The sequence below is a fragment of the Anser cygnoides genome, chromosome Z, assembly GCF_040182565.1.
Source record: "Anser cygnoides isolate HZ-2024a breed goose chromosome Z, Taihu_goose_T2T_genome, whole genome shotgun sequence".
Taxonomy (NCBI): Eukaryota; Metazoa; Chordata; class Aves; order Anseriformes; family Anatidae; genus Anser; species Anser cygnoides.
Window position 1 is genome coordinate 34,767,266 of NC_089912.1, and position 72,089 is coordinate 34,839,354.

The 72,089-nt window shown below is 41.2% G+C and overlaps 1 protein-coding gene across 2 annotated transcripts; it reads right to left on the bottom strand.

Moving 5' to 3' along the window:
* Window positions 1–210: 210 nt before the first annotated feature.
* MARCHF3 (membrane associated ring-CH-type finger 3) lies at window positions 211–19,721 on the bottom strand. 2 transcript variants are annotated; one of them, XM_066988146.1, is made up of 4 exons: window positions 19,552–19,721; window positions 18,648–18,852; window positions 5,415–5,624; window positions 211–667 (listed from the first exon to the last, which is right to left on the bottom strand). In XM_066988146.1, exons 1-4 carry the CDS (start codon window positions 19,704–19,706, stop codon window positions 509–511), a joined length of 729 nt encoding a protein of 242 aa, XP_066844247.1. In that variant the 5' UTR covers window positions 19,707–19,721; the 3' UTR covers window positions 211–508. The 2 variants fall into 2 exon arrangements, with proteins under 2 accessions (XP_066844247.1, XP_047907165.2); XM_048051208.2 differs by having other exon boundaries at window positions 18,648–18,855.
* Between the last annotated feature and the right edge of the window lie 52,368 nt (window positions 19,722–72,089).

Consider the following 72,089-nt stretch of genomic DNA (forward strand, 5'->3'; position numbering starts at 1 on the left):
GAAGTCATCACACACAAAAAAAGTATTTTAACAATCCAAAGTGCTAGTATAAAATCCTTCAAATAAAATCAGTTGGGGAAAAAAAATCCAATTGCAATATTGTTGATGTGATTCAGAAAAATAAAGTACAGCACTGGTTACTACCCATCTACCTGAGGACATAGAACTATAGGAACAGAAACAATAAAAACAAAGCACTCTCTACACCTGTTTTGCATTGTTAATTATCATAGTTTAATATTTTTAAACAATAGAAAAGTTTGCATCACTTGTTGATGCAAGTATTAACACGAGCTTCCATATAGTATCTGCTAAATAAACATGTTTGGCAGCTTAGCAAATATCATATGATTGCAGCATCCATGATTTGAATTCAGACAGTGATTTCTTCCTCTGCGAAGAGTTTGTAAATCAGAACAGCACACTAGTGGGTTCTGGACAATGTCTGAGCCCAATGAGTTTGAGGAAAATATTTTTAGTGCACAGACCCAGTGCAGAAATCCCCAGATCAGACGATTGTCTCCTTTGAGTTCCTTTTGACTGATGGCAGGCCCAGCAGGGACTGCTGGTTGGAGGGAACATTGGCAGACTTCGGGATTAGGAGTATCACCCGCTGATTGGTCCGACGCCATTCGTTGTATAATCTGCAATGATATCTAAATGATACCTGCAGAGAGAAAAGAGGTGCAGTGCACTTAGAATCACTTCACTCCTCTGTGGAATCAATTAGGGTTGCAGGAGGGAAACCTTCAAGTGGGACAAAATGCATATATTGGGTGGAATAAAACTGAGCAAAAAAGTGGTTGGCAAAGATCAGACCTAACATACAGATGGCAGGTTCCCCACATATCCACGGCGGAAGAGAAAAGCAGCTTGTGCCCTACCTTCTGCTATTGCCCACCGCCCATTCCCTTTTTATAAAATTAAAAATTGGACATCCTGCCAGTATTTCCCAAGAACTAGAATTACGGGTAGCCATTTACAACCAGATGAATTTGGGTTTGAGTTTTTAAACTGACAAGAAATGGAGCTGGCTGGATGGTGAAGACTTGCAGGTAGCTAAGGTGTGCATACACTGGCAGGGTCATATGTTCTACCTTGTAATGGCTTTATTGCTGTATGCATCGAGCTCAGGGTTGCTCAGACACAGCGAGGAGTAAGCCATCTTCTCACTGTCTTAGAATTAGTGTCTCAAACGAGGTTGTCTTCTGAGTTAATTTAATCAGCTAAGCCTCAATGTGGTTCTGCTAACAGTGGAAGAGAAATGACTGCTATGGATATATGCAAGATAGCTTGGCCCGGTAATTTTTTCAAAAATAGTTTACTGCTTATTTTAGTGACAATCAATTGCAGTGAGTTAAGTCTGTGTAAGATGCTGTACATTCACAGCTTTATTAAAAGCTGTTAGCAGGCTTGGTACCTTTTGGGTGAAACATGCCAAATGACAATTACAACGTTACTGAGCTGTGGGCAGGAGAGAACTAAGCAGTGAGCGCAGAAGGAACCTTGTCTTGTTAGCTATTCTGTTTTCATGCGCAGCCTGTTATTTGTCATTAATTTTTATGCACCTGTGCCACTTCTGTGGGTCGCTGCTATTCAGAGGGTAGAAGGTGCCATGCAGATGCTGTATCTGGAGGTAACATGCTTGGTTTGCACAGGCAGATGGAAGGAACTGCTGTTTGCAGCAAAGAGTTTGCTTCCAACCAGTGTCTCTGTCAAAGGGGCTGTGCTGCTTGGTTCCCTACCCCCTGTGGCAGTGCCAGTGAGGTGTGGAGTGACTGCAAAGCCTGGTGTTTTTGTGTTAGGCACCAACATGCCTATGAATGTACTCTTCAAAATCCTTTCTTAGTGCAAAGGGGTGCTTTTAGCTAAATAAATGATTTACCATTCTATAAAATCCTACTAGGGACAGAAAAAAAAATAATTTTTTTTTTTTTTATTATATCTTTATCCAGTTGTCTGCTGTTAACAAAGGAAACCCACAGAGCTTTTGTTCAATAGCAGTTGCCCAAAGACAGCTCTTCCAACAGATGAATACATTCCCCACCTTTCGATCTCTGCTCCCCCTGAAGGTAAAGCAGCCTGCATCTTCATTTCTGTGGAACATCCTATGTGTAAGGACATGAGAAATCTCTTTTAAAAAAAGAGCTGCAGTATCAGCAGAATTCATGTGATACTTTAAAAAAAAAAAAAAAAGAAAAGAAAAGAAAAAAGAAAAAAACTGCAAAGATGAATGCCATGCAAAGTGCTGTGACAGCTTCAGAGGAGCAAGTTAGAGTTTAGGATGGGTTATCCAGTAGCATCACATCAGAGTCTTTGAGAAACAGCTACATTGTTAATCCAAGCTTTAATTGTTTGTTTGTTTAAGGCATTTTTAGAGGATATCCCAGTTAAGTTTGACAGCTTGTTTACAATGGGTTCTTGCCTGAAGGCAGTTTCCAAGTGATGTCAGCTACTCAATTTCATGGAGAGCCAGCGTTTCTCATCCTAAACACTTGCACTGGATGGGAAACTCGAGATACTGAACAAAAGCCTGTTTTCACACTGGTCCTTGCCACGCTGAAGTTCTTTGTTCACCTTTTCAATAGGATAGCAAGGGGAGATGTCTGTCTTTCTAATTTGGATTCATTTAGGCTAGCCTTTGTTTTTAACCAATGGTTATGTTCTACTGGAAGCTGCACGGCCAAATCCTATTGCACCCCAATCCCTATCGATCTTATAGAAATCAAGATTACCTAGGTGTGAGAAAGCAGAATGTGGCCCTGAATTCTTAAATAGAAATCTCCGTTTTGTCTGAAGCTTTCATCTTGGGCATAGCAGGCTATATATATATGTGGTGGTAGATCAGTTACAGTGATCAAACATGTTGGAAAAGTAACAGTATTTTTATGGAGAACTTGGCTGTTTTAGGGGAAGGGATAAAATAGCTTCTTGGATGCTAAAAACAGCATCTCTCCCATTTTCACTGGGCTACTGCGGTGTGCAAATAATCTATATGCCAGCTTTTGCCTCCAGAGAAAATAAACTGATTTATTGGAATTAAAATGAAGCTGTAGTTTTCTTAATTTTCCCAGGTCCTAGAGGAGCATTATATCACATGTTGTGTGTAATTTACCCAACAGCACTCAATATATTCCCTGTACAGCCTTAACTAAGCAAGAAGTACAGGATTCACCCATCTGCTAGGCCTTGAAAAGTAGGGAATAAAAAAAAATAAAAAATAGGGAGGGTGCTGCTGAAGCGCTCGATGGGGTTAGCACTTCTGCTGGCAGGTCAACCCTTTCCTTCAGAGTGAGGGCAGTGTGGTGCTTCCCTGTACACGCAGGCTGGGGCTTTCCTGTGTGACTGGTGCATCCCAGGCTGCTGAGCACACCGCCCGTGTGTAGAGTGCTCAGTGCTGTTTGTAAAGTAGTTGTATTAAACCTCTACCTTGCCTTTATAGCCCTGCCTTCTGATGAAGCATGTGAGAATGCGCTGGCAGCTGAGCCCGTTGGCTTACTTTACAGATGTACATAAACGTCGGCTAAACTCTTTCATCCGGTGCTAATGCTGGGAGAGAAATGAGGGCACCTTCTGTACTGTGAACAGAGCCCGAGCATCCTTCCCACCACGTCTCCCTCTGCTCTACCCACTGGATTAACTCCAGGCTGAACAGGGCGTTTACTGTGTCCTGAAAGGCCTCCTGCCTTGCTCTTGCCTGATGGACAGAGTGCCTCATTAGCCCATCCGCCTCCTGCTGGGCTGAATGGCAGGTTACAACAGAACATCTTACACAACTCAGTGGGCATTAAAGATACTGTATTTCAATTAAACCAACCGAGATATGCATTTATATCAAGCTTGCTATCAACGCATTCTCCAAGTGCCAAATAACCTTAAGGTTAATAAAGGGCATGCAGATTTCTCGCTAAACTTCTGAAGGGGGGAAGTTATAAAGTGAATAGAGGTCATTTTTACCACTACCAGTGCAATAGCAATAAATGCTGATGGTGATTACAGCTGAGATGCTCCAGAAGTATTAATGAGCAAGGCTGGATATGTCCACATGTCACAAGTAATTTAACCAAGCAAATCAGCCAAACTGCCATTTCCAACTTAAAACCATTCTGATGTTTGTGATTTATATTATATATATATTAAAAAAAAAAAAAAAAAAAAAAAAACCTGGGCAGCATTTGGATTTCTAAGGCAGTCAAGTGCTAAGGCAATTTGAGCAACCTTTGCTTGACAACCCGAAGGAAATGTCTACACACAGTGTGGCAGGAAACCTAAGCGCCCCGTCGCTGCTGGAGTAGCTGCCTTCCTGTCATAGGGCAGAGCTGCTGCTTTATGGGGAAAGGAAGCAGAAGCAAAGAAAAGTGAAACTGCAGGAGGCTGAGGCAAAACTCTGAGATTTCTCTACTACTGTGTTAAAATTAGCCTGAAGTCCTCTGTGGATGAGCTGAGGTTTTACTGTTCTGAACGAAGTGAAAGAGCTGTTACCTTTCATAGCCTTCTTGGAGCTCCTCGTTAGTTATTGGGGGGGGGATTTTTATTTGTTTCTTCCTTCTCTTTTTCAAACTTATTGATACCAATTCAAACTATTCAAACTATTCAAACAATTCAAACTGATTCAAACTATTGATACCAATGCATAGTTAATTCTCTTTTGTGTGAAAGAGATAAAAAATGTACTTGGAGGAAAGGGCAAGATGACCCAGGCCTTGGAGATGTCTAAAGGATGATTAACAGAGGAACTGCTCATCAGGAAGACTGTTCTGTTGACATTCTTGGGGGAAACATCCTGATGTATGCCCTTGAATCAATGTAACATGAATAGTTCTATCACAGCATCACAGTTGAGTGAAAAACAAAGATTATGAGTATTGTGATGTGAACTATCTGTGAACTATCCTCCTTATACAGTAAAAATCATGCCCCTAGGCTGGGAGACCCCACCCCAGCAAGGGACCCTTCCTCTCTGAGGATGCGCAGAATAACTCTGTGGTGTCAGCAGTGTGCTAATGATGTAACCACTCGGGGGCTAGGGTCTCCTACAAACATGTAAGTGTAGTGATAAGGGATTGTACAAAGAGCAGCATGGAAAATTCTTAGGTGTGCCAGCTTTGTGGGAAACCACCTGGTACCTAGACTTGCACAACTCTTCCTCTCTCCATCTTGCTATCCTCTCCAGTGTCTGGGATTTGGGAATTACTGATCTGAAATGTACAGCATCTTTCTAGCTTTCCACAGAACTTAACAGCTATGTAACCACATGATTTCTTGTAGTTGTATATTTATACCAGCACTAAGCGTAAGTGACACTTCATACAATAGTCCACCCACTCTGCAGCACTCTGTGGCAGAGGTGCAATTAATTTTCTGATTTACTCTTTCCCTCACTCCTGTGAGTTGAATATGAAACCGATACTTACTAGGGTCCAAAAGAGGTAAATAGTGAAGAGTGCGACAGTGAGTGCAATGAGGCCAACAGCTTCTAGCCTACTACTAAAGTGCAGGTGGTCCACAGCTCCTCGTAGACACAGCCAGCCAGAGATGGTTGCCAGCGGCGTTATGAACAAGAAGCACACCATGTCTCCAAAGAGAGTCCGTTTCTCATGCTGGGGGCCTGGGTTCCTCAGCCACTGCAGGCAAAACGCAGACAAAACAAGTGTCAGCAAGGGGAGCACGTGGGACCTGAGATGAGCTGCTTGCTTGTGAAACGCGGGCCTGCCCCTTCGGGAAGGGCAAACAGAGACCGCACGCGGGACAGCCTTGGCTGTCCCTAGAGAGCTCCCACCTGAAGTTATCCCTCTTGCTGAGGCACACCTCCTGCCATACGTACCCACAGCATCATTTGTGCAGCTGTAGAAAAGCTGACTTGAGAAGGGGACACGTTTCACCGAAATGTGCTGGCAAAATGCTGCCCATGGCATTTGGCTGCTGAAATGTTTCAGAAACTCCCTTCTCAACGCAGAAAGAATCACACGCTCTTCTGACAACTCCAGAGCACAGACACTGTTTGTTAGTGGTTTGTATCCTACTTTAAGATTATATTTATTTATTTTAATTCTGCTCATAATATCGGCAAAGCCATTATTAACTTGCTTTCAGGTATCTGCATGCAAGCAGAGCTGGATTCACACAAGGTTACTTTTACTAAGAGGACATTAATCTTGCAGAACAGAGTGCCTGAAAGTCAACTGCTGGAGTGAAGGCTGATTGAACAGCTATCAATCCTGCATGCCCCTGTTTCTATAAACAGGATTTCAGGTCACAGAGGTGAAGGAAGTTCAGCCTACAACAGCACACCAAGCTCTTTTAATATAAAAACCTCATCACTTAAGTCAATCTTTAAACAGGATGACTACCAAGCCATGCAACTTTTTGCTGTGGAAAGGTGAAGGATTTGGGCAGATCGTCGCACTCCTGCCAGCAGTGCTCCCGTTCTCTGCTGTCAGTGCAACAGAAAAGCCACGTTGGCTGCAGCAAGGATGCTCACCTAGGCATCCCACCTGTTCTTTTCAAACTCCGCTTCATCTTCTCCTGCTTTGCCTGCTCCAGGAAAACAAACGCAGCACTTCTCTCTCCATCTTAATACGGGGTAAAACCACTGTCAGGAAATCAATTGCAACCAGGAGCAGGAAGCCACTGGCTCTAGCCCAGCACTATCAGGATAGGCCCAAATCACCAGACAAGTTTGTCTTGGCCTCACCGTCTCTCAGATGGAAATACACAGTGACTACTTCACAAAATTTGTGAGGTTTCACTGCAACACAGTAACACAGTGGCCTACATCCATTTCAAGTATGACTCAGGAATTCAGGAGAACATAAAAATAAATTAAAAAAAAAAACAGTAACTATTTTTTTTCTTGATTTGCCTTTTAAAATCCTAACAAAGTGTGAAGTGCCTTGTAACTACTTTGTATGACTATAAGCTTCTGCAAGAGGGTGCAAGGGAAGACGCTATTTAAAGAGGGAGGCTGAACGATGATCCTTCCCTTCCAAGCAGAGTCTAAACCCGAAGATGAACAAGAACACCCAAATGCCAGGAGCAAGGGCTGATGCCAACCAGCAGCAGAGTGCCCATCCGTCCGCTCACATGCTCCCACCCCAGGAGGATGGGACAGAGGGCAAAGGTCTTGCAAGCAGAGCTTGCCTCAGCAGGGCTTGCACAAAGTGAGGAGACTTAGCTTTACACTCGAACAGGTTGTCATTTTACTGTAAATTTACAGAGAATACCGTAAAGTCACGTGTGAAAGGCTCGCAGCCACTTTCCTCAGAGTCTTCATTTCATTTACTGAAAAACACTCCCAGGGGCGTATGCTTCACTGTTCCAGGTTATATTTGGATGCTTCTAGACATGACTGATTGCAACCTTCACCTTGTTCAATTTCCATGAATCCCCGTAATGAGAAACCACCAGGAAAATGAGAGGAACTGAAAGTGCCTGGCAGTGGGGATTCTGCTTTTAAAGGCGACTGCCAAAAGGGTTTTCAAAACATATTTGTTTAAAAGATGACCTGCCAGAGAACTGCTGAGCACCTGCACTTCTCCTTCACCTCAGTGGGAACTGCAGGTGTTCACTGCTTTCCCAAGGCAAGCCTTAAAAACCAGGAGCTCCACAGCTCAGCACCGTGCGTCCTGTCAGCTGGGTGGCGAAGAAGACAGGGCAACATCCCTGAGCCCTTTTAGCGCAGGTGACACCCTTGGACCACCACAGTCTGTGCCCTGAGGTATCCAGGTGGCTCAGCTAGAAAGGAAATGCTGCACCTGAGAGACACCCAAGAACAAGTACACACAAGGAATAATGCACGAGGGCGTTGTTGTCATCTCCCACTCCATGACTTTCACAAGATACAGTAGAAGGCACTGGGATTGAGACGGTATTTTATGGTGTTCCGATTACTGTGATCAAAAGCTTGAGCAGATAAAAAGCAGCCTGAGCATGCTTCACAGGCTGATGTCTTCAGGCGCTGTTTCTCTCTTGTCTGACCCACATGAACAAAGAATTAAACCTAAGCAATTCAGATATTAGATGAGGCCAGGACAGACAAAAGTAGTATTAAATAATAAATTAAAAAATAAAATGAAATTTTTACAGTCTAACCTTAAAAGCTGGTGTAATTTCACTAGCTATTTCTGAAATGGAAGTCAAAAGCAATGAATAAGTAACTTCAATGGGTATATGGATTTCAGTCACAGCATGTATTTTTCTCCTGAAGTAGCATACACATGTTTCTGAATATGCTCCTGTTTAGATTCTAGGTTTCAGTCTTCTGTTTTGGAAATGTGCACTGTCAAGTTACTTTATAGCTAAGAAGCCAAGTCAGCAAATCCTTTTGTGAAACTGAAACTCAGACAATGATTCCAGCAAAGTGCTGAGCTGATTAATTAGCATGGCAGTACAGGAGGGACTACCGCACTGGCAAAGAATAAGATGTAAGGCCGGATGCCACTGTCAGACCCGCACTGTGGTACTCTGAAATGTATTATATTAAAACGTGTCAATGTACTCAATTAATTCTGCAATAAATTGAGACCACGAGCAATAATTTCCATTTCTGAAAAGCAAGACAGCTCATAAAAAGGGTCACATTTGAAACAAAATACTGGCCTAGCTGGCAAGGCATTTTTTCGGTAAGTGCCATCTTAAAGTGAACATCGATTACTGTTCCAGATACACAGGCAGAGAACTATGGGGAGGTTTTGTTGAAATGACCCAAGATCGTTTGTCCCAACGCTGGGGAAAGGGCAATTCCTGTACGGGAGCAGCAGCAAATAGCCTGGGCAAGGCCACAGCTTCAGCCATGCAGCTCCTTGCTACGAGGAAGTAGCAAGGAAGCTCCTCCGAGATGCACTGGTGATGGTCTCCTGTGTTCAAGAAAGAATCACTTCAGCTGGTACAGAGAAGGGGCACCAAGAAAACCGAGAGCCCATTCTGCAAGAGCTGACTTTAAAAGTTTGACTCGTTTACCCCAGCAAGATCATGCTCTGTAAGTACACCTTGGGGACAGCCAGAAAACGGGAGAACAGATGGGGGACATCAGTGAAGGAGAAGTGCTACTTAAGCTAATAGACAATGCTGGCTTAAGAACAAATGACTAACAATTGGCCATAAATAAATTTAGGGTAAGAGTCGGAAAAAAATTCCCAGCCTTCAGAGGATCCAGTTCTGGAAGAGCCTCTCTAAGAGTGGTATAGGCTAAAACTCCACAGTTAATGAAAGAACTTTTGAAAAGGATGCTCGATGTACGGCATTTGGAATAGGAAACACCACTAGCACATCCAAGGCACCTTCATCTCACACTCTGACATGCGTAGTACACTTAGAAGGATCTGTTGCAGTTACATCGCAAAGCAGTGTTGAATTTAAATGATTACCTACTCCAGAAAGATAAAACAGAGCTCCTGAACTTCATCAGTCTCTGTGCTTCTTCCAATTGAATGGCAGCTGCAGCTCTGGGGAACTTTATATGGATTGTCAGCAGTCCCTGGAAGACTTTCGGTCTGTGTGCCAATTACTGGCTTCCAAAATTTCACCTGATATTTAAAACTGCACACAAAGCCAGATCTGTCCCCAAACCCCTTTCAACATGAATATACTGAGATGTTTACTTGACATTGTCAAACAAATTGAAACTTCAGGCCCCTGAGATGAGCAAATGCGCTCAGTTTCTTTTTAACTGGTTTATTTCATCATGTCTAAGCAAACATAACAAACCAGAGAAATGCTTATCTGAGATGTGAGACAAGCCGAGGCATGTGTGTGATGTGACAGAAAAGTGAAGTCTTCCATTCAAAGAAGGAAATAATCAGAACAAGCAGCAACTGAGGACCAGACACCTTCGAGAGGCTCTGGCTGGGAATTTATCAACCTAACGAAAATGAGTTGCCAGCAGGAAGCTGCTCCAAAACACCTCCAGAAGTCTGAGCTATTTCACCACTGCCAAAGGCCAAATTCTAGAAGCGCTCACTTCATAGATCTAACTTCAATTAAATGACTCACAAAAACTAAGCGAAGTACGTGCACAGTGTTTTCTGGATCAGATCCTAAGGCTACAATCAGTTTCTACTGAGAAGCCCTTTTTAGTTCAATACGTTCTGTTTGGAAAATTGATTTTACATAAATACTGCTTGAATTATACCAGCAACAAAGGAGATTCTGCAGAATATGAAGAAAATCCATCACACTGCTTTTTAGTTAAAGGTATTTAAATTGTTACCACAGACGAAGCAGGGGGAGGAGACAGGAAGGAATTGTCTTCCCTAAATGTGTTTCCCTTTGAACTAAAAATAGCTTATTACACATCAAACATGTCACTTCATTTCATTCTTTTCATGCTGATAGCCCTGCAGTGAATCTCGACAAAAGCAGCCTGTAAACAAGCAAAACTGCCAGTAATCATTGTCATTTCTGGTTTCATTCCTGCAATGACCAATAAGAGCATTTTCCTTTAGGCTTTAAGCCAAGAAAGGCTGATATTGCCTGTTTTTTTGAGAGCATTTCTTTTGGATGAAAGATGTTTTAACAGACCAAGAGGACCGCTTATTGACCAAAAAAACCACACATAATAATTACACCTGAACAGGTAGTTTTGTTCAAATATTTACTTGAAAAATTCTAAGTTTTTTTTTTTTTTGAAATGTTTTGAAACTAAGCTTACTGGAATGTAACTCAAAATAAAGTCTCTCAGAACAGAATGGTACGTATGTTCATTTCCAGTGCAATGAAACACTTTGGTTAACTCAGAACTTTTCTAGGTTAATGTTTTGCCAAGGAAAGCAAATATATGACTGCTACATTTTCATTGGAAAAAAACAAAACAAAACAAAACTTAAATTTCAGTTTTGAGTTTTCCTGCTCAGATCAGATATTCAGTTACTAGCACAGCATTATTGTCGTCAGTGAGCTGCCTTTGGAAAAGTCGTGGTGATAACTGACGGAAATGCTCCTTTAGTCCCAGAGTCTAGATTTTCTAGCTTTCTGACAGTTAGAAACTAAAGATCTGAGCTCTGTTATCTTTGCTATGCTAGTGCTATGGCCTGTTCATAACTGAGTCTGCACTTAACCCTCATTTTAAATAAAGTTCCAGGGAGTATTTTCATTGTTGATGTCCAAAAAAGCCAAAGCTACTATGTGAAATACCAAAATAATTTCACTTGCATGTTTTTTTAAGTGGAGAGAGTAGAGTGTTTATTATAAAGATGGTCTAGGATACATTTTTTTGCTGTTGCTGTTTTGAAAAAAACAATATGCCACAGTGCAAACGAGAACCAACACTAGGCTGAAAGTAAGCAAGCAGTGTGCTGCAGGTTGTTGCTATCACACTACAACAGATTCTGCCACCTAGACCTCGGGTAGCCTGCAAGCTGAAAAGCAGATGTTTGATACACAGCGCTCCACCAAGCTGTGGAGCTGGCAGTGGCTGGTAAACGTGGTGTTCAGTTTCTGGATTATACAACGTTAATATCTAAAAACATGATTAGTAACTATATGATAGTTAAAACAAACAACAGAGCTTGCTGTGTTGCAAAAAAATCTATGAAACTTCTTGCAGGTCCAATTAAATGATATTGAATCCTTTAATATTAGTCTGGCTTACTGCTGGTCAGTTTTCCAGTTACCCACTTCTAGTTTATATTTCAGGTGATACTTCTAACAGGTAAAAGTTTTCAAGATACGTCAAGAAAAAAGGTTTTGGGGAACTCTGGGAGAAGTAGTTATTTCCTTTTATCTGTACGTTTTGCAAAGCCACCATTCTATTTTTGGATGAATGCCTTCCCAATTAGCCAAAAAAATGTATGCATTCAAGAAAAATCAATCAACAAAAATCACGTTTTTGCATTTTAAATACAAAGCAAGGCAGATTTGCTATCTGCAACACAAAGTTCAATACACTACAAATACCTTGATCTACAAGGTCAAATATACGGAAACTAATGATCCAATAAAAGCTTGTTAGCCCTCCCAAAAGTCAGACACACTGAAATTTTTCATCTTAGCAATTTTTTCACTAGAAGAAGCAACCTCTTGGCTGGCTCCTGGTGGTAGGAAATGCTACCTGCAGGACAGAGATGATAACCCCGCAGCCTAGAACTGCATTAGAGAATCACAATGTCCACAGAGAAGTCACCAATACCATAATCCGAAACACAAAGAGCTCTACCTTTAAAAAATCACAGTATCTTCCCTCATTTTAACTAGTCCTGAAAGAACAGTGATTGGCCTTTTCCACGGCAGCTATTTCCTCTCTGATTGTTCATTTACTTTCTCCTAGGAACTTTCCTCAACCCTTGATCACTGGTCCTTTAAATTTAGCAAAGAGCAGTTACAGATGTGACCCACAATCTGCTTGCTGGTAAATAATTTTTGCTTTTCTTCCTCAAGGTTTGGGTTTTGTTTTCTTTTGTGTTTGGCAGGAGAGTTGCTTTTGTTTGCATTCTTGCTCCCAGAACTATGAGAAAGATTTGTGCTTGGGAAAAGTGAAGCACTGTTGCCAAACTTTTCTGTAAAGAACATAAAATAACTACTTTGCTTCTCTTTATAGGACTTTATGAAGCTTTCTGCAGCTTGTTTTGGTCCTTGGACTTTTCCCCACTAGGAATGAATACAGAAGGGTATTCTAGGTGCAAAAAGTCACTCTTGAACAGCTCAGCTTTTAAAAATTGTGTGTGTCATTGGGTTAACTGTTATTTCTTTTTGTAACATGTAAACACATTTCTGCTAGAAATCTGCAAGGCTGCTTCAAATTCTTCCCATGTGACTTGGATCTCAAGGGGTTCTTTTTGCAGCTGAGGACTAGAAGGTACAAAAGCTTCTCCACCAGTTTGCCCTTTTTGGGTCAAGACAAGAGGCAAGATGTATATACGTATGTATGCTAGTCAGTTAGAGAGTCCCTTGCAACACCCTCTGGATCTTCACGGACTCTCTTTTCCAAAGTGCTAGTGCTGTCCCAGTGCCCATTTGTTTAAGTTGGTGTAATTTTTTTTTCTTTCTTTTTTTTTTTTTTCTGGCTAGCCTCTCTTTCCAACATTTTTTTTTTTTTTTAGTTGCTCATGGGCACTTTCCCTGTCGCCAGTGCTTCTGTACTCCATTGCCATCTTTGCAATGTGCTCCAGCGATCCCGAGTGCATCCTCTATTACTTTCAGAAGCAGGTGATGCACCTATCTGCTCCTGGCATGAACATGCTGCACAGACAGCCACAGCTCCTCTGTGCTCTGAGATTTATGGAAGACATCCCTGCTGGTGACTACGCCAAGTTACCATTTTCCTTCTGGCTTTGAGAGCAACCCTTCTACAAACTACATGCAGCAAATCTGGTGTGTCTTCATCATTATTTAATGTAATCGATTGTTAACGACGTGCTTCACTGAGTAGTGGAGGGAAAAGTAAGTGAAAAGAAACCCAACAGATAAAAAGAGCATGACTCAGAGCCTTGCACGAAAAGTAAATTCAGATTTCAGCGTACAGCTCCTGGAAGTTTTAAATTATAATGCAAGTTCTTCTTAACCACTTCCCCTCTTTCTTTTTCTTTTCTAGTATGAGCTCCAAAGGCAGAAATAGATTAGGGAAAAAACTGTAGTTAATTTCTACTCTTTATTGTGATGTTTGTCCTGACTATTCATTCTTTCATGCTGTTTTGCTGAAGAGTTTTGTGTTGTTAATGAAATGCTTTTTGTTCTCTTGTTTGTTTGGAAAAAAAAAAAAAAAGGAAAAAAGAAATGAAGAACCAATAGATACCAAATGGATTGGCCTTATTGAAAGAATAATGTAAAAGTGAAAGGTTTATAAAATCACCAACTGAAACTGCTGTAATTTGATTTCAATGTGTTTGTTTTGAGACCCTTCTAGGTGTGTCACAAGGCATATCAGGTCTATCCATATCAATCCCAGTATCAGACTTCTTTCCTCCAGCATCTGGGGTTTCAGCTACTTTATCCTAGGTGCTCTGTGACAAATGTGCTAGGCTCCCACTGTCACTGAGGAGACAAGGACACTGGGGAAAAGTAGGGCTACTCAGCAGTAGCTGCTTATTGTTCAAAGATTCATCATCCCCAGGCATATGCCCAACATAAGACTTTCATGTGCGCAAGCTGACATGCCGTAGACCTCTTGTTTCCAGCAGACTGCAGAGGCAGAGGTGCTGCACATCTAGTATGTGGTAGAATAGGTGGGATCAGATCTTTCCGGTAACAAGCCGTACGTTTTGAATTGAATTTTGCAGTATCACAAGGGACTGAGGAGAATGTGCACGTACTGGAAACGTGTAAATTGACAACATATGTTGGATTACGGGCAAATAGACTGTAGTGCAGTGGATGACTACAAACAATCTAAAAGAGGAGCTCTGAAATCAAGAGAAATGCCTAGACTTGCTAAATTGATGCTTGCCAAGTGCCTGAACAGCAGCAAGTGGTCTAGCAAAAACATGACTAAATGGCAGCTCCAAAGAGGATATGGAAAGTTTGTGCTACAGCAGATTACCTCTGCTTGAGGTAATTGAGGTTATTTCAGTTTTCTCAATGCCAGAGCTTGCTGGGTGCCCTCTCCAGAAGGGAAATGAACAAAATAACCCAGTGACCTTTAGCCTGAAAAAGCGCTTTTTCTATCAAACTCCATCTCCTACTTCGTCCATTTTAACAATGTACCAAGTTCTCCAATGTACGAAGAACTTAACATTTTAACATTGTACCAAGAACTCCTTCAGGCTGACCAACCTTTGACAAACACCTGCAGAGGAGATGAAATGTGTGCATTTCCCTGGTGTGTGCTTCTTTCACTTGGTGAAGACCAATACACAGAGCGCTTCCACCCAATGCAGCAGGGGGTAAAAGACAAAAACAAGAGGATGGCAGAGAGGTATAAAAACAAATTCATTTGTTTTCCTCCTGTTTTAGTCCATTTGTCCCAGCATCAGAGAAAGACAAAGGACCATAGCTTGCACATGCTACTACCCAGAATCATGACACAATGACTTGGGGCACAAAAGATGGGTGGCAAGGAACAAATTGCTGTCCTTGGATGCTATAGGTGCAGCCAATCCACACCATAAAACTAAATCCGTTGTTCAGAAACACGTTTCTTCTGGCAAAAAGAATCTGGGTTAAAATAAGAAGAGGTCAAGGAATGCATGAAACTTCACAATGAGAAGGTTGGATGGATCAGCCTGACACTGGTTCCTGCCTGTCTGGTGCAGGCTGTGGGCTTCAGCAGATAGCACACCTATGGGGAGATGTTTCACCCCCAGACAACAGAAGCATGCCATATGTCACAGACAAAGGAATGTCACCAAGGAGAAGTACATAGTTTGAAACTTAGTTGACCAAAAAGAAGCTCATGGTGGAGAAAAGATACAAGAGATAAAAGAGGAAATGAAGGTCAAAATCAAAGCTATTTTACCTCTGCTTTTGTTTGTAACAAAAAGCCAGGAAAAAAACAACAGCAATAACAACAACAAAACAGGCTGCTGCCCACAATGTAAGCTGAGGAGAGAAAGCAAAGCTGGATCCCTGCATTTGTGCATCCTGTGCATGAAGTGTGCAGGAGGCAGGATACAGTTGTAGAGATCTCTCCCCTCTATCTGAGCTAAAGATCTCCAGTTTGAGCACATGGGCCCACACCCTTAGAGTGAACCCGGGCAATTGCTTAAAAGAAGGTAAAAAGCCATCTTGCAATAAATTTTCATGGAGTACTTGCTCTCGTTTCATAATGAACTAATGACAAATTGACAGCATGGGTGAGGGAGAAATGGAATGGGTTCACTAACCTGCTCTGACCAAGTCATTAAGCGCAGCAAGAAATCCTCTGCTGTTTCCATAATAATGTACACAGGGGAGGGAGGAATATGGCTGAACAAGCAGCCCTGCCACTTACTGCTCACTTCATTTCAAGCCCACTACTGATGCAGCATCTCTTGGGTGCTAACAGCATGAATGCCTGTCAGATATGACATTTCTGGATAAAGCCAGTAAAGTAACTCAATTTGGTTCCACTGAGATTTCCTTCACACTCATGGCTAAGCCCCATAGGAGATAGTGATCAAGCCAATTAAAGGGGTAAGGAGAAATAATAGCGTTTATTGTTGTTGTTGTTTTGTTTGTTTGTTTGTTTTTGTTTTGTTTTGTTTTCCCCATTTAAGAAAGTGAGTAGTATTTCTCTGAACAGGCAGAAGTATTTTTTTTTTCCTGATGGAAAAACTCTAAATCTCTAGCAGAAAACACAAATATGATGATAGATTGCTTCAAGCATTTTTATACTACTTGTCGCTGACCAATGGATGGGATACAGTCTCCGCATGACATATGACCTGCTGAGGAATTACTGGATAAGCATGTATTGGCTACGCTCTACAAATGGCTTTATGAGTATAATAGCCCCTCTTGACCTCCCAAAATGCATTGGTAAACTCATCTTTCACCTCCACTGAAAGGACCATTTACCATTTCCATTATCTAGTTGAGAGGAACATTTGGAGAACTAATTATCTTACTAAGTGAAGAGAACTTTGACTCTGGTATTGCCTCACACTGTCAGCTGTGCCAGCACCTCGCAGGAGGGGAACAGCTCTAGGGAGCTGATGATACTTGCCTGATTTGTCATCCCCTCAGACAAACACAACCCTTTATCGGCACTTGATGGAGTTAGAAGCAGGTGGTCACTCTGGCTTGTCTCTAGTCCAAACATTACAGCAGGTTTTTGTGAAAATTTGTCCTGCTGCATCTGATAATCCTCCCCCCATGCCTCGCTACCCCAGGTGATACAGGGAGATAGACAGGACAGTGCTCTTAGGGCACAGGCAATGACAGAATCTGGCAACTTGCATCTGGTTTACTTGTGCTTTGGGAACTTCCAGATCTGCTGTAACTGTTTGCATGGGGAGGTTTTGGGATTTCAAAGCACTGTGCATTAAATTAGTACAAACTTTAAGTACAAATCTAAATTATAGCAAAAGAAATCAAAAAGTTTGGCTGATGTCTTTCTGCTTAGATTTGTCCCATTACTCCTTATCTCTGCTGCTCTCAGCTTTAAAAGTATAAATCCGATTCCCTTCTAAATCAAAAAAGTACTCCTTCTACAAGACTGCAAAGGACTTTAAAAGAGTGAGTTGCTGTCATATTACAAGCTTTTCTGCAACAGCACGTAATTGTTATCGACTGTGTTAAAATACTGTGGATGTGGTAGCTGAGAAGCAAGAAAGGATTAGGTAGTAAAGAGAAAAACATCAATTAACAATGAGTACCATGTTTCAGAATTGTTTCTGCACCTGCTTCTCATTTATCCTCAGCTGAGAAACAAAAGGCAGGTTTTAGTTATTGCTATTATATATATATACACATAATATATAGATCATATAATGTATATAATATACAATATAGAATGTACATTATATCAGATTATAATATTATTGCTCTTTTGGCAAAAGAGAGGCTCCCTTCAGCAGGGAGCAATCAAGCGACCGGACTCCCCCAGCCTGGGCAGGGTTGGCTTTTGCCTTCAACATCTTCAGTACCCATTAGCCCAGAGAAATGTCACACCCCATTTGTGCAGAGGAAGCCTCTCAAGCAGCCCTTGTGAGGGCATAGCCTAAAGAAGGCGGACTCCAAAATCAAACCGCTCTGCACTGTCTCAGCGTTGTTTGTTTTGCAGTTGGTATTATCCTGTATCCTCTGACCCATGAGTGAGGGCGAAACACGATGCCCTCTCTCCCTTATTTTTAATAGCCTGTCTCCTTCAACAGCTCTGCTACAGGTTACAGTAACAATGAAGGAGGACACGCTTAGCATGTGAGCACCTGCATCACTAACTGCTACAGCAAGATGCTTCTCATTACTTCTGAAAAATGTTACTCTTTGCAATTCACTTTTAATTCCAACACAAACCATAAATTTTACCTTTTTTTTTTTTCCCCCCCAAAGCAAAATAAAGGAGAAAGATCATTAACAATGTAAAGATAATGATCTTGGCTTCTATTTCTTTTTTTTTTTCTTCTTTTTTCTTTTTTTTTCCCTGGGGGTACAAAAAAAAAGCTGGCAAATTTCATGCAGCCACTAAAGCATCTATAGTTGGCCCATAACTGAATTTTAATTGATAAGGGAGAAACAATTGCCCAATTCACTGTCTGGTCTGGTACACAGGCAAGAGGAGGCCAAAAGGTCATTCAAGAGCGGCTGGAGATGCCAGACACTGAGCAAAACCAATTCCTTCTTGTGGGCTTGACACAGAGGCTAGGTTTATAAGGCTCTTTGGTTTGTTTTCCCTCTCTCAAAAGCAAACAAAATAAAACAAAAAATAGTTCCTGGCCTATATTAAATGTTCTGAATAATGATGTTGTCGAGCAGTAACTACTGCTTTGTAGTGACACACCTCTCCTCCATCCTCTATTGAGCTCCTGGTGCACTACGTATCCCCTGCACACTGCTCCCCAGACCTCTGCTTCTGTTTACAGTGAAGCAAAAACATCATTCCCGTTCTTTTCGCTTGTTTCGATTTTGTTGGAAACACGGGTTTTGCTGTTCCTGCCCTTTCCTTGAGCTCCCACTGCTGCCTTGCAAAGCCCCAAACTGACAGCTTGCCCTTGTTTCGGCGGAGGCTTCGTGATGCCTACGTAAAAGCGGACAGGGCTCACTCACTGAGCTCTGGGGGACGTGCCCCGAGTACTGACCTCTACCAGCGGCCTGGGTTTGCGCTCCACTGCAAACCTGAAGTGGCAGAGCTCACAGTAGCTGGTGTTTGAGGACGACAGCCAGTGCTCCAGGCAGCTGCGGTGGATAGTCCCCAGGGTCCCCGTGCACTCGCAGGGGGAGAGCAGGTCTTCCTGGCTGCTGCCCTCGTGGCAGATCCTGCACATTGGCCGGTCATTGAAGGGGCTGCTGGAGGAGAAGGGAGAAGCCGCCGGTCAGCACGCAGGGCCGTGATCTGGAGTGTCCCTCTTCCTGCGTGCGTCACTAACTCACAAGGCAGGAAACTTCTGTGGCATGTGTGCTGTGCTCTGTAGTCAGCACAGCAGGCTGCTAGGCTAGAGACCGAAGGCACTTTGATAAGCTCGTTTAAAGCACCTCCTCGGTGGGGCTAAAAACGTGGAGGAGGAAAAAAGGAAAAAAAAACATGCAGAAGAGGGCAGGTGAGTGCAGGGTGCCTCTGTAGCGCCGCATTTCTCACCTCCTTGCAACAGCAGAGGAGCTTCAGGAAATCCCCAAACCCATCAGGTAAGTTCCACGGGCTGGCGATGATCCGCAACACCTCCTCAGAGCCAGCCGACCCCAGGCACCACAAGCGGCCAGCACCGAGGGCCTGGGGGGCCGGGGCGGGCGGCACGGCGCCCTGCGACCCCCCGAGCAGCGCGGGGACAGCCTCGCACCCCTCTGCGGGACAGCCCCCGACGGCTGCCGGGGGGGAAAGAGGGGGGCGGCGCGGAGCCGCGCCCCGGGGGCGCGCACGAAGGTTGGGAGGGGGGGGTCGAAAAGTTGCTGCCGGCTCCACCAGCGACCCCGCTCGCCGCCCTTGGGGCCGGGGCCGCGCACCCGCTACCGACCCCCGCACGTCCCCCCGCTTTGCGCCCCCCTTACCTGTTCGCGGCGAGGCTCCGCACGGCGGAGGAGAGCAGCAGCTGCCCGTCCTTGGCCGACACCTGCATGACATGCCGCGGGGGGCCGCCGCCGTGGGGCTCGGCGGGGCTCGGCGGGGGGGCGGCGGGCGGGCGGCTGCCGCTGCTGCTCGTCATGGCGGCCCCCGCCCGCGGAGGGGGGCGGCGGGCGGGGGCAGCGGGCGGGGGCTCGGCTCCGCTTCGCCCCGAGGGCCCCCGGCGCCAGAAGGCAGCGGGGAGGCCGGGCTGCCCCCGCCCGCCGACCCCTCCCCGAGCGCCGCCGGGGGGCTCCGGGACCCCCCATGCGCTGCCCGCACACGGACGGAGCCGGGCGGCGGGGGCTCGGCTCGGGAGGGAGCCCGGAGCAGGCTCGTGTCACGCAGAGCCGCCTCCTACCAGCCTGCGTGCGGACACAACTTGTGCCGGGAGGGAGCTGAGGTGGAAATCTCCGCTCGCCTGCGGTGCTCTTCGGCGGCACCAGCTGCGGCACCGGGAGCAACAGGCTGCGTGCCCCCGGGCCCCCTTCCCAGCCCGCAAACCCCCGCACAGCACGGATAAACCCTGCCCGAGGGGAACGCGTGGCCGCGGTCACGCGTGAGTGCTGTGCACTGCCACTGCGATGCTCACGTACCCACGGCAGGCGTGTTTCTGTCTGCACCGCGCTTAACACACCCTCCCCCCCCCGCTTCCCCCGAAAGCCTGGGAGACCACAGCACCAGGAAGACCACCATAGGAAGAAACGTCTTCAAAACCTAAACAGAGCGCCCTCTCTAAACAGAGGTGTTTAATAGAAATCTCGCAATGCGAGCAAGTGGCGCTGCCCTGGAGGATGCTGAGTGGGTGTCGGTGAGACTTTGGAGCCCCGCGAGGCTGTCATGGGGACGCTGGACCACTTGTACGATTTCACGTGGGGACTCGGATTCTTAAAAGGTGTCTAAAATAGGAAAAGGCCTGGGAATGTGTTCATTTTGTGGCGTTGCTCTGGCTGTTTTCGGACCATGAATACCCCAGAGAGCAAACTGGAGGCTGATGAGCCGTCTTACGGTGCATGTAATGTTGAGAGAACAGGGAAGGAAGGAAATCAGACTCTGGCCCTCATTTAAAATGAAAATGAGGCAAATGGCTGATTTCAAAACCATTAAACCATAAAAGATGCAGACTTCATAAGAGCCATGGACTCTCCAAGGAGCACAGAGGGACATGAATATCAGCAACGTTTTCATTTTAAAATCCTTGCTGAGACTGTTCAACAAGAATATTCAGCAGCTGAGTAGCTGCTTCATTAAGCCTAAAAAGCTCAGGCATCACCATGCTTACAGACCCATGCTACACCTTTCTATGTCTTTTCTGGATGCTTCACTGACCTCATTAAGTGTAACAGCGGGTTTACCATTGCGTGTAAAGTGACCATCCGAGCCTTTACAAACACATGCATCAGCCCCTTGATGAGTTCAAGGGCATTTGCTGAAGCATCAGATGATGCAGCTAAATGCAGAGCTTTGGAGCACATGTAATGTCGCCATGTTGCAGCAATGATGTTAATTCAAATTTCTGGGTACAGTACTGCATTGATATCCCACTTTGGTAGAACAAATACATATGACCCCTTTCCAGATAACATTCTTTACAAGAAAGTTGGAGTCTATACATTTTTTTCCTCATTTCAGAAGAATGCAATGTTAAATGGTGGGAGCCAGAATATCAAACGTTATTTCAGAAGCCAGAAAATTCAGAGAAGAGTGGTTGGATCTAGCGTGATGGATGCATGTTTGAAGAAATGTGTTGCTGCACCCACTCCTCTTGCACATCTCTTGTCTATCCAAAATCTATTTTAAGACTACCTTACGACTGCAATATTTAGCCCAGATCTTTTCCCTGTTCTAGTTTTTCTGCTTTGCCTTCACTGACAGTTTCTAATTTCCCCTTCTCACCTCCAGGACATGAGATCTTGTGATGGGAGGTGGCAAAGTCTAGCTGTCTTTTAGAATGGCCCTCCCACTCCAGCACTCTCTTCCAGCCATCACTGAGAAACGTACATACAGTTCACAGTGTGCTTCTTCTCTTCATCTTCTTGTGCTATCACTTTGATCAGCTATACAAAAATCTCATTTTCAGGGTTTCTTAATGATCACAAATTGAGAAGTGCTGAGTTCAGACTGAATTATTTTTTTAATGTGTTATATATATACATAAATTTATATATATGTGTTAGTAAAAATACTGCATGCATTTTGTTTGTACCATAAGTGTGAAGTTTAGCAGGAAAAAAAAAAAAAAAAAAAAAGCTGTTAATTCTTGAAGCTGTTCTATGTCCTCAGAAATTTCAAATTTCTGGTCTGAAAAAAATCACTGGATGTTTTCCTGATGGAAGGACATAATGGAAAAGCACTCTACTAGTCACTGACTGAAATATCCTAGCTGTGATTTATTCCATCCACTTTGTTCCATAAGTCCACTGCTTATGGACTAAACATCAGCAAACACTGAAAGTTTCACATATGTTCCTGCTACTTTTACATTCAGTGCTCTGGTTTGCAGATGTGAAAAGTGCAAGTCTCAAAATAACAAGTCCACTCCCTTATTTAATTTACATGGTTACACATGCAAATGGTTGCAGTAGTTTGCAGTTGTTTATGCTATTTCCTAAAAAAAATTAAAAAATAAAAAAAATAAAAAACCACAACACACACACACACACAAAAAAAAAAAACCTGCCCCCGTCCCCCCCAGACTCTGCAGGCAGTATACATACAGTCAGTAAATTAAACCTAACCATCACTGTGAAGCAGGGAACTGAGATGCAGTATGCCCAAGCAAATTACCTGAGGTCATGGTGGAGCTGGGTAGAAGACACAAGTGCAACCTACATCCCTCTCCACGGAATAATTTATAGGATGCGATTCCAGCAGGTGTTCATGATTCCTTAGAGTCTCTTCTCTCCTGATCTGCTGGGAGCCAGCCCCAGTGCTAAAGACAGGTCAACATCTTTCTCTCTTGCCCCATTATGCCTTTCCCACCCTTGCGCCCACCCCCCCCCCCGCTTTTATAAAAATCATTCCAAACTCCTTCTCTCAAGGGTTGCAGTACTTATTATGAGATACCTGGGAGTATTTTTCTTCTTGACATTGTGTGAAGAAATGCAAATATGCTGGAGAAGAGGCTCAGCCCCACTAGCAAATGCCAGCAAACACTTGCAGTCTTTGTTTCCCAGGCAAGCTACTCCTGGGCTTTGTCACCTGCTGATTATTGCAACTAGTACGCCCCCACTGAGCTCAGCAACTGTTTCTTTATATGCTGTAATGTATTTCCAGCACATCTTCTTTCACATCCTTTTAAAGAGATTTATGACTTCTGTATCACAAGAAACTGTGAGACTCAACAAATGTCAGTGAGTGAGGCACTGCTACTGCTTTTGAATTACGCTCAAATACAAAATGTTCAAAACCAGCATTGCTACTCTGGAAAGGAATTTAAAAAAGAAAACATCTGCACTTACAATAAACACCTACAACTGTAATCCTTGCTGCACTTTAGCCTACTGTGAGCGAACTGACCTCATTTCTTTAAGCATTATCATGCTGATGAGTTAAATTATCATAATAGATTTCTTTAGGCGGTGGAGATTTTCTGCTGAAACCATAAGTGGTTTTGATTTGCATGAGGCAAAAAGGTACTGCACTTCAAGCAATAGGATGCAAAAGTTAAACAAATATTCACACAGAGCTCTTGAGTGAATTGCTTGCTTTTCCTTTCTGCAGCACCTTTACTAAGAATAACACATAATGCATCTCTCCTAGTCATACAGCTCCAAACTTGGAAATCCATTCACCTTTCTTGTTCTGTGTTCCCATGAGTCACCCGGTTAGTTTAAAGACATGCAACCTAAGTGTGCATCAATCAGTTTTGAAAGTTAAAAACAAGTGTGAAAAAACACTGCTTTCTTATCTGGAGAAATTTTCCCAAGAAATACTGCATTATTAAAACAATCACAGCCTTTATTTTTTATTTTTATTTTTTTTTTAAATAGCTTTTGGGGATGTATTTCTGTTTCCTATCTATGCACTTTCACATGCCAGAGGAACATTTCCCTTTCTACTCTATCCGCACCCCAGTGTTCACTATTAAAATCACAATCCAGTATCAAGGGGAAATGGCAAACTAACTGTGCTAAAGGCCAGGAGTGAAACCAAGGCACATGTTGACTTTGTGTGACTTGGTGGGGCTATATCTCCTACACGGGCACAGGATCACGCCTCTATTTGCCTGACCAATTCTGCGGGCACAAACCTATGCACTTTGCACAGATCACTGATCTGAGTGCCAGAGGAGGTTGGTACTGGGAGAACAGTGACCTGTGCTCACAGGAAGATCCTGGTTTCAGGACAGGTTACCAGACTTCAACGAAAGATGCAATTCAGCACCATATTGCAATCTGGAAAAAAGCTGCAGTTTTTGGAGAAACATCTGCCTTTATTTCTCCTAGCAGTCCTATTAATTACTTAGGAGTGAAAATAGTTGCAATCTGATATAAAGCATTGTTTCAAAGGCTGATTGTGATGTAGTTATTAGATGGTGTGTGCCAATATTGTTCTCCACTGACTTCAAACTTATCAATCAAGTATTACAATATATACATCACTTTGCTTTTGAAATGAAGAATAAGGGCTCATCTTTCCCTCACTGAAGTTTAGGCAAAATTTTTATGCTATCCTGCTTCTTAAGACAGTTCTCTCCCCCATTCCCCCCCCCCCCCCCGCCCCCTTTTCTTTTGTGTATATGTGCATATATAGTTTCTCAGAAAAGGACATATACCTCTTCAAGTTATCCTTATTTTGCATGATCCCTGTAGAGATCAACCAGCACTGCACAAAAAACCTCTGTTTTAATTAAACTACTGTTACGGTTTAACTACAGCAAGATAGAAGTCAAGACTGGCTGGCAAATCTCTGAAAAGCTAAATACTTCAGCAAGTTAAGCTAGTTGTGATTAAGCTCCATCCCACTGCAGCTATGTTAAGATGCTCCAGAGATTAAACTAGGCTTTGTAGTGAGTAGTTGACTTGCTCTGAGAGCCCAGATGTGTTGATTTGTTTCTCGGATTCACCTTCCCACTGGAAAAAAACATAGAAGAAACAGAATTCTCATCCTCAGAGTACTGTGAAACTTATTTTTTTATTTTATTGTTTTAATTTTAATTTTATTATTTTATACTTAATTTTTTTTTACTTATTAAGAAATAATACCGGGGTACCATGAAGGTGGCATGGCCAGAAAGATTCTAAAATTGCAGGACATGCTGAGGTGCCTGAAACTCTGACTTTAATAACTCTGACAGTCTTATTAGGGAGTATTGTACACCATTTCCAAGGCATTCATGGTTAGAATTGTTTTATGTGTACCTTGGCTCTTCCCTCCAAACTCCACCATATAGAGTTGCATGGATCCCCTCCTGGTTTCAACCCCACTGAGGTTTAGTGAGAAAAGAAACAAACTGAGTACCACTCATAGCCCGAGATGCTGTCATCCAACACATGGGTATATCTGTAATTCTTTCAGCAGGCAATCATCAGTTTAGGAACAGAAGACTTGAGAACCTCATGCCATGGGATATGCCAGAAGGGCTCACACAGCCCGGGCTCCCAACCAGCCCCTCCCGTCCTCTGTGGTGTGCCTTTGGCCATGCCTCCTCTCTCTTCACCTCCCCAAGATCCCAGCCCATCAGCTATTATTGCTTTTTGCTTCTGGACTCGGTTCCAGCCCTGCTGAGTGATCCTGTGTGTACCAGGGTTGTTTTTCCAAGTAACTAAGTCTACACCACTACCAAGACCAGGATGTGTAACGGGAAAGGCCTGCTGCCCTATAGCCTCAGTAGATGCAAGTATCATTACAACTGGTACACTTTACCATGTTTGTTATGAAATAATAATCAAAACAAAACAAAGTACAGGAATTTTCATCAAAAACATCTGAGTCACACAGAAGTTGCATACAAGACTCTTAACTAAGAGTTAAAAGTTATTTCTACAGCTTGAGATGATGAAGCAACTCCTACAACTGACAGTCATGTTGCTTAGGGGAGGGGAGGACACTCATCTAAACTTTTCACTGCAGTGGTGCAAAACACTCGCTGGACTCCAGCTATCACTGTGGATGGCTGGGAGTGCATTACTGCACACAGCAGTTCTGGGACACAATGACAGTGAAATGATGTTGAAGAACAATAATTACAGCCTCCCAACGGCATTCATTTTGTAACAATTGCAATAACAAAAAAAAATACAATGAGCTATGAGAGACAACTGAGAGCGTTGCAAGAGGAAGGTGCAATACTTGTTTACCAGTCGAAGAGAATGGTAAACTCTACGCTCCTTGCAAGATTTCACTTTAAAGCATGCCAACAAATAGTAAGCAGTGCAATACTGAATTTCACTGATACTAGAAAATTTCAGGTTGGCTGTTTCTGCACACAGTTTACTAATTCTTTGTGCCGTAGATAACATTTTCTGCTCAGTTGGTCTGATGGCACAGGGCTCCAGGGCCTCTTAAAAACAGCCATGCAGTAGGCTGCATGTAGAGTGCAATTCTATAAACATGCACATCAAAGAACTGCGTGGTAGTCTCAGGCAGTGGCACAAAGCAATTCAGCATGAATAGTCCTTAAGAGTCTTCTGTAAAAATCATTGCCCGCCCATAAATCAATTATTTTTTTTGTTATGTACTGAACATTGGACCACTTTTCATGAGAGCAACGGACTACATTTTGGGCACCGTGGAACTTAATGAATTGTTTTATATGTCTGTACAGATGCTAACTGAAGTCTTTTGTTTCAATTTTTCTTTTCTCGCTAGCTGTCAAAATGGAGGATGTCGCAAGCGCAGGAAATCTCATAAAATTTGCTAGCTGAAGAGTTTAAGAAAGCATGATAATATACGACAGAAGTAATCATTTTAGTGGCATTTTAATCTTACATTAATAACAATTAAAAAAAAAAAAAAAAGGAAAGCATAGTTTACAACTGATTCGGAAATAACAATGATACCTTCTTTCAAAGTATAGAGAAAGATGCAAATTTTCTTTTCCACTAGCCTTTTCTAGTGATGTCTTTCCTTATACCAGTTGGAATGCAAGACCTGCCTGTCTTATTTTTCCTAGAAGACATTTTGAATTACTAGACAAACAAGAGGAAACTGTGATTCAGTGTAACTGCTAGGTGCTGCGAGAAGATTTTCCAGCCACAGACTTGCACTTCCCAAGCTGAGCAAGCTGCTTCCAGGCTCCCCGAAGCAACGTGGGTTGCAGAAAACCTGTGTTTCTACAGCTGTTCTTTGCTTGAATGGGCTCCCTGTGTTTGCAGAGACTGGTAGAACATAGGCATAAATGGAACAACCTAATGTGCCTAATTGCACTTTTACTAAGCACAATCCAGGAAATAAACTAGTCTTTCTGTATATGCATTTTGCATTTGTAAATTCCTGGCAACAAGTGGCTGTTGCGAGCCAGACTCCAAAACCACCCACTTAATGGGCACTTGCCAACGGCACGCACCAGCCACACGCAGGAGCCCTGCTGCAGGCTGTCCTCTGCCTACATGGCACTCCCTGCAGCACTCTTACAGGTTCCCCAGCCCACACGGCCAGGGGATGTGGGGTCAAGCCCAGACGCCATTTGCTAACACACATTCTTTTGGTCAAAGGTTTTCCAAAGAGCTCGGTTCCCTGTAGTGGGATATGTACCATCTCCTGAAAGCTGGGTGATATGCATGCCTATGCACCGTGCCCAATTTGTCTGGGAAGGAGGACAAGAGTGCAAACAGAAGCACCAAAATTCATCAACAGAATTAGTACATAGTTATACACCGAAAGCTCACAAGTTAGAGGTCTGAAAGTTCATTTTTCCACTTCAAAGTATATACTAGATTCTCTTTCATTTTCCTAAATTAGGTTACTTCGTACGGCTGTGAAAAGCAGATTTTGAAACCTAACACCAGAAATGCATGTTTACCTCTTGGCCTAAAACCTGCAAGGTGAGGCCTGCACCAGGACATTTCATTTGTCAACAACAAAGGCCAAAGTACAAAGCATCCCATGTCAGTCCTTTAAAGTCAGAATTCCTCTTTAAAAATGACTCAGTAAATATTTGGTTATGAAGATCAGCAATCTTTTTTTGTGCAATATATATTACTAACACTGCACTTCCTTTAACACAGGAACTGTGAAATGTTCAATTATCCCTCTCTCTGCAAGTACCTAACATTTCATCAGAAAGCTTATCTATTGTAACTTACGACAGCAGCAGTTTTAATTGGATCAGCCAGATTCTCCAGACTCTGTCTGGATTCTCCTCTACAGATACTTCTTTTCTGGTGCTCCTTTTACCAGGAAAAAGGATAATCCAAGAGTGCAGGGTGCTCCCTCTACACAGCATACATCATGTTCATGTTTTCAGGTCAAGTGGAAAAAATACTACATCTGCACACTTTGGGACAGTTGAAAAATGTACACAGATTGCACCTACTATACCCAGAGATTTAAAGCTAGCTGTTTTTCAGCCTTGCAGTGAGACTGTGAGACCAAAGTCTCCTTGTTAAATACACAGTCTGGAAGAGAACAAGTCATATCAGACCTCATCAAAATGTGGTTCCACTTGATGAAAAAGTTACTGCTGACCTCGCCGAGCTTTACGTTGGACTCATAGCTCCTGTTCATCATCTGCAAGCTGAATATTAAGGGAAAATGGTCAAAATTAAACCTTAATGTGTGACCAAGTCTGTTTTTTCCCGAGGAAACTTTCAAAAATAGCTCTCACCATTTCCACCACAAGGCTGAAAGGAGGGCTGCTAACATCATACACCTACAGCCCTGTCCCACATATTAACTTCCTAACCACACTTCATTCTCCACTCACACAGGTAAACAGCAGCTGAGCTCAACTGATTTCCCCTGACCGGGTGAGATTGTGCTAAAAATGACTTGTGTAAGCTGCAAATGATGTACATATTGCTTAACTTCATGCCCAGGTTTTAGTAACAAATTTCTGTTTGTGTGAAGCTTGTGTAAATGAATGTTCTGGCAAACTGGAGCAGTCTGAAACCTGTTTTTCATATGGCTTACAGTGGTCTATTCAGCATAACTCCTGAGCTGTTGATGCTCCATGCAATAGCGTGCAGGATGGAGAACATGGGCAGCACTGGTTAGCAAAGGAGTTGGGTATTTGAAAACTTCAGGAATATTACAGCCAGAAATGGAGACCAAAACGCAAAGTGTTTTTAATTATTAAAGGAGAATACTTGGAGCAATGCGGTCATAGAATTTCTACAGATTGCTTAGCTGTTAATTCTTTTGTTCATTGTTGTTGTTAACTCAATTATGTGCCCATTTTGAGCATATTTGATTTGTCAAACTCCAGCTCTTGCAATCATGATTGTATTCAAATATGAACTCATTAAAAATATTGCTTTTAGAGTCCTGACCACTGATGGAAAAATTTGAACATATGAAAATTAAAAAACATGTTTTGCAAATACTTCCAAGTAAAAAAATCTAGAAAATTAGAATATTTCTCTTTTTAATAGCTTTACATTTTAATGCTAGACTTCAGTGATACTGTGTCAGTCTTCCACTTGCTAACAAAGACTTCATTAGAAGCTCAATGAATATGACTTCTCTTTAAGACTTTAGTTTTGAAATAAAGATGATCTTACATTGAATACTATTTTGTTGCACTGTAATTTGACTTGAAATCATTCAATTATCTATATATTCATTTTTTTCCCCAGACTTCATCTACATAAATGTTTAATTTTAACATTTATTTCCTGTATTGAGCACTTCTTTCTTGCCCATCCAATGCATCCAAAAAAATCTTATCATGTAAAGCCTTTCAGTAGTGTTCTATGCAAGATACCTGCATTAGTAAAACCATCATCTGGTACTGCTAATGAAGCTTATGTGCATTAAGTACCATGGATACTTGAGCTGAAGGAAGAGACAGCTTCCACCTCTTCTGCCCTATATGTTGTGTTTGTCAGTACTACAGTGAGACTGAAAACTACTTGGGGTGTATTCAAGACTTCCAATATTTTATTCAGTGATGAACCCACTGATGACACTTTGTAAATCCATGAAACTTATCTTGCTTGTGGTGCTTGCCAAGCACACTCCAGACAATCATATTTATATGCAAAATTCATGCTTTCTCGTATTCGAAGACTGTGATCACCCCATGTGTTTCTCAAGATGCAATCTAACAAGCCCTTCTCCTTCACTAAAAACTTATTATTTTATCTTGTAGTGTTTTAATTGGCAGTAGCCGAGCTTTTGATGCTTACTGGAGGGAATTAGTCTTCCAAAAATATTGTTTTAAAAAAACACATTTTTTAAAAAGTGACTCAAAATTCAGCTCTTTTCCTTTTCCCTTTCCTATTTTTACCCTCCAGACAAAAGCAGCTAAAAATGTTCCCACTGCATTTTTATCCACAGAGGAAGATACACTAATATGAGAACAAGAAGAGTTTATTCTTCTCAGCAGGAATAAAATGTAGGCTCAGTGGTCTCCTAGTATGTTTACATGAAGATTTCCCTCTGAACTTGAATTCTGGGGGTAAAGTCTTTCATCAAACTATGTGAATTGCACTCTAGAGATCATTTCAGATGCGACAAGCATGTAGGAATACTGCAAGAAAATTTAAAAAGTAATCCTTTCCTACACTAACTAGTTTTACAAGTATATGTTTTAATGCTGAGTAAAACCAAATGCTGAAGTGACTGGCCAGTCCCATTGCTTTTACGGCAACAAGCACACCAGTAACGTTTTCAGTGACTGTTAAACTAACTTGATATTGCTCAAATAAATCAGGCCTGACATATAGACCTGGGAATGAAAAATAATTGGTGTAAATAAGCAAATAAAATCCAATTTCTATTCAATAACTTTCAAGCAAATTACTAAGATACCACAGTAGTGCATGAAAACCACAGGACAGAATTTAATTGAAACAAAGCAGGTACAATTTAACCGGGCAACATGATTCTCCTTATCCAAAACCAAGAGAAATACCAACATGCAAAAATAATAACAGAACTTAAAAGTTAGATATTAGCCCTAGTATTATGAGAAATAAAAACAATACAAGTGTGGGGCATGTACTGGTGTCAATTGGGATTTTGATCTCTGTGTGATTTTGACTTCTACATTGAAATCAACCTTGAGATGCATATTTTCATGTGTGACTATTATAAACTTGGTACAGGACTGTGACAGAGAAACAGCTTGATGATTGCACCTCAGCTTGTACTAGTGTTGCTAGAGCTTCTTGGCAGTCTGATAACTGCTGTCTAAGCTGCACCATTGCCATCTATTTCTTTAGAAGACTATATATGCACTATGGTTTCCTGATTTATAACACTATATAGCTCTTTTAACTGGTTAAGTTCCTAGATAGCCATTGAAGTCAGATTCTGGCTCCCTATCACTAAGATGACTTAAGCTGTGATCTTCATCTAATGGTTACAAATGCAGGAGTTTGAAGAGAAGACTTGCTAATCTAGGAAACTGCATCCAACAGTAGCAAGCCCTTGAGAAGACTACCTTTACTTTCATCACAGGCAATTCTAAAAAACAAAATAAGAAATATTTAGTTCTCCATTCTGAATGTCTGTCCAATAGCTCTTAAAATAGAAGTATGTTCATATTTCACAGGAATAGAATCTTAGAATCATAGAATCATAGAATCATTAGGGTTTGAAAAGACTTCAAGATCATCTTGTCCAACCATCACCCTACCACCAATGTTACCGACTAAACCATGTCCCTAAGCACCACGTCCAACCTTTCGTTGAACACCCCCAGGGACGGTGACTCCACCGCTTCCCTGGGCAACCTGTTCCAGTGCCTGACTGCTCTTTCTGAGAAGACGTTTATTTATCACTTGAAAGATAAGCTTCCTTTTCTTGAACCTGAAGTGTGCCTGTCAAGCCTAATACATGTGGGGACAGAGAATAGTATTAGAAACAAGTGGGCCATACTTCTCCAACATACTCTGGTTTGGAGTTCCTTCTACATGTGTAGGTATAATGAAGGGACTCTGGCCAAATTCCATTAAAAGGACAAATCCCATTAAAAGGCCAAATCCCATTAGATCTGAGGATATGATCATTATGAAATTCCTTCAGCTAAACTTTTAAAGCATTATCTTAATATAGATTCACTTATGTCTCATCAAAAAGTATGCACATGTACCATTCTGCATATAGTAAACATCACTGATGGCACAGAAAGCATGGAAGCATAGATGGCTGGAACATGGCAAAGCATGTTGGTTCTTTTGCAGGTCAGCCTGCATGAAGAAAAGTTAATCACTGCCAAAGGGCAAAATAACTAAAGAGCTTGAAGTTTTGCCTCACTGCCTGGGGTTTATGGAAAGGTTATAAACAGCTAGAAGTAAAATAAATTATCTGACTTCAGCAATGCTTTATGCTAACCTACTTCAATACACAAAGCATTATCCATTCTAAAAACAAAACAAAACAAACAAACAAAAAAACTATCAGCCACAAGTAATTAAAAATGTTCCTGTGTAGCTCCTGAGCAGGAAAGTACTACCCTCCTGTTGTTGCTTGTCATTGAGGAAGGTAAGGAGAAACACCCTGGTGGAGGTTTGGGATGCAGGATTTCCATAACCTGTTAATTAACTTCCATGTTCCACAAAGCAGGATTTTGTGTATCCTTGTCCCCTCCACTTTCTCTAGACAACAACTTATTTTCAGCCAGTCTTGCCACATTAAAACTGTGGTATCTTCTTCTGTGATGCCTATGTCCCCATGGTTACATACAACGGTTAAGTTGAGTGTAGTTAGAGACAATTACCAATGAAACCTAAAAATGGAAACCTTAAAAGTCCTAAATTATAGCCCTAGTGAGCCTCTGAGGTACTCTTGTTGCGTCTCTTAATGGAAACCCATTTCTAGTTACATAGCCCATGAAATGTGTAGTTTGAAGATCTGGCCTCAGACGGGCTGTATACAACTGGACAGCATTTAAAAAAATAAACAAGCATACAACATTTTCCAAGAAGGGCATTTTCCTTGGTTAAACTTATGCTCAGGCTTAAGCTTTTAAAGCACATTCATAATAATCCAAACACATAGCAAACAAACAGGATCAAGTGACTAGTTTCCAATTCTTTCTGCTTATTTAGTAGATGATGCACACTGAAATCTGCTCTGAGCTACAGAAAGAAAATGACACTTCTTGTCCCAGGAGGCTTCCATACAGAGATGTCTCAAACTCATGAGTAAATTGATTACACAGACGATTCAGCTGGTTCTGGCATGCAGGAAAAAAAAAAAGACTATTTTTAGCTTAGTACTTCATTATCAATTTAATGGCATCCTGAGGTTTATCAGCCTGTCAGGTCAGGAAGAAAGTACACCTTGTTAGGGGGAAGCACTGAAGCAAATTTCCTCGTTAAGTACCATGTCTCCTAGTTTTTCTCTGTTGCCAGAAGGATCATTTTTTACACTGCAACTTTGGTAACCGTAAGCCAAATCGTTATCTGTTGGCTATCTCCATCACTTTTACCTCTCTTGTCTTTGGCTACTGCATTTTAAAGTGATTGCTTCTGGGTCTTGATATAGTCTCCATACATATTTTATAATAACACTGATACTGACATAGGGAAACTGATCACTGTATATATATGAACATCTTACTATTCTAATGCATCTCGGTGGATTTTTGTCTCATCTTTCTGAGACTGTTGCATTGCCAAAGGTTAATTACATTTCCCATGCCACCTGGGCATTGTTCTCAGTTAGTCATACTTATCATTACATGTGTTCAATCTTCCAACATAAGCATCCCCAGTGTTTTTGTTAGAAAGCTTATATCCTCCAACAACTCTCCTTCCTTCCTAGCTCCCAGTTTATCTCTTACCACAGCTGTGGAGGCAGAATAAATTCCTGGTATCACATCGTTCAAGAAAATTCATCTTAATGATCTGACACACTTGTTGACATACTTGTCTCTGTAATACCCTCCAGGCTTACAATTTATCTGTAACCCTAATAAAGAAAACTGATTAAAAAGAGTGACAAAAATTAGTTGAAAGTAAGCCAAAGACTTGTTCAGACCCCTCCTCATTGCAGCTCTTCTCCAAAGTCAAACAGTCCCATCCTTACATTAATTAAACATATGTGCATATAATGTTTGTGAGATCAGCCCTTTTTGACAGCCAGTACCTGCTTCACGCACGTTACATTCCTGGCTGCCGATACAGTCAGTGGACGGACTAATTATGGATAGGTATTTGTGACAAGTGTTCCCGGAACCTAAATACAGATTATCTGTCTCATTGCATATATCCATCAGCTCATAACTGTCAGGCAGAGCCAAAAAAGCAAAACAGAGGAATAAAATTACCTTTTTCAGTCCCCTAACACTTAACAAGCACGGCACCCACCAGAGCTCAGGTATATCATCCAAAGGCAAACCACGGGAGCCTAGTGGCCAAAGAAGGTAAGTAATGGCAACAGGCCAGTGCAGGAAGAAGTGAGGGAGCCCAGATGGTGGCAAATTTCACCTGTTTAATTTTTTATGCTAGTGCAAGGCAGTACCTGACTCATTGCCATTTGAGACTTCTGGGAGAAGACGTACCTTCTTATGATTCTGAACACGCTCTGTTCCTAAACAACTGTGAACAAGCAAATGGTGGCAGTCCGCCAGCCACTACTCATAGGAGCTTGTATGAAGATGTCTTTGCATCATCTCTTTTTAACAAAGACATACAAAAAATATGAATCCCTCTGGCAAAACTTGTGCAATAGTCAGTCAGGTTTGTAATTTTTCATTATTCCTTTTTGATTTATTTAAGAGAAGCTTTCAAATGAAACTAAGTGGATCAAATACTGTCTGAAACCTGTATAAATGAGTGAGACTATGAAAAAGTGAGCGAGACAGTGAAAGCAAGCAAGAGCAACATGGAACCATAGAAACATAGAACAGCTTGGGTTGGAAGGGATCTTAAAGCTCACCCGGTTTCAAACCCCCTGCAATGGGCAGGGACACCTCACACTAGATCAGGTTGCCCAGGGCCTCATCCAACCTGGTATTGGACAATTCCAGGGATGGGGCATCCACAGCTTCTCTGGACAAACTGTTTGAGTGCCTCACCACCCTCTGAGTGAAGAATTTCCTCCTAAACTCTAATCCAAATCTCTCCTCTTTTAGTTTAAAACCATTCCCCCTAGTCCTGTCATTCTCTCTTGTCCTGTCTGCCTGAGGAAAAAAAATAATAATAAATGATGTTCTCCATCTTTTTTATAGAATTCCTTTAAGGACTGAAAAGCTGCAATGAGGTCTCCCACAAGACTTCTCTTCTTTAGTCTGCACATCCCCAGCTCTCTCAGCCTTTCTTCATAGGAGAGGTGCTGCAGCCCTCTGGTCAACTTTGTGGCCCTCCTCTGGACCCATTCTAACAGACCCACAACCTTCTGCTACTGGGGGCCTCAGACCTGGACATCCACTCCAGGTGGGGCCTCACAAGGGCAGAGTAGAGGGGGACAATCATATCCCTCCACCTGCTGGTCACATCTCTTTTGATGCAGCCCAGGATGCAGTTGGCCTTCTGGGCTGCAAGCACACACTACTGGCTCATGTTGAGCCTTTTATCCACCAGAACCCCAAAGTCCTTCTCTGCAGGGCTGATCTCAGTAAGTTCTTCTCCCAGTCCATACTCATGTCTGGGATTGCCATGATCAAAGTGCAGCACCTTGCATATGCCCATGTTGAACCTCATGAGGTTCAGGTAGGCCCATTTCTCCAGCCTGTCCAGGTCCCTTTGGATGGCATCCCTTCCTTCTTTGATATCAACCATACCACTCAGCTTGGTATTGTCTGCAAACATGCTGAGGGTGTAATTGATCCCATTGTCTGTGGTGTTGATAAAGACAGTAAAGAGCACCAGGCTCAAGACAGACCCCCGAGGGACACCACTCATCACCAGCATCCACCTGGACATAAAGCCATTGACCACCTCTCTCTGGGTGTGACCTTCAAGCCAATTCCTTATCCACCGAATGCTCCACCCTTCTAATCCACATCTTTCCAATTCAGACATCAGGATGTCATGTGGGACCGTGTTGAAGACCTTACAGAAGTCCAGGTAGATGTCATCAGTTTGTCTTCCTTTGTTGACTGATGCAGCCACTCCATCATAGCAGGCTACCAAATTGGTCAGGCATAATTTGCCCTTGATGAAGCCATGCTGCTGTCTTGGATCACCTCCTTGTCCTGCATGTGCCTTGATGTTGCTTCCAGGAGGATCTGCTTCATAATATTCCCAGGTGCAGAGGTGAGGCTCACCGTTCTGTAGTTCCCCAGGTCCTCCTTTCTACCCTTTTTGAAATGGGAATGATGTTTCTCTTTTTCCAGTCACTGGGGACTTCGCCTCACTGCCTAGACTTTTCAAATAGGATGGAGAAAGGCTTGGCAACTATATCAGCCAGCTCCCTCAGGACCCTGGGATGCATGTCATCAGGCCCCATAGACTTGTACTGTTCTATTCCATCAGGTGGTCTCAAACTCGCTCTTCACTTACAGTGGGAGAGACTTTGCTCCCCCAGTCCCCATCTACAGTTTCAGGGAAATGAGGGATGTGGGAAGACTGACTGGCTGTGTAGACTGAAGCAAAGAAGTTGCTGAGTACCTCAGCCTTCTCCATGTCTGTCATTACCAGTTCTCCCTTCTTGTTTATCAGAGGAGGTACACTCTCCTTCAATGCACCTATAGAATCTCTTCTTGTTACTCTTTGCACCCCTTACCAAACTCAGTTCCATCTGTGCCTTGGCTTTCCTGATCTCATCCCTGTACATCTGGACAGCATCCCTGTGCTCTTCGCAGGTCACATGTTCCTGCTTCCACTGTTTGTGCATTTCCTTCTTGTGCTTCAGTTTGACCAGCAGGTCTTTGCTCAGCCATCCCAGTTTTCTGCCCTCCCTGCTTGCTTTCTTACACAGGAGAGTGGAGAGTTCTTGTGCTCCAAGAAAAACATCCTTAATGAGCTTTCAGCTCTGTTCAGCTCCTTTATCTCTAAGGACAGTGTTCCAGGGGATCTCTGGATCCATCTACTAGGTCTTTAAATAGCTTGAATTTTGGTCTTCAGAAGTTCAGGGTCCTGATTTTGCTCTTTGCCAGGCCCATATTCCTCAAGATCAGAAACTCAGCCAGGGCTTGGTCACTGCAACCCAGACTGCCTCCAGTCTTAATATCTTTAACGAGTTTGTCTGCATTAGTAAGCAGCAGATCCAGTAATGTTTGTCCTCTGGTATTACGTGGACCAACAAATTATCCTCAATGCACTCCAGGAATATTCTGGATTTGTCACAGCCTGCTGTGTAGTTTTCCCAGCAGACATCCGGGTGGTTGAAGTCCCCCATCAGGATGAGAGCATGCAAGCATGACATTTCTTGTAGTTGAAGCAAGAAGGCCTCATCCACAGGCTCCCCTTCATCAGGTGTCCTGTAATAAGCCCTGACCACAAGGTATCCTTTATTGGTGTGGTCCTTAACTTTCACCAACAAGCTCTCAGCCTGTCCTGTTTCTCAGAGGCTTCTCTTCTCAAACAATCCCTTCCCTAACATAGAGAGCAACACCCCCACCCCTCTTTCCCTGCCTATCTCTTCTGAAGAGCTTGTAGCCTTCTATTTCTGTGTTCTAGTTATGAGATCCGTCCCACCATGTTTCTGGGAAAGCAATCAGGTCATATTTGTCTAATTGCACCATGGTTTCCAACTCCTCCTGCTAGTTTCCCATGCTGTGTGCGTGGGAAACATGCATATGCACAAAATATCTCAAAGGATTGTGAGTGTTGCCTGTTGATTTCTAAACCTCAGTGGTAGCAAAGCATGATTACAATGGTAATGTTAAATGAAGTACTTCCATTTCTTCTCCCCTGCTGCACTTTTTGTGGTTCACATAAAATGCTGGCTGTTCACATGGGTAGCACTGAAACATCAGGCAGCCACACAGCAGTTAGGCATTAAGTTTGTATTGTAGGTCATGCCTGAAAGCCCACGCTAACCTTGCAGCTAACAATTACTTCCAGCCTAGAATGTGTCCTTAAAAGCAGTATTATCATACCTTTGCAACACAACCCTACAGTCACAATGAGTGACTGACTGACCGCTCCCCATGCAATGAAGTCAGCTTATAACTTCCAAGTTAGCTTTAAGGGCTATATTATGGATCAGTTCCTCCTATGTTATTGAAAATACTTTGATCTCTCAGGTTTTAGCACAGCCTAAATTTACAATAAGCTTCTGTAAGAGAAGCTCTCCTTTCATGCTGCAATTGAGCTGCATGAATTGCAAGGTTGCAGGCACAAGGAGGACAAAAGTAGGAATAGGAAGATTAGCTACTGCATTCATCTTCCTGTCTGCCTTGGAAGAGGCCCATGCAGTAAGTCAGAGAAACTACAACTCCAGCAGTCATGAAAAAGTGTCTTTCCATTTAGCTGGAGGGGCAGAAGGAAGAAATAGGATTCAGTTTCCAACTTCTTAAAATTTGATCATCTTCATGAGTTTAGAAGACAAAATTTATTATCTGTCTTAGTGATACTCCCATTCACACTAAGTAATTCTTCTCCCCTTGCTGCACCAGTCTCCCTCAGATGTGATTTAAGCTGTAATAATAAAAACTGATATTCCTTATGCATGCTTAAAAAGTGAACACCATAAATACGCTAGGTGAGGGGCACTAGTCTGTCCTAGAGCACATTTCTCTGACTGTGCCAGGCTCTGAGCTGACTTCTCAGCTCAGGACGGCAGCCTGTGCAGAGGTCTGGGTTCAAATCAAGGTCTAACATGGCTCTTCATGAAGCATCCAGAGAGATATCCTCCCAGAAAGCTTCCCGTTTCATCTGCCCATGGCCATGCTCAGCAGCATCTGTTCCCTGAATTTCTATGACCTCCACCACCCAAGTGGAGGCCTCACTCGGGATGGCCTCCATCAGCTAAGCATTGGCACCAGCAGCTGCTTCAGCCCCTGCTTATCTCAACTTGAGTAAAGTCTGAGGATTTCTGTACTAGTTGGCAAGGTCTCCAACAACATCTGCAGAAGTTATTTTACTCAGTTTCACAGAGACCTGAGCTCAGAGAGAATCAGGCCTTAAAGATGAATTTAATGGTTCAAGCAGCCCAAAGGATGAGGCTGTAATGTTGTCCTCCATGTGATTATGACTGTGTCAACACTGAGAAGCTTAAGCAAGCCCTGTATATTTACTTACTCTAGCTACAAACATGAACTGCTGCAGCTCTTTATTTCTAAACATTTTATAAATAAAAGCATTTGATGCTTCTCATGGACAGCCTAGAGCAGAGAAGCAAAAAACTAACACTGACCTTGTGTCGGTGTTATGATTTCATTTTTTAAACCCTCAGAAAACCAATTGCCTAAAATGTAACCTACTTAGGACAAGACAAATCTTTCAGTCTTCAGTCCAGTGAGGTTTATAAAGCATCTGGCTGGTGAGGAAAAAGATTGTTCTCGAGTACACTGATGTGAAAACCACATACCGAGTTCTTTCTTCACTCCAACCCTGGCAAAACTTAACTACTAAACTCCACCAATTAAATCTCCACCATTCGATCAGAGTTGCTATTGGAGTGTGACGGAAGAGCAGGAACAAAGAGTATTTGCACTGCAGTTTCCATTTTCAAAGAATTTTGCAAATGCTAGTGAACGGTGGATCAGATCCTCGATTTAAGTTATCAAGATTACTCATCTTCAGCCAAGGCATATTTTCTTTGCATAAGAAAAAGAGGAAAACAAAACAAAACAAAACAAAAATTAAAAAAGCCTCAAAATAATGCCAATGTGATGAAAACATTCCTCTGTATCTCTTGCACTGATAGGAAGTACTGTGTGGAGACTGCAGACTAGTGCAGCTCTGTACTCACCTCACACTGCTATCTTTCCTGAGATGAAGCACTGGTCAACTGTACTGAGAACTAGGACACCACAGCTCAGGTCTGATGACAAAAGAGGAAGGTCTCTTGCACTTCAACTGCAATCCAAGCATCTTGGATTATTTCCTTTCCCTTTACTGCATTCGTGGTGGCTTAATGGAAGAATTAAAGACGTTTGCCTCATCTCCAAAGAGGAACACCAAGCCACAGATAGGCACCACGCACTGACTGTCTCAAGAAACAGTCACCGTTATTGAGTGCAAAATTAAAAACCCTTCACTAGGTGGTAACTCTCTGAATCACACACTAGCCTGTAAGAATTCCACTGTAAGATGCTGGTTGGATATCTAAGTTAAAAAACAACAACAACAACAACAACAAAAAGCATGGAAAGGAGAATTGCCTTCGTCTCTGTAGCTGCATAACACTCTTTACTATCCTCAGACTTTATCCCTAGGAGCTGTTCTCCCCAGAAGTTTCTACCCCACTGTCCATGGAGATGTTTTGTTCCCCAGTACCAACAGAATTAGCTCTTTGGTTTCTCCTCCAGAGGCACTTCTGTTGGAAGTGAAAGGAATGATAAAGATAGCCGCAATGAAAACCATCTGTCACTACGTGGTGCTACATCCTGATTGTTGGATGAGGTTAAAAAGTAGAATGAAATCCCCTTACAGGGCTGGAATATGGTATGCCTTTTTCTGTACTAGCTTTTTATAGAGTAACAAAACTAAAATACTTCAGACTGCCTGGGCTGTAACAGCTTCATAACAGTGTTGATTCATTTGTGTTTACTGTCATATCCTAATAAATATTGCAGTCAATAAAGGTTTTGTGCCAGTTACCTGTATCCTTTGGCTCACCTTCTGCAGAGGTTGTGTATTTATCATGATTGTCAGAGTTAAGCCAGAAAGCAGTCACTCTTGCTTAATTTTTCACCATAGGTACTTCTATGCAGACACCACATTTACAATTTTTATGTGTTAACTTCTTAATATGTGCCAAGTGGTTTTACCACAGCTGCTGCTAGGCTCAGGTACACTGATAAAAATATAACAGAACACTGAAAAAAACAATCATCAACTGAATCTAATGGAGCTCTTCCCCTGCTCTCAAAGGGGATCTGTGCATGGCTTTTTCTCAGGTCATGAGCTTGAAAGCTGGGCAGATTGACACCAGCTGCCATCACCACTACCACCTCCCTCCAGAAAGGAAAGTACAGCTTCTACTTTAAGCTATTCCTCCTAAAAATATACTCAACATTTCAGCAACATCTTTTTCAAGTACTCTGGCAACCTGCATGACCCACAGATTTATTTCATGTCTCTGACTGTTTTTGTACCTTCTGGCAATCTTCGGTCTCATACAGACTGCCCCAGGCCATGACATATCTCTACATCTCCCACAGAACAGCCAACAAAAAAAAGTATTTGGTAAAATTAAGTAAAAGTAAAAGAGCTCCTGAGAGCTCTATACAAGGCTCTGTGCCTTTCTACCTGTAGCCATCTTGGCCGGACAAGGATATTGGTTTCCTAAAACTCAGCAATTTTGTGTAGCAAATCAAATCAGATTCATGCAATCTTAAAAAAGATATATGTATTTTTTAAAGAAGGTTCTTACTTATCTTCCATAGCTTACTCCAAGTACATGAACCCAGAAAAAAATAAGACAGTCTTCACATGATTATCCTGAAAGTGGTTTGTAGGTTTTAACAGTCATTCTGTCTGCAGCAGACATAAATAGAGCATTAAGTAGCTGGCAATTCCACAGCAACAGCAGTATTTGTTGCATGAGCTGTGGGAAATAGCATGTGAGTATGCCATAACCAGAAAGATCATTACATAAATCATTCAGAGCATTATTCTGAAAAACAAATATGAGAGTGAAAAGTTATGGATGAGGATAATACGTAATGACAGGATAATACCACAGCTAATTTATTTTGTGCACAAGTCGTTGAGTTTCTAAGTTCCCTAGCAATGTTGATAAGTAAAAATTGAGTAAAAAGAAGCCAAGATCTGACTTAAGTGTTTTGAGATTTTTTTACAAAATGTTGGACTGAAAATTTCTTCTTGCTTCTGCTTCAGCAGTACCAGCAATGATTAATCACTACTAAATACTGTTCAATAATTAAAACCAGATGATATTTCTGTTCTCATTATTTTCTCTCTCTCGTTAAGTTTTTCTTTAAAACAAATGTCCCCCAGTCAGCTAATTTATGTTCACTTTTCCAGGGTCTGTTCAGAATAGGAATACACTAACTCTTCAGGTAAAAGTAATTTACAGACTGTACTATCCTAAGTTATTTTCTACTATTTTGTCCTTGGCAGAGCAGTGTTGCAATGACAACCAACAAATTAGCACAGGTTATGTTAATAAGATTGTTTATTTCCTGAGTTCTACTAACAAAAAAAAAGTCACAACTCTATTAAAGAAAACTGAATAGAAATTTTATTACCAACATTCTTCCACAAAGAACAGACATTACTGATAACCAATCCCTCAGTTCAGTGAGCTTTTAATTATTGTAAAGAATGAATCCCAGATCCATGAAACTTATTCTCTATATTGCATTTCTTCTAATGATGGTGCTATGAAAGATCTTGCTTCTGAGTAAGCCTGAGAGGGCATTTCAGACACTGGTAAAGTAGCTTCACTGCCACATAGTCTTGGAGAAGTATTTACAGAGAAAAAGATTGTCTGCCTTACATAAAACCTAATGTTTGGGTCTAATCTGATAGTCTTTTACCCATTTAATGAGTGAGTTTGGGAATCACTTCACTTTGTCCAAGTTGCTTGTGCACATTATCCCATGCTTACATTGCTGTTGTGTGCAATGACCTTCAGACAGGACTTCAGTATAGCTAACAGGATCTGCACACAGACAATCTGTATCTGTTTTTACAACACAGGAACATTTGTTTCCATAATGTACTGATTGGTGGAAATTGACATTTTATTTAAATTAAAAGAGTAGTATAGAAAGAGAGATAATTTTCTCAAGCCAAACTGAGTTTTATGCTTCATTTTCAGTACTTTTTAGAAACACTTCCAGTTTGATTGAAAAATAAACAAACAAACAAACAAAAACATGACACAAAACTAGAACCTTCTGTCATGCTAAAGTAATGCCTGTATTCGTGCTACTTTTTTTGAAGACAGGCTTTCCTGAAAAACTCGGGTTAATCTAGAGAGCTGGAGATGTTGAGTGCTGTATCGAGTTACTAATTCACTCCCATTTTAGAAGACCTTCCTGGAATCTCTATATTTGAGATTTTATGAAAGCATAAAGCATTTGATGTTTGGATACATTTCTGCATACGTAAAAAGAAGATAAAATAGCTACTTTAACTTGGACTATAACTTAGCACATACAGCTTTGTTGTATCTTATGTTGTATCTTAGTGCTTTACTTGTTAAGAAGTATTACATATTTTTAGCAATATTAATATTTTTAGCAATCTACTTCCTCTGAACATTTTGGGAACCTTTCAGTATTCCACATGAGAAGTTTTGTGTTTGTTAGAGAGTACTGGAAGTAATCTGAGCTTTGGCTCTGAGCTTTGGCTCTGGGCATTGGCTGCATGTTGTGCACGATCACTGATCTCTTTCACCCTAAATGCTTGGTATGATTTTGTGGTAGACCAGTCTTAGTGTTGTATCAAACAGAACTTCATTGTTAAACCTGTGTCTAGTGTAAGCCAGTGTTTTTGTCCTTTTGCTAAGCATAAGGCTTTTATTTATTTTATCTACTTCTTTAAAAAACAGATGTATGTATTTTTCTGAGAACAGTATTTGACCTGATTGCATATGTGAGTATTTACTTATTTTCCACAACAGATGAAGTTAACAAAAAGAATTCTATTTTTAATTTCAGACTTTAAGTTTTTAAATAATTGCATCCCTAGGCACCATACAACAAAAAGTAATGCAGAACAATGGCTATGTTTGTTTCCAAAGTTCATTGGAATTGTGCGGAGCCCCCAGCATCTTGGTCCTGTGACATAGTGTTGGAGTGGCCCAAGAACATCATGAGGCAAATAACACCTGAAAACAATGCCAGCTTTTTTAGAACTCCAGACTGGTAAAAAAAAAAAAAAAAAAAAAAAAAAAGTATGTGGCAGGAACAAACCATAGCTGCAGACAGCGAGGCATGCTCAGCAGGAGAGGTCAGTCAGGCGCAATTCCATTGAGGCAATGTAGGCAGAAGAAAGGAATTAAAAAAAACCCCTTCCTTTCCTGGTGACTGACCCAGCATATAAAGTCTAGGTATTTCACCAGAACCTTTCCATTTACTTCCAGTAACACTTGGGCTTGTTCTTCCCTGCAGGGATGTGGTGTAGACACCAAGACAGTAAGCTGCTGACCATTCGCTTTCCTAATTTAAGGAACACTAATACATTAATACACTAATACACTAGGCCCATCCATTATTCTTTGGCATGTCTGCCATCATGCACTTCTGAAACGATAACTCTCCTAGCAAACATGTTTGCTGTCACTGTTTGCTGTTTGTTTGCAGCCCTCTAATTAAGGTGATGGACTGGACTCTGCTTTCACTTCAGACTAAGAATGTGGGACCCAGAGTGGTATTCAGGGATCTTTGATGTGACACTCATTGATATACAACTTCTATGTTCTCCAGCAATAAATGAAGAAAGGTTTCACTATGCTGCACCATTTCAGTTTTCACATAACCACATGGCACTGTCGCATATGAAATGAAGCTGTATCCCGATTGAAAGTCATCAGTCCCCCATCCTTCCTCTTTATCTGACTACTGAGATGGTACCTAATTTTCAGTGGCTTTTCCTATGCAACACCTCTTTTTCCTAAAACTCTCATTAGTTAATAATCTCATGATCTTATACCATTAAGTTCCCTTCTCTTGGAATATGTAGAAAACACCAGCTCTGATTGGGAACCTAACACTGAACTCTGGATCTACTGACTTTAGGGAGAGGTTAGCCAAGAACCACCACAGGGACAAGATTTCGTTGCTGTTAAGCAAGGTGCCATTACATGGGTCACCATCACCTTACAGTTTCCTAGTAAGGCCACATCAGCAAAATCAGTTATTTTGGATACTTGCAGAACAGGCTTGGAAACCCATTTTACAAAATTGATCATTAGAAATCATGATGATACTAAAAAAATAGAATGTACAAAATTTAAATGTTGTTCCTTTGTGTCAGTTGGCAAAATTAATATCATGATATATCTGATTCTTCACTTGGCATTCAGTTATTTTGTGTCAACAAATATTTGGTGCTTAGCTTTACTATAATTGCCTCAAGCTTTAGAAATTCCAAATCAGCCAGAAATTGCTTATGTCAGTTGTAAGTCAGATTGAACAGTTTTTTCCACAGTTTAAGTGGGGTTAAAGAATGCCAAAATTAATATTATGCTACATCCAAAGTACAGATTAGTTGCTGCAGATCTTCCTCAGTTCAGAGATTTGCAACAACAACAATTTAGCTACTAATCTTACAGAAAAAATTGTCAAATTCGGCTTTTTGTTCCTTTTGCTCTGCAGTCATTTCAACAGTATTTGCATACAATGGGGAAGGTGAGCTAGAAGCAGAGGCTGCAAATGCATCTGATTAATTAAGTAATTAAAAAACACCTGGAAAGGTAGGAATGTAATGTTGTTCAAAAGTCAGTCACCTGCCAGTCAAGAATCATGGAATCATTAAGGTTGGAAAAGACTTCCAAGATAATCTGGTTCAACCTTCAAGTTGGCATTTACCATACCGATATTTCTACATTTGCTAGTGAAAAGAAATGTATCACTGCTTGAGTTGTGCACTCACAAAAATAAAGAACAGCACATGTTCTAAAAATGTTGGTGTTAATTAATCATAATATTTCTAAGACTGATAGAGCTGATATTTATTACATAGAAAGTATGTCTATGACATTGTCTTAGCTGTTCAATTCATAAGTATCCAAAATTCCCATTTCAAGATTAGGCACTTAAACCCAAGACAGAAAAATGTCAGTGAGCCAGTATTGTTCCTCAGTGTTTCTGGCAGTATGCTGCCCTCAGAAGACAGTGCACTTGCTTTTTAAAAGATCTTAAACACCAAAAAACACCTTGCATTTGTGTGAGCTTAAAATGAAAGCATCCACTTTTTATGCAAAGTCGTCTTCAACCTCTCAGCAGACATTGTCTCTGCTTGGGACAGAATAAGCAGATCCAGCTCTCGATGGAGTCAGAGCAACCTTTACAGAGGCATGATGTCCCTGAGGACATATGGCAAAGATCTGATTACTCATTGAGGTACCTCTGATTGGGCTTGGCTAGATGTTTTCAAAAAACAAAAGTGGTGAGGAAAAGATGAATTGTGTTATTATAGCAGTAGGTGAAGAACTTCTCTGCAGTGAGACTCTCTTCTGACCCTAGGTCTTACTTGGGTTGGGTTAAGTCTTTGCTGGGGGAAAAGAAAGTTTGCTGCAGAAAGGCTAAAATGTGGAGGGACCAGCAATGCTTACAGAGATATACTTGCATTTCAGGGCTCTTAAGCAGTTCAAATAAGCACATGGCAAGATGTATTGGCAGCTCTTTATAAGAGGCCTTTCAAAGAAGGAACACTGACTACCAGTGGGTTATTATCATGGGATTTTATTTGCCTCCATTTCTTGAAACTTTTAAATGAGGACTGGATCGCTTGGATCCAAAAGAATATTAATAGAAAGTTTTGGCATTCATGTACATAACTGGGGAAAAATAATTTCTTCCCCATGGCAAGGCCTTATGACACAACCTTCTGCATGTACGTAAACCTCCATTCTGTGAGCACCAATTCCACAACCTTTGCTCTACAATGCTGGAAGGAAGGAAAAGGAAAAGGAAAAGGAAAAGGAAAAGGAAAAGGAAAAGGAAAAGGAAAAGGAAAAGGAAAAGGAAAAGGAAAAGGAAAAGGAAAAGGAAAAGGAAAAGGAAAAGGAAAAGGAAAAGGAAAAGGAAAAGGAAAAGGAAAAGGAAAAGGAAAAGGAAAAAAGGAAAAAAAGGAAAAAAAGGAAAAAAAGGAAAAAAAGGAAAAAAAGGAAAAAAAGGAAAAAAAGGAAAAAAAGGAAAAAAAGGAAAAAAAAGGAAAAAAAGGAAAAAAAGGAAAAAAAGGAAAAAAGGAAAAGGAAAGGAAGACACTGAAAGAGGAAAAAATAAAATAAAAAAAGAGAAACATCACAGTCTTACTGTTATTTTACAAAGTTGCAGAGCACTCTGAATGTATGAAGGAAATGGATTATAATGTCAGTAATACAGGGAATAAAATTTCAAGGTTTTGGGAATGAATGTTTTGTTATGTCTTAACGTATCATTAGATCAGCAGATGGAAGAACAGATTTCTATGTGATGCATTGCCCTAGCACTCTTAAAGTGAGTAGCTAAACAAGAAGCTGTGGAGACAGATTTTTTGATCAGCTCACTACTCTTTTTCTATTAAAATTTGAATACAGGAAAAGGTGGCATACAAATTAGAATCAGAATCACAGAATCATCTAGATTGGACAAGGCCTTCAGGATCATCAAGTCCAACCATCAGCCTGACCTACTGAGTCCCATTCTTCCCTGGCAACTGGATTTTGTTTACAAATTCTGATGCAGTTCCAGATTAGCATTGGCAAACTACGAACTGTTTTGTTTCTTAACCATTGCTTGTTGAAAAGGCCAGAGATGACCAATTTATCAACATCTCCCTTTATGAATGCATTCTGCTTTTCTGAGATATCCCAAGTCAGTTCTGCCGAAGTGCACTCAGTTGTGTGACACAAAAGAAAGCACCAAGTACTTGTAACCCATTTGCTTAAGCCCGTCCATGATAAGTGACTTTTCTGAAGCCACAGTGGTAAAGTCAAAAGAAGATTTGTTCAGCACTTCCACAAACCTACAGGGAGATCTTCTTAGCCAAACATAGTTGCTTTACTTTAGAAGCACATCTGGACTAGGGCTGCATTTTGGGTGCTTCTTCTTCCACTTACTGAATTACAAACAGTTTCACAAATCTGTAAGCAGGTCAGTAGTACAACATTTACCTGTTCAAGAAAAAACAGGACAGTGTGCCCAGTAAACCCTTCCAACAAGCCCAAACAAACACTGAATTTGTGTCTGTGCATCTGCTCATGAGTATACAGCCATATGCCTGTACTAACATTGCACAAAGCCTCCTTCACATAGTTCTGTTCTTGTGTGTGCCAAAATATTGTTTTTGCAAGGTTATTATAGGGTCAAATAGAGAGTTCCCCCACACAGGTGAATGCTCACTGTAAAAAAAATATAAATAAAACAGATCCTCCCCTACTTTCAGGTACTATTTCCTACTGGGAGAGGATCTAATATTCTCATTTGTCTGATACTTCAGATTCATGCCTTCTCAAGTTGTTTCACATTGACTTTAGAAAGGTACCAGAGCAGGAGATCTTTGTAACTCAGAGCAGATGAGGTGGTTACCAAGCACCAGATGACAAAGGACACCTCAAAACTGGAGGTTCATCTGGTGAAGTTAGTTTAAGCCTTTCATTAACACATACTGTTAAAATGTTCCCGCTCCTATTAAACAGAATAAAAAGGAAAACACATACAATTTTGCAGAGACTCTGAAGTAAGTAGATAAGCATAATGAGTTTCTTTCTCTACCTACCTTCCCAAATTTTGAGCATCTAAGAAATGTTAATTTCACAGTTATACATACTGCATAAGCAGATGCTCTGTAATGGAGCCTTTAGTAAAACAGACAATAATTAGATGATTTATACATAGATTTGCTTAGTTTTATACATCATTATTATTTCTCTGTTTCATCTTCAACTTTGACTTTTCAAATACTTCAGTTATTGATAATTGTGATTTCTGTCTTAAGAAAAAAAAAAAAAAAAAAAAAGCACTGCATTTACTTCAACAGAATTTCAACAGTCCTAGTATGAAAACTGTGCCTGGAGATTTCAAAGTTTTGCTTGCCTGAAAACAAAGAGCACTCTCAGAATGAGCTCCTGTTCTCTCCCAGATATCTTGGTAGACTGTGTATCACGCATTTTCTTTCACATACTGAATTTTTAAAAGAACAAATACAGCAAATTGAAATACGTTGTTCTCAAAACCACAGTACCATACTTTGTATCTGAAAAGCAATGTATGCAAAACAAAATCAAGCAGACATCAGCCTGGATATATTTTCCTTCTTTTCCTCTAAACCAAACTTAACAATTCCTGTGCTACTGCTCATTGGGTATCTTTGGATGTTAGCAGTTCAAAAACAAATATATGCTTCCCTGATAACTGTCCTTTTGTTTTTTTTTTTTTTTGAACATTCTCTATGGTGCTTTAAAAATTAAGTACCTTAAAATCTTAGGAATATGTACCTGTGAATCATCTGCAATGACTAATTGTGCCTACAGACTGTAAAGCATGTAAACTCCCATAAGAGTTTTCAAATGGAGAAAAATGAATTCACTGTGAATTGTATCACCCTTCTGAATAACTCAGAAAGTTTTCTATCACTTCTAGCTCACAGATGTTTTAACTAACAGCTTGGTGAGTTTGGTTATAAGGTGCCTCAGAAAAGACAGTACTGATGAAACCAAGAAGTACCTTCTTCCAGGTGGGAGAACTTTTTTTACTTTGGAGATGTTTCTTGTGCTAGTATTAAAAAAAAAAAAAAAAAAAAAAAAAAGATTAACTGAAGATCTCTGTGCTGTGCCCATATATATAATAAAGGGAAAAGAAGTTAGCTGCAACCTTGTCCTATTTGATTAAACACTTAAAATTTGTATTATCTTTTTCCATCTTTACAGGCTTTTCACCTTTTTAGTAGAGCCACAGTCACCTGAGCATTTAAAGCTGCCTACCCCTACGTTCTTAAGGCTCTTCTTGTCCCTCAGCAAGTTTACAAATGACACCAAGCTGAGAGGTGCGGTTGATACCAAAGAAAGAAGAGATGCAATCCAAAGAGACCTGGACAGGCTGGAGAAATGGGCCAGCCTAAACCTAACGAGGTTCAACACAGCCATGTGCAAGGTGCTGCATGTGGATCATGGCAATCCCAGACAGGTGTACAGACTGGGAGAAGAACTCACTGAGAGCAGCCCTGCAGAGAAGGACTTGGGGGTTCTGATGACATGAGCCAGCAGTGTGTGCTTGCAGCCCAGAAGGCCAACTGCGTCCTGGGCTACATCAAAATAGGTGTGACCAGCGCGTCAAGGGAGGTGATTGTCCCCATCTGCTCTGCCGTCGTAAGGCTCCACCTGGAGTGCTGTGTTCAGGTCTGGGGCCCCCAGCAAAAGAAAAATGTGGATCTGATAGAGCAAGTCCAGAGGAGGGCCACGAGGATGAACAGAGGGCTGGAGCAACTCTCCTATGAAGAAAGGCTGAGAAAGCTGGGGATGTTCAGCCTGAAGAAGAAAAGGCTTGGGGAAGACTTCATTGTGGCCTTTCAGTACTAAAGGAGTCTTATAAAAAAAGATGGGGAAGGACTTTTTACTCAGGTTAAAAATGATAGGAAAAGGGGAATTGTCTTAAACTAAAAGAGGATAGATTTAGATTAGACACTGTAAAGAAATTTTTCACTGTAAGGGTAGCAAGGCACTGGCACAGGCTGCCCAGAGAAGCTGTGGATGCCCCATCCCTGGAGGTGTTCAAGGCCAGGCTGGATGGGGCCTTGGCCAACCTGATCTAGTGGGTGGCATCCCTGCCTATGGCCGGGGGGTGGAACTAGGTGATCTTTAATGTCCCTTCCAACCCAAGCCATTCTATGATTCTATGATTCTTGTGTGTGCCAAGACCCATCTCCTTGTCAGTCATCAATACCACAGTGTTTCTTTAGCTGAAACGGTTAACGTGTTATGTCCATTAAAAAAACTGCATAGCCAGAGATAGTACTATGAAAAGGCAGAAAGATGAAAGCAACGTATTTTGTCTTAGAGAGGAAGTACATTATGGGATGGTTGAACCAGATGATCTTGGAGGTCTTTTCTAACTTTAATGATTCTATGATCTCTTCCAGTATCACCTATAATGGTTTGTTATTTTCCTTCCTACCGAGAAACAGGAAAATGAAGAAAGGGCCCCCACCCACCACCATATACTTCACACATTTGTACCATACCCTAGTATTACAGCAGAGCTATGTATGTTATAACATCCTGACAGAATGAGCCATGTTAGCCAGTTTGAACAAGCTGTCCCCACTTGCTCTTGGCCTCTTCACAACATCTCTTTCTTGTCCATAATTTACCCCAAAGCTTCGCAGTGTATTTTGGAGCCCATTATTACAGCTGACCATGTAGCCAATAACAATCAAGGTGATCTGTCATGCGAAGGACCATGTATATCACGGTGTCATAGAATCACAGAATGGTTTGGATTGAAAGGGAGCTGAAAGACTGTCTAATTCCAACCCCCTCTGCCATGGGCAGGGACACCTGCCACCAGACCAGGTTGCTCAAAGCCCCATCCAGCCTGGTGTTGAGTACCTCCAGGGATGGGGTATCCACAGCTTCTCTGGGTGACCTGTGCCAGTGTCTCACCACCCTTAATTTAAAGAATTTCTTCCTCATATCTAATCTAAATCTCTCCTCTTTTAGATTTAAGCCATTACCCCTTGTCCTATCCCTATACCCCCTGACAAAGAGTCCCTCCCCAGCTTTTCTGTAGGCCCCCTTTAGGCACTGGAAGACTGCTATAAGGTCTGCCTGGAGCCTTCTCTTCTCCAGCCTGAACAACCCCAACTCCCTCAGCCTGTCTTTGTAGGAAGGGTGCTCCAGACCCTTCATCATCTCTGTGGCCTCCTCTGGACTCGTTCTAAAACATTCATGTCCTTCTTGTGCTGAGGGCCCCAGAGCTGAACACAGTGAATATAACACACAGATGGCTGCATGACAGCTAAAAGTTACTGACTTCTAAAAGAGGTGCAATGTTTAAAGTTGTGTAACATTTCTTTTTTCAAAAAGATTGCAAAACCTTTCTTCTTTTAACTAATGCCGTAGAAGATGCATTCCAACAAATGGAGAGACTTGTCCCCTACTGTACAGAGCCTATCCACTGTACATAAATGTCAACATAGCTTTCAGTACTAGATAAGTAACAGCAGAAAATTACTTTATGTATTAAGACTTTATTTACTGCCTCATTTTCTATTGTCCATATAATCTAGTCATTAAGCCAGTGTATGTGGTGGCAATATATATAAAGCACAGAGAGCTCTGTGACTTGGAGGCCAACCTCAGAAGTGTATTTTCCAGCATAGGAATGAATCTGTGCTGAGTCTCATGTCTTGTGACCATGGTGTAGCACTAGGATGTACAGATAACTTCAGCTGTTAACAGCCTGATTTTAATCACTTTCATAAATTTACACACTCAGGAGGTGATGTATGGTGGTGGGAATGATGGGAATTTGGCCAGAAGAAATCAATTTGTTAAGTCACTTGTCACCTAACAACAAACACTCTTACAGGGCAGTAAGTTGTAACTACTCGTGGCCAAAGACATTTTTTTTTCCATACGAACAGCTTGTTAACCTTCATGCTATTTTATTTTTTTAATTTTCATTTTAATTTTTTAATTTTCTGGCGGCCAGAGGGAGGACAGATCTTCACCATGATGCTTTCTCCTAGGCTGCTTTTAACCATTATTCCTTGTGAATGACCAGAAACAACCAGAAACTTGCATTTTCTTCTGACTTAACTTCAGCTTAATGGCAGCTTCACACTGGTGGTGTTAGAGGAGGACACAATGAGCTGGAGGGACAGGCAGGAGAATGACTGACCTCTCCTCAGGCTAGAAGCTGCCGTCATGTTTCTAAAAACTCCAGAAAGTCTTTATTGCTTTAGTACCTTACATAGACACAGGGAAGGTGTGAGCTGGGCTTGGAAAGGTGTAATTCCTTGATCTCATCACACAGGAAAAGCAGTCGTTGCAGACTGAGGAAGAATTATGATAAATCTATGTCAAAAAGTTAGTTATCTCCCTCCCTCCCTCCCTCCCTCCCTCCCTCCCTCCCTCCCTCCCTCCCTCCCACACAAGCACTTGTCTTCTTCAGAAGCTAAATGTGAAAGTCAGGAGACTTTTAACACAATTGAAAAATTCTGCCCCTTGCTACTTTAACGAAAAACATTAGTGTTTCCACAGAAAACAGACTAAAGGCAAGACAGAAATTACCCAGACTTAGGGCTGACATGCAAGGCTGATGGCATGGATTTGAGCCCACAAAAAAGATGCATAAATGACAGGGCAATGTGTTGATGCCCTCAGTGTCTCTCTTCATGTAGAAAAAAAAAACAGCTTCATCACCATTACAGTTTTTTATCACTGCTTTTAGAAATATTAGACATTTGACTTCTCTGCTTCTGAATCAGGAATCCTCATAGAACTAAAAAAATTACCTTGACTATAATGTTTTTGTAAACAAACCCAAACAAATAAGAGGGGAAAGGATGTTAAACAGTAGTTTGGACTTCTTAAATCTAAATAGCTTCTAAAAGGAAATAAAGTGCACAGAGGACTGTGTGAAAGACTCTCTTCCTTGTAAGCAGAGGCTTACCAAACTCTTACTCCAGCTGATAAATATTTCAGTGACACCTCAGTAAAAATGAGAGGGAGAGGGAGAGGGAGAAGGAGAGGGAGAGGGAGAGGGAGAGGGAGAGGGAGAGGGAGAGGGAGAGGGAGAGGGAGAGGGAGAGGGAGAGGGAGAGGGAGAGGGAGAGGGAGAGGGAGAGGGAGAGGGAGAGGGAGAGGGAGAGGGAGAGGGAGAGCTCTAAATTCTGGTCTGGGCTGTCTCACTCACACTGCTTGCTTGGGCTGGTTATAACCCACGATAAGTCTGGTAAAACACGAAAAAAATGTCCTTTCTCAGGCCACAGCTGCTAGTAGGGATCTAGAAACTTTCCAGAAATCAAGCTGCTGATTCTACAGTCTGGTTCACTTCACCTACAGTCTGGTACCAAGATGTAGCCATATCACACTGCTTCCAGATTTAAGATAAACTATTTAATAAAAGGCATAAAAAGATGAAGCATGGACCACTGTTGATATTGACTACTGATTTCGTTCTTTATCTAAGGTTATATGCTTAAACTAAAAATAAAAAGCACAATGGGAACAATAAACAAAAGAGGTATTAATATACCTAGATATTTAATCTCAAAACACGAGAGAAAGCATTTACAATTTCAATTTTGAGTAGTGTTCAAAAAGAAAAAAAAATCACACTGCTTAAAGGTGTTTTGTTAAATTATTCATATCCCTGTTGCTACTTTATATATAAACACTGGACTAGAGCCACCAGTGATACTTCTCTGCGTAATTACTTATGTGAGAAGTAGGTGTAACATACTGCCATTTAGCGCTTGTCAGAATGATTGTGAAGATGCAGGCAGTCTGTGAATTAAGTCTCATACCTCTATTTGGAGGTACTTTCCTCAATTTCATGTATCTGTTTTTAGCACGTTTACTTCCTTTCTTAACTTAGATCAGAAAACATCATATAAATAAAATAATCCACAAATGCTAAATGCTAAAATGTAAACACACATTGTGATTTTCTCAAACTCTGACAAAAACTGTCATGATTTTCTTCAAAGCTATTTTTGAAAATAAACATATTACAAAAGACATTTACAATATGCCACCATTGATCCACATTCCTATCTCACTGATTTTTTGACAGTAGCAGTGTGATGGAGATGTGGAAGAACAAGATATTGCTTAAGGTAGTGATATCTTTTTTTTCTAGGTTACAAGTGAGACCGTCTTACCAAAGACAAGGAAAATGAGATTTCTGAAAAAAGCAAGTCAAGCAGAAGTTCAAAAATCTGTTTACTTCCTTCACAAAAGTAGAAAACACCCACAGTCATGGGGTAGATCCAGGTTCAGACATTATCTAAGATACAGGTGACATTAAGGTTCAAGACTTTGCTTTGGGACCTTTCCATTTTCTTTTTCTTTCATTTTTATGTCAGCATATATACTGAAGATCTGCTGCTGCTGTGAATATCAGGAAATGACTGCCTGCTAAATACTGTAAATCATACCTGCAAAAAAACTGAACAAACCAACACTGCAATAGTTGTGGTTTGGCACAGCTTCATTTTGGCTGCTTCTTTTGGATGGAGCACAGGGTTTGGAGAGCTGCCAGTAGCACCAATAAAGTGAACCAAGCCATAAAATGTAACACACAAGGGAAGATGAAAATTATTTTGGCTAGAAAATGCTCACATCAACAGCACAGGATCCTCACATACAATTTTAAACATCCCTATATTACTGCATAACACTTTAAAAATCTTTAATACGGTATAAAATTGTCTACCTTAAATAACAAAAATTAACAGCTGACAGCTTTTTCCATTATTGCTTCTTTCCCCCATATTCATTAGTGCTGTCTTACATTCCTTGTTAAGTACATTCCCCAGAGTGACAAATGTGTCTAGCAGTGTGCATGTTTAATACGCTAAGCTAGCATAACTCTCCTTAGGTTTCTCCATGTACTAACTACCATCTCAAATTGATTTATAACTTCTGCCAGTGGTGTTTTATTCATGCTATGTGGAATACAGAGAAGCCGTGTATTTAACTTCCCATGAAAACACGAACAGTTCTAGAAAAAATGTTTGCTAAGTATTAAAGAGGAATTCTGGTTCTGCATCCAGCACCTACAATGTAAGGAAATGGCTTTTTTCCTGCTACCAAGCCAGGACAGTCAATACAAGCATGCAATTATTTTTACTTCCACATATGGTGCAAGGCTAATTTATCCACCTTTGGCTCTTTATAGATCTACTACAAATGTCCAGTCAGAGGTCCATAATCAGATGTAACCAAGCATCATCCCATACATCCTATTGCTTATGTCTTATAATTACAATTCTAAAACCTAGGATTTATGAATGTTATTATTGTTCTGTAAACAACTCAAAGCCCCTTCCAAATAGAATTCCTATCTCCCTGTTGGCAGTCAGTCATATGCTTCAGCAATTTGTGTTGAGTGACCATTGGCCAAGCTGGATCAGGGTACAGTAGTACCCAAAATACTTTGGCTTGTACCTGATGGAGCAGGAGAGCTTGTGTCCTCTGTAGCTGTCCTCTGGAGCTTGTGTCCTCTGTACCGATATATGCATCATGATGTCAATACAAGGTAAGAGGAGAGACATATGGAGATGAGATTTGGTAAGCAGATAATTACTTGAAAATCATTTTATATCTATTTATATTCAAAATGCAGTAAGAAAATACTGAGCCCCAAAAACATGTCAGATATTGCTTTTATGCCACAATCTTTCCCTGTACTTGCTCCAATGGGATAATGAATTCAATGACATGTCCATCTTGAACTCACCTTACACATGTGCTGAGAGGAAATAATCAAACCTACAATTTAGAAACAAAAGCCTAACTATTGCATATAAGGATTTAATGTCTGTTCACGACAGCCTTAGAGAAGAGTGTTATTACTTCTTACCTGCAGTGTTCCTTCCTTCAAGTAAAAAGTCCCACATATCTAACTGTAGTTCTGGAGTCTACCAGGAGGTCAGGGCAGACCTAGCGTGTCAAGCAGTTGCCCAGGTGCACAACCCTCTTTACAGAAGAAGGACTGCCAAGAGAACTTATGTTTGTTTGAGGGCTTCCCCTCTAGCTGACCAAATCCCTGTCCTGTGATGGCACAGTTTCGCCTGGTGCCACTGTGCAGTATGTCACTACATAGTAGTGAGTTCTGTACAGAGGACTGCCTGGATCCACGAACACACTGGAACATAAAAGACATCATGTTCATGTTTCTACTCCTCACTCTGGAAAGGTACACAGATCCACAACTGGATTTTATCAGAAGCAGACAGCTATAGAGATTTTTTTTTTTAAGCTGGGTAATGAAATAAATTCTTTTTACTGCGGTGTTTGTAACAGGATGAGGTTCTTCCATATTCTACAGGAAAAGGTTTACTCATCAGTCTTGCGATGTTCCAGAACTGGTTGCCATCTTGCCAGCCTGTTCTTGCAGAGTGTGTACATTGAACCCAAGAAACACATCAATACCTTCTGTAAGCATCTTTAGTTCTTCAAGGAGCAGACCAAACCTACCTTGCGTGGATAATCATTGACAGATTTGCCTCAACTTGCAGAGACCTTCTGTTGCTTTTCAGCTAAACAAGAGAGATAAATGGTGAGCTCTTTCAATTTACTTTTATTTATTTTTCTGGGTGTAATTGGAACAGCCTTTATATATTGCTAAAGAGCTCTGCCTGTGAAAGTTTGAGACATTAAGACCACATCGCTATCTCCTGTTATTTATGGTATAAGCAGTTGATTTTACGGGTGAGTGCCATGTTCATCTGAAGAACCTCTTTGTCAGCATGAAAAATGCAGTGTGAAGTCTCTGCAGGCAGCCTTTCCCTCTAGTGCTCGCCTAGCCAACATGAATTACTGGAGTCAGAAGTGAGAGATGCTGGTAGCATCTGATGCTGAGAAGCCCTGAGGGATGGGAATGAGGAGACCAGCAAGGACAGGAGAGAAGAGGAAGATAAAGGAAAGCAGGAGAGGAAGCAGGTCACAAAGCAAGGCAGATAAATGAAAAGGAAGACAACAAAAAGGTAGTTAACCAACAATAACACACCAAAACCAAACCAGATCTGGGGAAAAAGTAAAAACATATTTTTTCTAGAGAAAAGAATACATTTATATGACTATAAGAATAAACTGAGACCTGATGAAGTTCAGAAAATCAAGTACTATTATGCTATCATTGATAATGATCCTTTCAAATTCGTTTCTAAAATGAAGCTTTGATCACAATAATTTTAGGAAGAAGACTGATGCAGCAGAGCACTGTTGTAGAGGAACAAACTGCACAACTGTATCAGCAAAGGAAACTAAATGTAAAGCTAGAGGAAAGTTGAATGACCATTTCCTTTGGCTGTCATCAAGGAAAATCTAGTGATTGGTGATCACTGGCAACCAGATGTGCCATGCACGCTATCTGAAGGAAATTAGCATACCTGGTATGACTTCAGAAGGATGCTGACACTCAAGCCCACCCATGACAGAAACAACATTGCTTAGTTTACTGATATTATACATAGCATGAAAATTGACCATTCCTTTACAAGAAAGGATATAATTTCTAATATATTACTCAAATAATCATTTCAAGGCAATCATTTTTCTTTTACAAATAATAAAGCAGGTGGAAAAAAATACTGCCTGGCTTCCTCCTATGTGCCCAAAGACTGAATGGCAGGGGCAGGAACAGGGAGTCCTGGCTGCCAAGTTTCCTGTGTTCACTGCTGGACTGCACTTGCTCTCTCCATGGGCTACGCTACCACAGCAGCAATACTTGGTACAACTGAAGTTTAAAAATAAATCAGATTACATAGTTGCAGGGCTCTGTCAAATTGCAAGGACAATTTGTCACCAGTTGTGCTGGCTGCACTTCAGAGCACCACGTACTTACTATACATGTGTCCTGCACTACATATGTCCAAGCATCATAACCCAGTGCTAGCACAGCACTGCCCAAATCTTGCACGATCACGTACCCTTCAGGACAAGGCTGTATTTTAATCTCAGCTGTTCTCCTTGGCAAAATAGCAGGGAGGTTGACTGCTGATGATCAATCATCTATGCCCATATGGCAAAGATGTCACAAAAGATATCAAAAACTGTTCAGTGAATTGACTGTAAAACACTTACCAGTGCTACACAGTGAAAGGCACTGAGAACCTCAAATAAAAGCTTCATGCAGTGAGAGGAAACAGCAAAAAGTGCCTAAAAGCAGCATGCAAAAAAATCAGAACAAAGATTTTGTCATCAAGCCCCAGAAATCTCAAATACTTCCAGTGCATTTCAGGCAGCTTTATCTCCATGTCTTTGCTGAATCAAGAAGCAAGTGAGAAAGCATAAACTTTGTTTAAGTCAGAGAACACAGTGTTAATATTTACAAAAATATCAGTTTAAGAGAGAAGGAAGGACACGTGAGGAGAAAAGTCAAAAGAGAAAGTATCTGGTACCTTAAATATATACCTGCATTAAGAAACATGAAGGTAGACAAATTACTAGAATTCCAAATGTCTCTTTCCTAGCAAGTATCAAAGCAAGCAGCAGGTTTAAGTGCTCATCCACATCTCTTCTACATTGCCAAATGTAATAATGCATGAAGTGCTTCTTGGAAAGAGTGGATCTGACTTGCACAGAGATCCACAGTAAAACAAGTGTTACAAGATCACATCCAAACTATCTCTAGATAAGGCCTTCCTTTCCATTTGGAATTTCACTGTGCAGAGTTCATGTCCACTGCTGCTAAGGTTAAACACCAGTCTCCATGCCATCCTGCTCTTACCTGCTTCCTCCACTTTGTTTTGGGATGAAGCCATGTGTCTGATATCTGAAGCCTTATTTTTTCACCTGGAAGCTTTAGTTTCAGAACTGAAAGAGGCTAGGAAAGGAACAATACGCAGCATTTTGCTTTGCATATTGGAAAGAAATTTGCAAGGGCTCACATTCGGTCCCCGCAATTTTCTTTGTCACATGAAGAGGAAAGGACAGGGGGCTGGCAATATTCATATGCCACTGTTCAGGGCAGAAATGCTTACTTTCTGCTGTTTCCCACATTTATCTATAAAGCCATGATAAATTGATGGTAAGATCAGAGAGAATCAGAATTTAATATCTCCTAAAAGAACAGTATGCTTTTGTTCACAGGATCTCTTCTTATACTAATTAACAGCTTTCTGAGAGTCTTTTCTGATCATGATTTCCTATCCCCTTTCAAAAGCCCGCACTGCCTCTAGTGCTAGGCTCTCTGATGGCTGCTCCAGCAGGAAGCACAAAAATGAACAGACATGAAAGGGGAGGAGTTACAGTTGTTGCTTAATAGACCATCTGGATCACATAACTTACCAAACTGCTCATTTAATGAGGCAGAACATATTGGACCATTTGTATTGTAACTTGCAGCTGCTATGACAGTAAATCCTATGTATCTGCCTCTCTGGCCACAAACCATTTTTTTTGCACAGGTGCAAGAACGCTGAGGTTGAGGGCTTGTTGCTGAGGTTCTCATAGATTTTTTAATTGTTGCTAAACTGTCAACTGTGTGGCTGAAATAGAACTGTCTTATTTACAAATGCCCAGAAGACCCCTGGTCCCTCTTTGATGACACTTTGATAACATTCTCTTTAAAGGCCCAGCTCTAAAATTGCCCAGGATTGATGGTTCAAGTCAAAGAATCTTGCAAGTATTCTTTACCATTACGTCTGCCACTGAGAAATACATTGAATCCTAAGACCAGTACTAACGTTTTGTCCCAAAGGATTTCCTTTCTAAAACTAACCTAGTGACAAACAGCATCAGGCCAAAGCTATTTTTAGGTCTACCAGTAACTATAGAAAGGAAGGGAAATGGATAATCATTTCATTTTTTCATTATAGTGAGCAAGGAATAAAAGAGAAAAGAAGGGAAGAGGGAGAACAGGGAAGGGAGAAGGGAGAAGAGAAGGAAAAAGGAAAAAGAGAAAAGGGAAAAGGGGAATGGAAAGGGGAAAGGGCAAAAGAGAAAAGGGGAAAGGGAAAAAAAGAGAAAGGGGAAAGGGAAAAGAAAAACTACATTCACTTGGTTACAGATCACTATATAAATTTATTCTACAGAATATGTATATAACAGAGAACATACATATTACAACCAATCCACTATAGACAACATCAGGCTATAAACTCCCTCAGTGAAACTTTAGCTACTCTTAGCCTTTTCCAGTGCAACCACTAAACACAGGCTGCAGGGAAGCTAAGAGAACAGCCTTGGAAGTTGTATTTCTCAGAAATGCAATGTTTCTGTAGTTACATGTTGCTGCTTAAACGTTCTGAATATTAAAGGCAACAATCGGCAGTCCAGAGGGAATTCAGTCATCCCTTTTCCAGGTTAAATGATAGCACAGTATACTATCCAAAACATTAGGCACCTAGGGTAGGAGGTAAGCATTAATATGAGCTCCCTCTTGCCAAACCACATCCTGCTTTACTTCACCTTTTCCTCAGCAACTTTTCAAATTTCTAGACAGAAAGAGGAAACTACCATTTGCAGAACTGCCCATCTTCCTTTGTTAGCTTTGACATTCCTCCTGGTAACATATGAAGTCAAGGTCTCAAAATACTCAGTTGGTTTGAAGGAGTTTATTAACTGACAGTGTAATGAGTAACAGTGCATGTGCAAACTTTCAGCCTTGATTAGCTCTGGTTTTGTTTTGACTTTCCAGAACCTGGCAGCTTGAGATAACAAGTACATCACATGCAAAATTACAACAGAACTCCTGTAGAATGCCACATCTACTTTTTCTGTATTAACAGTGGCATTACAATCAAAGATGATTTGCTTTTTATTTGTTATTGGTTGTGCTAATGTATGAAGTACTTTTGAAACAGTAAAAATAGGTGAACTCCTTGTCCTAAAGCATTTATAATCCACATACAAAAAAACAAGAGACTAGCTGGAGGAGAACAAGAAAATTTACTTATGTAAAAGGTGTTCACATCTAGTTAATTCACCTCTTATATTGCTGCAGTGATTATTTATGGCAGAGACCTGTTGCTTAATTACAGTGGAGTGCCAGCTCTAAAGATATACAGCTGATGTTGAGAACTACTGCACAAATGGTCAAGGATAGCTCTTCCAAGTGGAATATATAAACTACTTTCAATTTTCCTTCCTGTGTCATTAACAGCCAGTAAGTTTTCTTACAGACATTGTGGTGTTTGTCTTCCAGAAGGGTCTGGGACAGGGAAAACAAGAACCTCCTGAGAACAATGCCATGAAGACTGTTCCATACGGGAGCACAAAAGAAAACAGAACTGGCCAGAAGACACTCAGTCAAATTTCCCACTGAAAAAGTGGGAAAAAAATGAAGCCATTGATGTAGATTAAAGAGATGTCAGTTGGACATCTCCCTGGTCAGACAGATTTCTCAGTAAGACAGATCACATTAGTCACTCTTTCATTGCAACCTCTTATTAAGTACATGAGTTAAGGCTCTGGTGTTCGTTTGACGGGAATCAAAACATGAATTGATTATATAACCACAGTTACTCCAAATTGTTGCATTCTTTGTAAATAATAAGTGTCACTGTGGTACACACCAAAGGGATAACTTAGTTATTCTTCATTAGGAAACACATACGTACACTATGTAGAATACCATTCAAATTAACACATACATTATTTGTCATCCATTTACATCACTTTACAGAACAGAAACAGGACAGAAGTAGCTTGTGTTTTCTGGCAGCACTTTGACTAAAGGACAACAAAGTTTGTTTCACACCCAGGTGATGCTGAGTCTAGCAAGATCCAAGGTTGCACTGGATCGCAGCACAGGGCTCAAAGAAACCCAATGCACTTCCTATCCCCCCAAGCTAATGACTTACATCTCTGCACTCAAAGGAAGAATGAAGAGCCTTCTACCTTACCCAGACTAAATGATCACCCACACCACCTTCTCTCCTGTTAGGAAAAAATGCAATCAGAGAGAGTGGCGTCTTTCTGGGTGACCAAACCAAGGCTGCCATTCTCCAGTTCCTCTGTACAACGCTGCAGTGGAATCACCTTGGCCAGCAGCCAGGCACTGGGGCATACGGCTCGCTTGATCCCCAACCCAACTATAAACAGCAGGACAGCAAAGAGACCAGGAAGAACAAAAGCAAGAAAGCATGTGGATCAAGATAAAGATAGTTTAACAAATTAAGAAAAGGGGAAAAACAGAACCAGTGCAAAGGCAGCTATCATTCACCACTTCCCACAGGCAGACCGATGCCCAGCAGTGGCCACCTTAGAAGAATACACCCTCACCCCATCCTCTACCCCAGTTTTATTGCTGGGCATGATGGTATATGCCATGGAAAAACCCCTTGACCAGCTCAGGTCAGCCATCCCCCCAACAGCCTCCTCACTGAGGGGTCAGAATGGGGGGGAAAAAAGAAAAAAGAGAGAAAGCCTCAAGACTGTGTGGGCACTGTTCAGTAATAGCCAGGCTGTTTCAGCCACAATCCCAAAACACATGCATAAGAAAGCATCATATGGGCTACTATGAAGAAAGGTAATTCCAGATTAATACAAATACAGGTAATGCCAGATTAATGCAAATACATAGCAAAATCCCACTGCTGTACAGTGACTACCAAAACCATTTAACAGTCCTAAAACAATTACATTGCTTGGGGAGGGAGGGAATTCCAGGTCACACCTATAGACATGACAAAGATTATGGATTAACTGAAGGGTCACTTTCCCTGGTAAGCTTCCCTGAAATGTCCCCTGAATGCTTCTTTCAAAAGGATGTGAGAGACTAATTTGAATCCTGTTTTCTAGAGTTAGAAGAGTTTAATCAATAGAACTGCCCCTCAAAATATGAGCCTAGAAGTTTCTGCAAATTGTTGCAGCAACCATCTGTGCAGTGTACCCTGTATTTATAAGCTTAGGTTATTTCCGTTCTGGACTTTCTGTGAGTGAATGAATACTTGCTCTCATAACAGATTCAAATTCAATCATCACTGCACGACTCTATCTACTCATCCAAATAACCCCAGGCTTTTTGGGCATGTATTCAACCACTTAATCTAGCATGAGGGGATGGTTTTTGTCAGTACCCAAATCTAGGATTCAGTCTGGCACCAGCAAATATAGCAGCTCTTAAGCAAACTGGATGTAGAAAAGCTTTCTGTTCTGCTCTAAGATGTTGCTTAAGTTAATATTAAGCTCATTTATTTTTATTTATAAGTTTTTAAGAATTAAAGTTTTCAAATATAAACTGTTTTTGTTTGTTTGTTTGTTTGTTTGTTTTTAATTTTTGTCCCTACCTATACAGGCTTGAGGATTACATGAATTTGTAAAAATGTGTCTTTTGCCTCTTTTTGTTCTGGCTCACAGGTCAATTTGCAATACATTATGGAAATTCCACACAGAAAGTATTTTTTTAGCAAGCTTTTTATTCAAGAGATTCATACATCTTAAGGCTGAACAGTCATGGGATTCTCTGATTAAACACTGAGCAAATAAAACGCTGACAAATTATTTGTAGCTAAGACGTTCAAATTAAATACATGAGCTATGTATTTGGAATGGGCAATAGAAGACTAACAGCTAAGTAACACAGTATGCCAAGCAACCTGGGATTTACATAAAAGATGCAAGTATTTTTTCTCTTGATAGCATATTCCTTACTTATTTAATCAATATTAATCGATAGATTAAATTTAGGCAGGGGCAGAGAATTATGTCAGGCAATGCTGTGCATTTCAATAATGTGTTGACTTCCATACATTAACTAATCCTTCCTGAATGTGTTCTCAGATAGGAATACTAAGGCTCAGCTATTTCACAAGTAAGCAGAGGCAGAGATGAAAGGAACTACCCAACACCAGAGCAGAAACTAAAATTTTGAGTGATGAAGTCCTCTGCTTTTTCTTAGGCCTGCCATTCCTTCATTCAGGGATATATTTTTAATAATTTTTTTTACAGTATTGTTTTTTCACACCTATGCTTAATGCATATACCCAATACTGCTGCAGTAGGGAGTTGGTCTGCAGTGAACAAGTCTAGACACCTTTTCTCACTATGGAACTGTGTAGTCTGTAGGCAATGGGGAATGACAAAATAGAAGTTCTTCATAAAGCTGTTACGTTGAGAAACTTAGCTCATGCAGCCTTTCAGATATGCACAACGGACAATAGCACAGAGTGGCAAGATGCACTGGTTTGGCTTATAAGAGCTGTGACATTTCCTGTCTCATGTTACACTACTTAGTAACCTCCTTGTTCGATTTTTACATGGGATTTTCAAAGCTTAAAGCTCAGATCTGAAATTTGAAAACTGTATTTTACATCTCTCTACATCTTGGCCAGAAACATAGTATAACTAATGTCCACAAAATTTTCATCTGAGATAATTGAAGTGCTCTTGAATGTTGCTTCTGAATTATTGAAACTTTGGAGATATAAATAATTCTTAATAATTACATCACTTTTTATTTCGGCTGTTTTCAGAGCTTTCTTTTTAAACACACAATGCCTGATCTTTGGCTTTAAGTCTTATGAGAGGAAAACACCTCTTTGACAAAGTTTTTCAATAGCAGGAAAAAAAAAAAAAACTTACCAAAAAGACATTTACTTCAACTTATTATTCATATTTCTTGCATGATTTATATAGAAACCAATTAGCTTTAATCTCCATTCAATTTTATAGAATGCCTCCACAAGAGCTTTTAACACAAAGCTATGTCTCAAGTAAGCACAGTGTGAAGAAGATGAAACTCTACTAATATTATCCTCACGGAGATAGCAGAATTGCAATTTTCATGTGTTTTTGATTAAAAAGCATTATGGGCACAATGTTCAAAACTGTACTGAAATTGCTCCTTGGGTTTACATTAGCCAAGGCTGCACAAAAGCAAATTTCCTCACAAAGACAATGGAAATATAGACAACAAAATTCAATCCAAAGGGATATAATTACAAAGAAAAGGACTAGATGCAATCCTGAAAAACAAGATGAAAAGATTAAAAACTAATTTTAATTAATCACCTAGATTAAAAGACTCCATTAAATGCTAATACTTTTAATCAGATATATTTGAAGAACTGTAGTTTAGAAATCTCCATTCCCTTGTTTTAAATACCTGGGTGAATATAAGTTACCTTTCTGAAGACTCGTTAAATTAGATGGATTATTTATCTGCCAAAGCTTACTCAGAAGTTTGGTTTGTTGCTAGCTTTCATCCTCAGACCTTAAGACGGTTGAAAAAAAGGCTACTTCACTATGAATGAACAACAATACCATGCTTTGCAAGTCATTGCTATTCGTGAACAAATGCATTCCCAAAACTCCACGCTCTGAAATCTTCAAAACAGATGGAAGCAGCTTGCAATTTACCTATTTAACAGTATTTCAAAAACCGTATGGCAACTTCAGCCATAAAGCAGCTGCTCTGGTGAATCATAGAAGAGCTTTCAAAGCACAGAGCTCACACACAGGAAAACACATGCCCAGCTCTGGATTTAGCAGAGAGTCACTGATACTCAGAAGCATTTCACATATGTATGTGTAACCATTATGGAGTCTTTCTAATTGCAACTGCTTCTGCTACACATTTTCTATAATCCCATGCTGCTTCCCACCCACGCAGCCTGTGGAGTGAAAACAATTTCCCATTAAACTTTACAGGGACAACTTACCAGATATGAAAATGCAGACTTGCGTGTGGAGGCTGAAGTTATCTTCAGTTTTTTTATTTTTTTCTTAGCTGTGTTCCACTGTCTGTCTTTTCTCAATAGGAAAACACATTTTAAAGCTGCTTACATAACATATATTTAATGACGGCTATACAAATTAAACCAATTTCTAATACCCTTGGTTAAACTGTTTTTGATATGATAGTTGGATATAACATAAATCATGAAAAGCTAGAAGTTTTCCTTATGCAGAACACAAAGTATGTGTAGTTAAGATAATCAAGTGTAAGTTTTCCTCTGATGTTCAGTGTTCCCAGAATTATGATTTTAATGAAGAAGAGGATGTTACCTAAACTACTCCGACAGACATGATAAGAAACGCACACAGTCATTGTTGGCAACACACTCAAGAACCTGGGGAGAAGTGAAAATACTCGTCAAGATGTAGAAAACTGTGTGGCTATTCTCAGGCTCAAAATCTGGACTCGGTCTGCTAGTTATCATGGAACAAATGGGTAAAAAACTAAGTTTGTGTGCCTGGAAGAACAATGTTTCCAAAGGAATAATTTCCATTCTCAAAATAAAAACAAAAACAGTTTTACCTTGTTAAAATGAATGGAGATATTATTAAAATTATTACAGATACCTTGTTATGCTGATAGCTTCAGTGTTAAGGCCTGAATATGATTTTACTAAAAAACTGCAGAAGATTACAAATGAGTCAAAAGACTTACCAGTATTCACATACATTACCACGTGGCAGCTATCAGGACCAGGTTTATTCATAACATCTACATATGGAGATAATGAATATAAGGTCTAACAAATTGTAGACACTTTTGCCATCACCTTTTTTACAAGTATGCCTTGCTTTCTTTGTCAGCCCATACTGCCTACAAAATGTTTGGCTATAAAGTATTTTCTAGGTATCCCCCTCATCCTTCCTGTTTAATTTGGGATGTCTTGATGCAGTGTCAAGCACTGTGTTTCACCAGCAGGAATTGGTCTGATACTGTGAACGATAATGACCTGCAGTATAAGGAAACCAAACTGAGTGACAACATGAAGGCTGTTCAGGAAACGGACATATTAGTAAGCAGTACTTCCCAGAACAAAATATAACAAACTCATTGGTATTAGGTGGGAACCTGTTACATCTTCGTATCAAGTATCATTTACATAGTTGTGGCCGGTTTAAAATTTAGCTTGTAAGAACCTGCCTGACAGCAGCAGGCCAACAATACCATGATGAAATAACCTGAGGAGGAGACCAAAACCAGGACAATTTACTTGCACTGGGGCGGGGAGCAGGAAAACACGCTAGTCTGGGTCAAGGTTTTGTCCTGCCTTGCTGCCGAAGCACTGCAGCCTCTGCCACCATGTAGGGAAACCTTCTCCAAAAAATCTGATGTTTGCAATGACAACTGCAAAACTCTTCGATATTTCAGAGTTGCATCTGTACATGCACATCACTGGGCTTTCCACGGGTTTTGCTTTAAAGGTCTGGGATGTGAAAATGATGCTTTGGTTAGAGGTAAAATGGTCACTTCTGGCTATGGCCAGGGCTGTCTTTCACACCGTCCCTTTACTGCATGACCCACTGGTCCAGCTGCAGGTGACAGCAGGTCCGCAGGGTTTCATGCTCACCGCAGGGTAAGCACCCTGCAGCTTGCAGCTGTAGGCTGCTCTGCACAGGCACCATTTGCGCAAGCGGTTGCAGGCAGAGGAAACTCGATCCACCTAATCCTCCCAGCCAAGCCGCAACCATTTGACTGCTTTTTGGCACACAAGTGAATATGAGGTAATGATGACTGTAGGTCAGCCTGGATTAAAGAGAAAACGATTTTGCCCCTACCTGCAAAGAACTCCTAAAACATACCCAGAGGGACAGGACTCGCCATCCTGGGCAGGGCTGCAGGCTGGTGCAGCTGTACTGCTTCTGGGGGAGTTGCTGCCCCCCAGCTCTGAGCACAGGGAGAGCCAGCAGATATATGCCTGTCTCTACCAAGGACCTACCCCTACCCACGAGGCTCACGGACAGGCTGTGCTTGCACAAGTCCTTAAGCAACCTGTGGTTTTCACCAGCAAATAAGCACTATTTCCAATCCTATTGAGACAAAACCCAGCTGGCACAAAGAGCAATTCAGGAGCTCAAGTACACCACAGTTGCTTACGGCCTAACCCAAAACCTCGGCCTGAGCTTGCCCAACCTCGTTAAATTGCCACGTTTTGTAGAGCTGAGCAACTTCCACATCCGAGCTATGAGGCTGCCAGCTCTCTGCCTTGCTTTCTGTGGCAAACAAGAAGCGGCAAGGCCTTTATCTGTCTTGTTCATGAACACCATGTGGACAATGTTATTAGCCACTGCTTTGCTCTGGGCAATTTGGATTTGAGAACAGACTTCCTATCTGTCAGCATGCTGCAACTCACTTCTAAATAACATCACTTCCAAGAGGAAAACAAAACAAAACAAAACAAAGAAGAAATAAGCAGCCATAGCCAGTGATCAAAGTGTTAAGGTCCCAGGAGACAGAAATTTTCCAAGTGACATCCAGCAGTCACTTGGGCCATAGGCCTCCCATGAAAGCCAATTCACAGCATGCTACAGCTACAGTCCCTCCCTCCCTCTTACAATCCTGGTAGTGGCTTATGCTCTTTCCCTATCAATGGTAACTTACAGTGACCCAACTGGGTGCTAAATTAGCCCCAAACCAGTCCCACCAGAGAACAAAATAGCAGTTTTTTGGTGTACCTCCACGAGCCATCTCAACACAGAGCTGTCTGAGCACCAGCCTTTGGCCCAAGGCACACCAACGTACTCTTTCATTTACCTGATGGCAATACCACAGCACCATGGATCAGGCTGGTTTAAACCAACATGGACCTGCATGCTAAGTTTCAGCCTTTGCCTGTCATACACAACATGGGGACAAACGGCATTTCTCCCCCTCGTGGTCTGAATCTTTCCAGCACTGATAGTTTTCTGAAGGTCTTAATTATGATGGGAATGGGGCCCTTCAACAACTGTGTGTTTATAGGGCTAGTCTACATAACATGCTCTCTGTAATGCTCACCATGAGAATCAGAGTATTTGGGCTGTCAGTAGTTATTTCTTGACTGCCCCAGCTGATCCAACAGGACACTGTTTGAAGGCTCACCTTCTTCAAGGGGTGAAGAGACAAGCACAGAGCCTGGACCTGAGTTTGGTGCACACACCCTGTTCGGATTCCAACAAGGCTTCAAAACTGGTTCCATCACAGCAAAATAAGGAGTTTTTGAGGAACCAGTTAAGGAACAGCCCTAGACTGCTCTCATGGTGTAGTTTCTCCCAGTTTCTCCGCCAGCTTACCTCCAGTGTGTGTTCACCCTACAACACAGGTAAGCAGCCCTCGTGCACAGACAGTGCAGGAGGCCTGCTTCCCACCATGCCTGTTGTACTGTGGAAAACACATCAGCCTGTTCATGATGCTTGATTATTTCTTTTCTGTCTTATAAGTACAAATTTCTTGGGCATTGAAAAGTTCTTTATGTGATTCAGTAGTCCCAAGCACAAGAAGGCCTGTGTAATAACTCTGTTTGCTATTTCCCAATGTAATAAAAGTTTTTCTTTATTTTGTTTTTATATAAAGCCATGCTGCTGAGAAGGGGACACAATTCAAAACAAGCAGCAAATGAGGGGACAAAAATAGAGAACATGTGGAAGTTTATATCAATTTTATTAAATATCCCTGACACAGTCAGAGCTACCACCACACTTATTAGAGTAGCACATGCAGTTGGCTAAGTATGAAGCTCTACCACACCAAGCACTGCACAAACACAGAGGAAATACTGAAGTCCTTGTCCCAGATTGGTTACAGAGTACAGACAGACAAAGAGCAGAGAGAGCAAAACACAAAAACAGGACGATGATGTCAGCAAAGATATCGGCTCTACCATCTACATTTTGGCAAGGGAAGAAAAAGTGGAAGGCAAATACTGGCCACATGGAAAAATAGAAGTGCACGGCGTCCAGGCAGAAAAAGGGTGAAGACATGGAAGTGTGTAAGGATGCTAAGGTAGCAAGACTGGGGACACAGACATATTCCAGGTCAGAAAGAGACATACCTGAGACACACTTAACATGTGGTTTTCTTACAATTCAGTGTTGTGTGGGTGTTACCATCTTAGATTCCACTTTAAAATGCTGTTCTTGAGATTTTTTCAATGGGGAAGCAAGGCCTTGTAAAACTATTTTGAACAAATGATTTTCATGTCAAAAACAGAGTGTTTTTAAAATGATGTTCTCCCACAGGATCCCACATATTTTTGACACATCCTTTTATTGGGAAAAAAATGAATGAGGCATTTTGTCTTGGGTCTTTTTAAACTGAATCTAAGCATTTAGTTTCTGGGGGCCAACAATCTGTGAGCACCTAAGCCCTGAACTCCCTGCATCCCGCTCGTGAGAGGAGAGCAAGGGTGCTCAAAGAGCCTGTTGGGCCGAGATGGATTTGTTTTTGATGGATGGATGGATGGACAAACAGACGGACGGATGGATGGATGGATTTTCTTTGTACCAAAGACCTTAACTTCAGGATGGAAACAAGTGTCAAGGTAACTGAATTTTTAATAAAATAAGAAGTCCTGTTTGGAGAGTTTACGCAGGAGAGCTATGCAGAGACTTGTTAGTCTTCAGGAAGAAACAGCTCTTCCCTCTCTCCTTCCCACCTCCTCCCCCCAAAACCCAACAAAACCCCAGCAACTTAGACTCCCACCAGACCAGTGAGAGTTTTATACTAAATGATTGCCCACAGCCACCCCAGGATATTCAGCTGAATTAAGTCAAAGAGACTGCTGATAGGCTTAAAAAATAGATGTGTTTAAGAGCTTTGCTGCTGCAGTAAAAAACAACAAACAAACAAACAAACAAAAACAACAAAAAAAAAAGGAAAAGAAAAAAGAAACTGAAGAGGCCTCAAACTGGAATTAAAAATATCATCAATATCTTCAAGACAGAAAATATAATTGGAATTAATAATTAATTCTGGTCTATAGTGCCTTTCATGAAGCTTAACTGAGAGGAAAGTGAGAGTCACTAGCTCTTTTTCCTTCCTGTTACTTTACATTTATGCAAAAACAGGTTCAGTAATGCAAAGAAAGATAGATTCAAGACTCTGCATGGTGGGAAGGGTTATATCATAATAAGGGAAGGGAGGAATAACTGCTGTACTCAGTGGACTGACACAGCGAGGATGACATACAGGTGAAGCTTGAATTCCTTGATAAGTGTTCTACTTTGTATTGCCACTTTGGTGATTTTCAGCACTTCGATTTTGTGACAAGCCTTCCTGCACAGTGTCATTAATATTCTTCCTTCCCCTAAAATGGTGACTGTAAGCAGCAGCCGTATTTCTTCCTGCCAGCTTTCAGAAGGAAAGGAAGACAGCCCCTCTGCAGAGGAAATCTGTTGTGCCTGCCTTTCTAATGCTCTCACACACTTTTCCTCAGCATATAATCTATGTTCTATTTTAAACAAAGGATGCCCACAATGGCTCTTCTGGGCTTGCCCTGGTTATCTGGAATCATCTTTAGGGTAATATATCATTCAATCAATAATGGTCTGAGGATAAATCTGTTCTAAAGGTTGGCAAAAACAACCCCTTTAAGGCTTGCATCAAGGGACCTGGGGAAAAACTAATTGCAGAGAGCAACCTATGCAGCTGCTAGCTGTGTTTTCAAATGTAGATGAAGTTCCAATATTATGCACACCTCTGAAAGAATTTGTATCTACTGCAGAAATGCAAGAAGTAATACTCTGTACAAATTCAGAAAGGTGTTTTAAGAGAGAGAGCAGCAAGTGTATCCATTTGCTTTTTAGAAAAAACATGTTTCAGTAGCATCATCCCAGTGTTTCCTCTTTCCTACTTTTCGTTCTGATGCTCTTCAGTGCAGCTCTACCTTACAGTGTCATGCAATGTACACATTACAACTAGTGTTATGAGAGTCGGCTTTGGCATCAGAAGTACACATAGGCACCTAAATACAGAAGATAAATAAGCATGTGTGAAGATTCATGTCACCGGGATAAAAGCACGGCCAGTACCTGAGCTTGCTCATCCGTACCCAGTGCTGCAGCCAGAGGTTCAGCAAAGCAGGATCGGCTTTTTCTCTCCATGATTTCCTATGTCATTCACACGCCACACTGGTCCCCTGCTGGGGGGAAGAGCAACTGAGCAAGCTTGAAAATTGCCTCCCTGGCTTCCCCCTTATTTTCCATGTTTTCTCCTCTTGTCTGTCACACAGGCAGGGGGCTGCCCCCTACCTAGGACACTGTAACACTAGCTGAGGTACTTTTGGCATGGCTCTGCTATAGGGCCTTGTTA

Bases quoted from the DNA above. Each gene is read 5' to 3' on its own strand.
- MARCHF3 (XM_048051208.2), bottom strand. From the start codon at position 19,706: ATGACGAGCAGCAGCGGCAGCCGCCCGCCCGCCGCCCCCCCGCCGAGC. The intron at 5,625-18,647 runs GTCAGTACTCGG...TTTTGCCTGCAG, and splicing joins AACCCAGGCCGCTGGTAGAG to TGGCTGAGGAACCCAGGCCC. The intron at 668-5,414 runs GTAAGTATCGGT...TTCTCTCTGCAG, and splicing joins TTTACCTCTTTTGGACCCTA to GTATCATTTAGATATCATTG.